Consider the following 71,360-nt stretch of genomic DNA (forward strand, 5'->3'; position numbering starts at 1 on the left):
TGCTGATTCCTGAATATTGCAGAAAAGGCTTTAATGAGTGCTAGGTCTTCAATAGCATCTTCCCCAGAGGACTTTATAAGTTTGTAAGCTACAAAACAACAAATAAACGCTTATACTGCACTTCCTGTTGTTTCTGCCACTAATGGTTCATTATTTTTGACATGCATATTGTCTTAGTAGAACAAGCCAGATGTCACCCACATTAAGAACTCCGTGTCAGGCATACATGGACAAGGACTGATAACATGAGACTGATGCAATACTACTATACAAGCTGATCCAGTGAGAACGGTTATAACAATCCATGTGGCAAATGTGGATAAAGAGAAAACCAACAGCCACACTGACTAAGAAGCACCTGGTGGCTCAGATGTCCTCAGCTTGGAACAACTGTCAACAAAGAAAAAAAATTATCAACTGAAGTGATTTTCTGTTTCTTTAAAGGGAAAATCCTTTTGCATCTCTAGAATCTCTTGAAGGAATTGATTGTTTACGCCAGGGGTGTCAAACTCAAATACACAGTGGGCCAAAATTCAAAACTGGAACAAAGTCGTGGGCTAACATTAACCCTTGTATGGTGTTCGGGTCTGTGAGACCCGTGTTCAGTTTTTTTCAAAAGAAAAATTAAACAATTAATTATTTTTTCACGTGTAAATGTGTTGTGTCTTTCCACTCACTCCACTTGATTATAACTGATTTATTTATAACATTTTATATAAAAGAAAAACGAGAAGCACATTAATTCATAAATGTGATCTAACAAAGGTAAAGGGAAAAAATTAACCATGTTTGCTGTTCATATGTCTTGTAATTGGGATGAAGTAAACATCTGTTGAGTAATTTAACATAAAATTGTTTGATAGTGTTAATTTGGAAAGCCAAAACTCTAGCGGGTCCACCAGACCCATGAACACTGGCTGAGTAACAAAAATACGAACACCACACAAGGGTTAATATTTATTGGACAAAAAAAATCTTCCTCCAGATATAAGAATGAATCTTTTGTTATGGACTCAAACAAGTTTTGCTGAAAAACTGAATATGGAACAAGCAAAGCCTAATACTAAACGATATATATATTAGCTGTATAATACCAGTAGGCCAGCTCTAATAGTAATTTGGTGTGGCTTCGTGGGCCAAATGTAATTAGGCTGTGGGCCAAATTTGGCCCGCGGGCCAGAGTTTGACACCTATGGTTTACGCCAAGGTTATGGAAGAAATATAGTATCATCAGAATTCAAGTATTTTTAGACATTGAATTTATGACACTGAATTTGTATCCTCCAAATTTCCCTGCAAAAATATTCACCTGCAAAAATTCACCTGCAAAAAATTCACCTGCAAAAATTCACCTGCAAAAAATTCACCTGAAAAAAATTCACCTGCCAAAAATTCACCTGAAAAAAATTCACCTGCAAAAAATTCACCTGCAAAAATTCACCTGCAAAAATTCACCTGCAAAAGTGATGAACTTTAATGACCCAAGCCAGAGCAATCAGCACCAGATCGAGTCGAGTGGCTCTCGGCCAATTAAATTACGCTGTTTGATCACATGACACCGTTAGCCAGCAGTTTGTCTCCTAAAAGAGAGCTGTTTAGAGGTGAGTGATTAAGTTTTTCTCCTAAATAGAGATCATTACAGAACGCCTAGTCCTACTTAAAATCCCATTTATTTATTTATTTTTTTTTATCATCTACTCGAACTAAGGAAAACGTTTGACTAACTCAAAGACAATTTCCACGCCTGTCTGCAGAAGCAGTTTTGAATTTAGGAGCGCCAAGATGGCAGCGGCAAACCCTGGCGGCTCTCCGGTGAGTATATATATTTTTTTATCTTCAAGTTTGTCTTTTGAAACCTTAATTTTATTTAAATCCGTTGCTCACGTATAAAGTACACAGACGGGGTCTTTGCTCAACTCGTCTGAGGCGTGTCTCACTAAGCGCTACATGCTAGCATCCTGCTAACCGAGCTACCCTTTACATGCTGTGCTTTAGAAAATAGGATACTCGTTAAAAAAATACTCCGCAGATATTGATAGATAGACGAACACTGCAAATATAATGTTGGAAACGAGAACGGCCTTTGGTGAAGGGGTAAAATACACCATGAATAAAGCCATAGAGTGAATGGCTGCCATGGTTGCAGAACAGCCTGATTTAATGACAAGAATGGGGAAGAGTGAGGTGAAGTGAACCAAAGCCACAAAACACGGTCAGACAAGGCGGCAAAAGGGCAGTGATCTGTCCGTCAGTGTGTGCTTTGGTGAACAAAAACTCCAGACCGGTAGCAGGAAGATGGGAGACTCGTGTTTCACTGGAATAGTGGTGAATTAAAACATCCTTTGTTGGGGACATTTCGGTGTAAATGCATCCATACAGGCAAGACAGAGGCAGACCAGACAGTGAAGAAAACAAGGCAAACATTAGAAATATTAAAACGGAAATATAGGATTGAGTTGAGGCCCTTGCAGGCTACCCACAATTTCCCCAAACTGAGCCACCCATTAAGAAATTCATTCTCACTGTTTCATAAACAAAAGGGATTAAATTTGACAATATCAAATTTAATTTTCTGACCTTTTCATAAATGAAACACGCTGCCAGGCAATCTGTTTTCGTTTTTTTTCATCCATTCAGAGTATTCGTTGGGAACACTGAACTCAATAATCATTTCCAGCTTTCTTCATTAAGTTTTGGTTTGGCTTTGTTCTCAAAAACATTTAAATAAAACAGATAAAATAGAAAATAAAGCTTTTTCTCTTGCGAGCTCAATTTTTACTGTGCTATTAAAACAAAAGATGTAAGAAAATAATAAATAAAATCCTAACCAGAAAATCAAAATACTGCAACAAATGGCATGAATTAAAAAATATACTTTTTTCAAAGAACCATAAGGAAATATGATAAAATAAACATTGGAATCTTATAGCCTAAGAATATTCAGTTAACGTAACTAACCTTGTGTTTTTAACTCACTTTTTGTTGGTGATTTAAAAATTACAAAAATAATTCTACTTTTTCCTCTCCTTTAGGATCTTCTCCTACATCATATTCTTCTGAGACTGCGTTCACGTTTAGAACATTGTCTTGAACACCTTTCCCCTGGATCTGGACTTTTTAGATTTCATTTGCACCCAGGAACTAGTTTTTCTACAAGCTTTGTCTGGTCAAGTTCAGGTTTGCCCTGTCCTCTTAGATGCATTATGTAGTTTACATACTCTGATAAACAGAGAAAAGGATAAAATGAATCTACATAGTGCTGTCATTCAGTTTGAGTGGGGACCTACTGGGCGACTAAGAATGGCTCTTTCCCCCATCATCTTAACAGTCTTCTGGAACTGAACTTGTCCATCCCAGCCATTGCTAAAATTTTGGGAATGTCAAGAAGCACAGTATTCCGACGCATGAATGAGTTCAATCTTTCAGTCAAAGCACTCTATAGCAGCCTGTCAGATGAAGAGTTGGACCAATGCATTACAGACATAAAATCCAGGCAGCCTCACGCTGGATACCGGATGGTGAAAGCACTTCTTCAGGCCAGAGGACACAGAGTCCAGTACCAAAGGGTTAGAAGTTCTATGCACCGTGTTGACACAGCTGGTGTTGTGTCAAGGATGTTTTCCTTGGGATGCATTGCTCGACGTGCTTATTCCGTCCCAGGACCACAGTCTCTAATGCATATTGACACAAATCACAAACTGATACGGTAAATTATTTGATCTTTTGAAGTGAAAGATATTCCTGAGAAATTTTTCATCTGCAAATGTTCAGAACTGTATTTTGTTATCTTACTCGTTCCTATATTTGCATCTGGACATACATAAATTACATCTTGCATTGCTTACATTTAAACACTTCAAAGTGATAATTCAAAAACTGATAAAAAAAACATTTTGTTTTCCCCATTCAGCTATAACATTGTGATCTTTGGAGGTATTGATGGCTTTTCTCGTAAGGTAAGTTTAGTTTAGTAAGTAAATCAAATGTAATATTTACATGGAAGTTTCCCATTGTTCTTTTTCCTATAAAGATTATGTATCTCGGTGCTGCTTCCAACAATCTGGCATCAACAACACTGGCATTCTTCCAAAAATCAATCGAGAAGTTTGGTTTTCCTCTCAGGTAATAAGTGATGCATTTTATTATGGGTTAGGTATTTTCTTACATACCTTTTGTAAGACTACATTTGGATATTTCATTAAAAGTTGTTTAAGATGATTCTAACTTGCCTCAATATATATATCTCTAATTTCAAATGATTGTTATGGTGACTTGGGGATATTTAAGAATAAAAAAAAATTAATTCAACACCTTTACCAAACACTGCTGTTATGTAATTGGATACAAGGGGTGAGATAGTAATATTTTGCCTCCTTGGCTGTAACTCCCTGACATTACAAGGGTAATCATTTTATGATGTCGGGTTCAGTGTTACACCATGATTTCAAATTCAATATCATCATCAATAAGAATTAGTATTATCATTTCAGAGTTGTAGGTAACCACTTTTAAATGCCATAGACTACTTATTTGTTTAATTTGATGTAAATATTTTTGCAAAAATATTCTAAAAATTGTCTCCTTACACAGATCATAATGATACAAGATGGCACTTGCGTAATTTCCAACAAATACAATAAATCTAAGTAATTACTACTAACCTGTGAAATCCTGAAAAATGTTTTAACAGCTGTGTTAAATTAAACTTCATACTGACACATGCTGGAAAGTGCATTCATGAGACAATTTTTCTGATGCATTCAAGAGCAGTAGCAATGAAAGATTTTAAGGATTCTTTTACAATTTGTTTTTCAAACTTTGCTTAAGGCATATACTGTTCTTTATTATCAGATCTAAGTTTGTTTAACCCTTTAAGACCTACCATAGAACCAAGTCCACCAGAGCTTATATTATATTTTTACATGCTGTGGAGCCATTTTTGGGAGCATTTCAAGTTGCTATACATCAATACAACCATTACAGCCTAAATTTTAATAATATGTCTGCATTAGGTGCATAGTAATTACATAAATTGCAAAAAAGTGCAATAAACTACAAAAAAATTGAAAATCGTTTTTGTTTTTTTAACATATATTTCTAGTTAGAGAAATTTAAGAGGCTTATCCCTCAAAACTGTAAATACAAAAAAGTTGCACAAACTAGTTTCCCACCACAGGAAATTTATTTTGAGTGTCTTCATAGTTTTATTTTTGAAATACACCAATTTTTATACACTGCAGGAAAAACGAAAATAAATATTATAGTGCAAATTTGCAAAATAACAGCATATGCATCAAAATAAACTATTTCCAGCAGTGCAATATGAGTCCTAAGCATCCCAGAAACGACACAGAAAGTCATAAACTCAAACATAACTTTTTAAAACACAAGTATAGGCTCATAAGGCCCCGATCGTAAAAAAAACTACATTTCCGCAAAATGACGTCACTTCCGGTTTCGGGCAGGTCATGCGGTCATGTGATAGTTCGCGCTGATGGACGTAGGAAGTGTTACAAACAGCTGATCGGATCGGCGAAGCGTGTTTCTGGAATATCATGTTTTTGTTGCTGCAAGTGATTTTTATGCAGTTTTTCCAAAGCTATATGTGGAAGGAAACTGTGACCTAGGACAAGCTGATGGCATCAGATGTAAGTACAACTCCTCCGGTTTCATATGCAAAAAAAATTATTGCGCTAGCTTACGTGGTTGCAGAGCTACCGGGATTTAAAAATAGTTACGCAAAATGGAGCGTGCCCGCTCCGATCGGCTGTAAAGGGTTAAAGCTTCGAATGTTTTCGGGTACGATTCTTTGTTTTCAGGGTTCGTGGCGACCACGGAGGGGAAAATGTGGAGGTTGCACGGCTGATGTTTACTGTTCGTGGCACAGGAAGAGGCAGTTTCATTTCAGGAAAGAGTGTGCACAATCAAAGGTTTGTTCTCATAAAATACTGTCCACCTCAAATGTTTCTGACATAAGATGGAAGGTGTTGCATCTTTATTTCCATTATTTAAAAATACATACATTTAAAGGGTATAGTTTTATGAAAGTTTTACAGTAAAATGTCTTTAGAGAACAGTGCCCTATCCAGCATGATATACTTTCTGATATGTATCAGGTGTTCCTTTTTTTTTTTTTTTTTTTTTTTTTTTGGCAGTTTTTGTTGTTTTTTCCTTCAATTTCCATTACTTACCCCTCAAGGAAGAAAACATTGGACAGGTCCTACAAACCCCAAAGAGCCTTCAGGAATGTGCCCTATTTTTTAGTTATTCACGCACCTTTTCCAGTCTGTTCCTTCCTTCCATGAATGTTCATTCTGTGTTAATGGTCTGGTTGTCATCTCATGTTGCCACTGATCATTACAACCCTTTTGGCACCTTTTAAGTGATATGCCTGGGTCCTTCCTACATGCCCTGATAATGTATTATTACTGTTGTCATGCACACATTTCATGTAGGGTTAGAAACAAGCAGGGAATTTGTCATACACACCAAGAAAAGCCATACCTAATTAAATATTTTTTATATATTATTTCAGAATAGAGCGACTGTGGAGAGACCTCTGGGTGTCCGTTACATGCATTTACTACGATGTTCTTCACAACCTTGAGGAAGAGGGCCTTCTTGACATTTCAAATGTTGCACACCTCTTTTGCTGCCATTACGTCTTTCTTCCTCGACTGGAGGATGATTTGAATACATTTTGCAGTGGATGGGACAACCATCCACTGCGAACAGAAAACAACATGAGTCCCAACCAGCTGTGGGAGTTGGGTCACAGATATCACCCTGTTCCTGTTCCAGAAAACACACAGGTAAAGGTGCACATTTTTAGTACTCTGATTCCTATATACAATTATTCTTTCCTAATTTTGCTTGTTCGTTGCAGGGCTTCCAGATTCCAGACATTGACTGGGAGGACAGTGGCCTATCTTGCCATAACCATTCAAGCATTGTTGTTCCGAACACTGACTGTCCATTGACAGAAGAACAAATGACAACTTTACAGGGCGTTGTTAATCCAAGAGCGGCATCCCAGTCCTTTGGTGCGGACATGTACATTATGGCTGTTCAGTTTTGTCAGCAATTCATTTAGAATAGGAAAGCTACATACAGTTGCAGGAAAAAGTTTGTGTATCTTGTTGAATTTCATTAATTTCTGCACAATTTGGTCATGAAATGTAATCGGATCTTCATCACGGACATCTGGACAATCAGTCTGCTTAAACTAAACCAACTCAAAGAATTTTCAAGGATTTTTTCATTAACATAATTGTGTATAAGCAGTTCTGATTATTGTGACTTTGGTCATGAAATGGGATCTGATCTTCAAATTGTGCTGAAATCTGAGATTACACAGGGTTCACCAACTGTTTCAAGCTATAAACTTCGCTATAAGTAACAATTTTTAGTAAAGCTTCGTAATGTAAACACTGAAGAATTAGGAGAGAGGGAACTTAAAAATATTGATTCACTCAGAAAACTAAATAGAAACTGCTTGTCAGTTTGAATGTTATGTTGTAAAGCAATATTTGACTGAAGGCTGATGGTTGGAATGTTTCAAAATTAAAACAGCAATGTAAGTCAATCTTGTCCTTTTATTTTGATCAAGATGCATGCAAGATGTCATTGACAAGGTAAACTTTCAAGACATTAACAGTTTTAAAAACTACTTAAAGGCATTTTCAACCGAGAACTGAACCAAGAACCAATGTTGCCTGCACAGAGTAAATGGCATCAGAGAGGCCCAGTAGATGTGAACATTTATATTCCAAATCTTAAACAGAGACTTGTACACCACTACCTTGCATTATGGGAATGACTCAAATGAGTCCAAACCCTGAGTGGCAGGTTTCAGAGCAGGCAATGAGGTCTTTCTTAAAAGTTAAATAGTCCTTGTAGTGGTATGGAATGCGCAAGGTCTCATAGCAGGTGGCAGCAGTTGGATGTCTGCCATCCACTAGCTCCACTGTGAGACTTTTTGGCACAATCTCCCATCCAGTCCAGAATTTTAGGACATTTGTCAGCTCACTTGGTGTTGCTGTGAAGAAAAAAGAGGTTTAACAACCTTGAAAAAAATCCAACCAATATATTTTTAACATTACAATAATATTGGTATTCTACGGAGCCCCGCAGGGGACACGGGAGAAAAAAAAAATTAAGACGGACTTTTGCGAGATCTCGCAAAAACAAACTCGGGATCTCGCAAAAGTATTGCGAGATCTCGCAAAAGTCCGTCTTAATTTTTTTTTCTCCCATGTCCCCTGCGGGGCTCCGTAGTATTCCCCTCCTGCAAAATGGCAAACCTACCATTTAGAATAAAATGCCTCATGTAGCCTGTGATTCGGCATTTATTTTGAAGAGGACAGTCATCATCTTCATCTTCTGGCCACACGATCCGCTGAAGAAGGACCTGTAACAGAACAAAGTATACCCTTAAAAATACTGCTGCACATTTTTCAGATTTCCATGGATTTTGTCTCTTCTTGTTTTGGGGAGTTCCCTTCCCTATAGCCATATTTTATCTAATTAGTCACACCTGTTCTTAGCTCACTATCACCCACTTAGCCTTATGGTCCATGACTTGATTTCTTGAATAAATTTCTATAATAATCCATGTTTTGTGCTTTTTGTGTTCACTTGGATCCCCAAACCTCTACATAGTTTTGACTGTATCTTAAAAGAAGAAACTGTCTCAAACAAAAAATGAAAATAGAAATTAAATTTTTTTTTTTTTCAAATTCAAACAACAGTAATGGCTAAATATATAATTAGAAAATGTGTATTACCAAATAATTACTAATGTATTTTAGTCATTATGTCTTTTTCAAATCTACAAAATCGTTTTCTATATGTAAATCATGCTTTTCGAGCAGTTTTATTTTTACAGGACTAAAGAAAAACTGCTGTAAAGATGTATGGTCCACAAGAATATGTTCATTTTTAGTATTTGTGCATTTTATTTGTAAAAATGAATACAGCTTTGTTATGGTAAGTTTATTATTTGATACATAATTCTTGGTAAATGCCAAATTAAAATTGCAATTTTTTCACTTTGTAGAATGACTCAAGTCTTCATAGTTTGCTTTGGACTACATTTTCTACAACGCACAGTAAAATGTTATTAATGAATACAGTATTTAGGAACACAAAATTTACCTCAGGATTCACAGCAGCCAACTCTTGTGGAAAGAGTAAGGGCACCGTGTCAGGTCGCTGGGTCAGCAGGGTCCACATATGGGTTTCTTTAAGTCCCCTTCTCAGCTGTTTTATCGACCTCGTCACTCTTCCAATGACCTAAGGAAAAACGTTAACTAAACAGTAACACAGAAATATTTTACTTACTTTTCAATTCACTCACAGAATGGAGTAATAATTTCTCAAACAGCCATCTCCTGTTGTTCTCTGTCAAGGGGGGGAGGTCCCATGCATATGCCAGATCCTGAACACGTTTTCTCTCTTTATCCGACAGCTTGGATTGCCCTTCAAGCTGTAACCCATAAGACAGTAATTCAGACAGAAACAAGAACTATAAATTCCTAATTCCTCATACATAAAATTTTTAAAAAAAGACAAGTTTAAAGTCTCAGACCATGTCTCAATGGCAGAGTTTTTGATCTAGAACAATTTTAAAGGATTAGTCTAGGTTAGACATGTTTATAACTCATACGGGGCAATGTATAAACGTTTCCTCATTTAAACATAAAAACGTACAAGCTGAATTGTCCCTCTCAGGTCTAGATCTGGACAGTCCTCGGGTGTAACGGTGGCAGTTTCAGGACTACCACCAAGTAGGACATGCACAACGGCTGGGCTAAGTCCAGATAGGCATGGGCCTCCATGAAGAAAGGAGTGCCCTACCATCCTCCCTGCCATAAGGAACATATCACTCTCCACAAGAAAGTGAGCTGCTGATGGTATGTAATGGCCTGGCTCTCCCTCAAAAAGTGGAGTAACATTAGAGTTTGCTATGAGATAAATGAAAAGAAAGGAAAAAAAAAAAAGAAGATTACTTACACACAATACAGAGGTTTTCACAAAATAAAGAGACAATTAATTTGTGAAAAGTTATACAATATAATGATCATCAAACATAGGTACGGTCAACCAAAACAAACTAACCAAAATTGATGCAAAAACCAGACATCAGCTTCTCCATGCATGTTGATAAGAAAAAACGTATTACTCCTTGTCCGATAGCTGTATCCCCTGTTAGATCACCAAAATAAAATAATGAATACAAATAATTATTTCAAGATATATTTATGTATCATTTTCAGAAAATTTACCCTCAAGCCTGCACTCCAAGGGACGTGCCCATTCAACATTGGGTCTCTTGTAGAATGAGATGAGGGCCATGTCCTGATCAGCTACACTTTGTCTGATGTCCATTGTGAGACGTAATGGGCTCTCCATTTCATGCATGTCCAAAGCATTCTTTGCACATTCATATATGGCCTTTGAAGAGTCCAAAACAGTTAACCAGCCTAAAAGAAAATAGAGGTGATTATAATTGGATATAGTCTGTATATCAAGTTCTATCTAGATACTGTTACAAAAAGATTATGTTTTATCCTTTGAAGGATTGTCTAAAGTAGTTTGAATATGAGGCTATCAAAAATAAGAAATCCATTGAATGGATACAAACTAATGGTTTGATTTCCGGGAATTGTTCACATTAGCTGTTGATTGTTACTAATCAACACCTTCCTTACATAACCTGTGACTAAATGATTGACCTACCATCCCTGACTTCACAAGTAGTTCCAGATGGTCCTGGCATATCTGCTAGCCCTTCCTCAATTATTGTATCTTCATGCCCCTTTTCATTTCGTGAGCTACTATCAAAATATGTTGTTAAATTTCATTCAAGGCTTAAATCCAATGACAATAAAATTTGCAATTTTTGTTGCTAAATACCTTTCTCCACATGAAGAGGCATGCAGCTCAATGAGGTCAGAGTGAAACATATCTGTGCAGACAGGACACTGCTGCAATGGTGCTGTTGTGCAATAAATTTTAAAGGACAAAGTTTAATTTTTTTAACATTTAATTTTTCCTTCTAGCTAGCTCTTAACACTTTATGTTTTTGGGTAATATGTTAGTATGAAATTGTCAAAAAAACCTACATTCCTTTTCTGTAGGTTCATCACCATCTAAATTCACCACAGTACTTTCACTGGGAGTTTCCAAAGGAGGACAGGATTTTAGGTGTTCTGACAGAAGTTGCAGTGGAACACCTATGCCACACTTCTGGCATTTTGCTTTTGGCATGCATCTGAAGGACTCATCGCTTAGTGGTACAGGGTCATTGCTAAGTTCCTCTTGAATAGGAGCAATATATACATTTTTACCCCCACGACTGGCAGCCTTTAGGATTGTCCCTGTATAGCCAATATCAGCTGGAGGAACCAGAGAGAGTTTTCGGCTTCCCCAACCACCTGTATAAAAGCAAATTGCAGCAGATTATCCTGATCATGAAATATATCCAATGCCTCAAGAAAAGTGAAAAAGAAAAGTATCTTCAAAACTACTCAGAATTAGGAATTCACAACATGCGGTGAAAAGGAACTTGTCTTAAAAGTACTTATTAAACAGCAGGATCAGTTTCTAGTTTAATTACACAGTGCAGAATTCATACACACCCCCAGGTTTGAACAGCAGCCAGCCACCTGTTACCTCCTTCAGTTTGGGAAACAAATCATTCAGGGCGTCCCTTAACTGAAAGCAATAATACAAATACAATCTCTGAGTCCAAATAAATTACACATTTAACATTAATTATACCCCTGTATATACTAAGAAACGGTAAAAGAACCATGCATTTACAGTGCAAACTGGATATAATAAAAAAATATTTTTCAATCCAAAATTTACAGTTACATTTTCATGATTAATGATGAATATCCAATAATAATATTATTTTTTGTAAATGCCACCTGTGACTTGCAGTGATGGTCACCTTCAATAACACTTTTATTAAGCGAAAACTTCTCAGTTTTGATCAGTGAATAAAAAGAATAAGTTTATACCTCTTCATGTGTTGTGCTCTCATCAAGATGTGCTGTTCTTTGACCCATCCCTGCCTGTGTGTGGATATATTTTTCATGTTCTGTTGGGGTCTTCTCCATTTGTTTTGGGAGCAAATAAAATACCACTTCAAGAGGTTTAGGCTTCTTAGCAGGCACCAGAGATGTAGCAGGGAATCGCCTTTTCCCCTTTCCTCTTGAGAAAATACCAGGAAAAGACCTGTCCCAAACATTATAACAAAATTATTTAAAAGCGACTATTATGAAATGCTTTTTTAGTTTGTTTATACAAATTCAACACAGCACTAACACTGCAGTATACACAGAAACACGGAAATATAATAAAAATAATAATAATAATAATAATAGCAGCACCCGAAAAACACAAACATTCAAAAATAAACCAAAACATCAGAACTCAAAATACTGGGTCGAAACGAGCCAGATCCGTGACAGACTCAGAACTACCAAAAGTATATTTTTATGTGATTGACTGTTGTTGTAATTCAAGCCCTGAGTGTAGAGCAGGTAAGATATAAAGTTCCATCCTAAATTCCATGCTCATGCTGAGTGTTTAGTTTATGACTTTTTCACCTGGTCATTTCTTGCTGAAGGGATGGTCTTTCAGGGTTGACCAAGCTGGTACCCTGGCCACCTTGACTCTGTTCTCTGCAAGAAATAAAATCATATTCTCATGTGTGTGTGTGTGTGTGTATGTATGTATGTATGTATGTATGTATGTATGTATATATATATATATATATATATATATATATATATATATATATATATATATATATACACACACACACACACATATATATACACACACACACATATATATATATACGTATATGTGTGTGTATATATATATATATATCTCAATTTAGTTGAATGTAGGATTGACTCATAAGTCTTGCTAAAGTACCTTGTATTCTGATTCATCGCAGCAGCAACAGCAGGAGTTTGGTTGGATGATGTAAGCAACTGCAGCAAGTGTCTTGCTGACCGAATAATTTCATCCTGCATAATCTGAAACGAACACATAAAGACAGAAACAATTTATAAATTAACGTTCGATAAAATCTAAGAATGTATCATTTATTAGATAACAATATGAATATGTCTAACAAAAAACTTGTGTGGAGCGAAGTTACATTCAATCAAGATGGTCTGGCATGCTACAACTTTATAGTTGTTAAATTCTGGGTACAAGTATACATACCCATCTTGTACATGTTTATTATTATTATAATTATTATTATCCTACCCAATTACATGTTTCTTTTAATCAGAGTATGCTGTTTTAATGACTTTACAATATCATTTACATTGCGTTCCTTACATTTTCCCAAATTGTATGTTATATTAATCCTATATTTCCGTTTTAATATTTCTAATGTTTGCCTTGTTTTCTTCACTGTCTGGTCTGCCTCTGTCTTGCCTGTATGGATGCATTTACACCGAAATGTCCCCAACAAAGGATGTTTTAATTCACCACTATTCCAGTGAAACACGAGTCTCCCATCTTCCTGCTACCGGTCTGGAGTTTTTGTTCACCAAAGCACACACTGACGGACAGATCACTGCCCTTTTGCCGCCTTGTCTGACCGTGTTTTGTGGCTTTGGTTCACTTCACCTCACTCTTCCCCATTCTTGTCATTAAATCAGGCTGTTCTGCAACCATGGCAGCCATTCACTCTATGGCTTTATTCATGGTGTATTTTACCCCTTCACCAAAGGCCGTTCTCGTTTCCAACATTATATTTGCAGTGTTCGTCTATCTATCAATATCTGCGGAGTATTTTTTTAACGAGTATCCTATTTTCTAAAGCACAGCATGTAAAGGGTAGCTCGGTTAGCAGGATGCTAGCATGTAGCGCTTAGTGAGACACGCCTCAGACGAGTTGAGCAAAGACCCCGTCTGTGTACTTTATACGTGAGCAACGGATTTAAATAAAATTAAGGTTTCAAAAGACAAACTTGAAGATAAAAAAATATATATACTCACCGGAGAGCCGCCAGGGTTTGCCGCTGCCATCTTGGCGCTCCTAAATTCAAAACTGCTTCTGCAGACAGGCATGGGAGGCGTGGAAATTGTCTTTGAGTTAGTCAAACGTTTTCCTTAGTTCGAGTAGATGATAAAAAAAATAAATAAATAAATGGGATTTTAAGTAGGACTAGGCGTTCTGTAATGATCTCTATTTAGGAGAAAAACTTAATCACTCACCTCTAAACAGCTCTCTTTTAGGAGACAAACTGCTGGCTAACGGTGTCATGTGATCAAACAGCGTAATTTAATTGGCCGAGAGCCACTCGACTCGATCTGGTGCTGATTGCTCTGGCTTGGGTCATTAAAGTTCATCACTTTTGCAGGTGAATTTTTGCAGGTGAATATTTTTGCAGGGAAATTTGGAGGATAAAAATTCAGTGTCATAAATTCAATGTCTAAAAATACTTGAATTCTGATGATACTATATTTCTTCCATACAAGGTGCGTTCCCTTCACTTCCTTCCCCTGTTTTTTCACCAGTTCTTTGTGTTCGTAATGTTCAAATTTTGCAGTTAGTGGTCTTAGATCTTTAATATTTGGTGGACTCCGTAAAAAAAGATCTGAGCAACTGTCATAAAGGCCTAATGTTTGTTCAGGACTGTAAGTAGTATTTTTACTAAACTGCTTTTATTCTGTAATTCTTTAGCTAGGAACTCAATGAGTATAATCCTCACTCATTGGTGTTCAGTGGTGTTCAACGGCAATCCTGGGCATTTAGACGAGGCATTGATTTGTTGAGCACAGATGGTCATGCCACTTGTTAATTAAAGTATTCCAGTTTGTCCAATTTGTTAGATTTAAGAAATGGTCCAAAAAAAGGAAAAGACTTATGTCCTTAGCTCAGTAGTTCAGTCCTAAAGTGTTGTTTGTTTCCAGCAACAGCACTGTCGTTTCGGGCCACATCATACCTTTTTAAAACTGCTACTTCAGAGATGACGAACTTAGTGGAAAACTTGGAAAATCTACATTACTGCTATAACTTGGTCAGCATCAGGAACACAGATGGATTTCTACCATGGACAATTTGTCATGCTGATGCTTTGTACTGCGTTGTGTCAGGTGCCTCCTGTGTCAGGTAAGATTCAAGCATTGTTGTTCCGAACACTGACTGTCCATTGACAGAAGAACAAATGACAACTTTACAGGGCGTTGTTAATCCAAGAGCGGCATCCCAGTCCTTTGGTGCGGACATGTACATTATGGCTGTTCAGTTTTGTCAGCAATTCATTTAGAATAGGAAAGCTACATACAGTTGCAGGAAAAAGTTTGTGTATCTTGTTGAATTTCATTAATTTCTGCACAATTTGGTCATGAAATGTAATCGGATCTTCATCACGGACATCTGGACAATCAGTCTGCTTAAACTAAACCAACTCAAAGAATTTTCAAGGATTTTTTCATTAACATAATTGTGTATAAGCAGTTCTGATTATTGTGACTTTGGTCATGAAATGGGATCTGATCTTCAAATTGTGCTGAAATCTGAGATTACACAGGGTTCACCAACTGTTTCAAGCTATAAACTTCGCTATAAGTAACAATTTTTAGTAAAGCTTCGTAATGTAAACACTGAAGAATTAGGAGAGAGGGAACTTAAAAATATTGATTCACTCAGAAAACTAAATAGAAACTGCTTGTCAGTTTGAATGTTATGTTGTAAAGCAATATTTGACTGAAGGCTGATGGTTGGAATGTTTCAAAATTAAAACAGCAATGTAAGTCAATCTTGTCCTTTTATTTTGATCAAGATGCATGCAAGATGTCATTGACAAGGTAAACTTTCAAGACATTAACAGTTTTAAAAACTACTTAAAGGCATTTTCAACCGAGAACTGAACCAAGAACCAATGTTGCCTGCACAGAGTAAATGGCATCAGAGAGGCCCAGTAGATGTGAACATTTATATTCCAAATCTTAAACAGAGACTTGTACACCACTACCTTGCATTATGGGAATGACTCAAATGAGTCCAAACCCTGAGTGGCAGGTTTCAGAGCAGGCAATGAGGTCTTTCTTAAAAGTTAAATAGTCCTTGTAGTGGTATGGAATGCGCAAGGTCTCATAGCAGGTGGCAGCAGTTGGATGTCTGCCATCCACTAGCTCCACTGTGAGACTTTTTGGCACAATCTCCCATCCAGTCCAGAATTTTAGGACATTTGTCAGCTCACTTGGTGTTGCTGTGAAGAAAAAAGAGGTTTAACAACCTTGAAAAAAATCCAACCAATATATTTTTAACATTACAATAATATTGGTATTCTACGGAGCCCCGCAGGGGACACGGGAGAAAAAAAAAATTAAGACGGACTTTTGCGAGATCTCGCAAAAACAAACTCGGGATCTCGCAAAAGTATTGCGAGATCTCGCAAAAGTCCGTCTTAATTTTTTTTTCTCCCATGTCCCCTGCGGGGCTCCGTAGTATTCCCCTCCTGCAAAATGGCAAACCTACCATTTAGAATAAAATGCCTCATGTAGCCTGTGATTCGGCATTTATTTTGAAGAGGACAGTCATCATCTTCATCTTCTGGCCACACGATCCGCTGAAGAAGGACCTGTAACAGAACAAAGTATACCCTTAAAAATACTGCTGCACATTTTTCAGATTTCCATGGATTTTGTCTCTTCTTGTTTTGGGGAGTTCCCTTCCCTATAGCCATATTTTATCTAATTAGTCACACCTGTTCTTAGCTCACTATCACCCACTTAGCCTTATGGTCCATGACTTGATTTCTTGAATAAATTTCTATAATAATCCATGTTTTGTGCTTTTTGTGTTCACTTGGATCCCCAAACCTCTACATAGTTTTGACTGTATCTTAAAAGAAGAAACTGTCTCAAACAAAAAATGAAAATAGAAATTAAATTTTTTTTTTTTTTCAAATTCAAACAACAGTAATGGCTAAATATATAATTAGAAAATGTGTATTACCAAATAATTACTAATGTATTTTAGTCATTATGTCTTTTTCAAATCTACAAAATCGTTTTCTATATGTAAATCATGCTTTTCGAGCAGTTTTATTTTTACAGGACTAAAGAAAAACTGCTGTAAAGATGTATGGTCCACAAGAATATGTTCATTTTTAGTATTTGTGCATTTTATTTGTAAAAATGAATACAGCTTTGTTATGGTAAGTTTATTATTTGATACATAATTCTTGGTAAATGCCAAATTAAAATTGCAATTTTTTCACTTTGTAGAATGACTCAAGTCTTCATAGTTTGCTTTGGACTACATTTTCTACAACGCACAGTAAAATGTTATTAATGAATACAGTATTTAGGAACACAAAATTTACCTCAGGATTCACAGCAGCCAACTCTTGTGGAAAGAGTAAGGGCACCGTGTCAGGTCGCTGGGTCAGCAGGGTCCACATATGGGTTTCTTTAAGTCCCCTTCTCAGCTGTTTTATCGACCTCGTCACTCTTCCAATGACCTAAGGAAAAACGTTAACTAAACAGTAACACAGAAATATTTTACTTACTTTTCAATTCACTCACAGAATGGAGTAATAATTTCTCAAACAGCCATCTCCTGTTGTTCTCTGTCAAGGGGGGGAGGTCCCATGCATATGCCAGATCCTGAACACGTTTTCTCTCTTTATCCGACAGCTTGGATTGCCCTTCAAGCTGTAACCCATAAGACAGTAATTCAGACAGAAACAAGAACTATAAATTCCTAATTCCTCATACATAAAATTTTTAAAAAAAGACAAGTTTAAAGTCTCAGACCATGTCTCAATGGCAGAGTTTTTGATCTAGAACAATTTTAAAGGATTAGTCTAGGTTAGACATGTTTATAACTCATACGGGGCAATGTATAAACGTTTCCTCATTTAAACATAAAAACGTACAAGCTGAATTGTCCCTCTCAGGTCTAGATCTGGACAGTCCTCGGGTGTAACGGTGGCAGTTTCAGGACTACCACCAAGTAGGACATGCACAACGGCTGGGCTAAGTCCAGATAGGCATGGGCCTCCATGAAGAAAGGAGTGCCCTACCATCCTCCCTGCCATAAGGAACATATCACTCTCCACAAGAAAGTGAGCTGCTGATGGTATGTAATGGCCTGGCTCTCCCTCAAAAAGTGGAGTAACATTAGAGTTTGCTATGAGATAAATGAAAAGAAAGGAAAAAAAAAAAAGAAGATTACTTACACACAATACAGAGGTTTTCACAAAATAAAGAGACAATTAATTTGTGAAAAGTTATACAATATAATGATCATCAAACATAGGTACGGTCAACCAAAACAAACTAACCAAAATTGATGCAAAAACCAGACATCAGCTTCTCCATGCATGTTGATAAGAAAAAACGTATTACTCCTTGTCCGATAGCTGTATCCCCTGTTAGATCACCAAAATAAAATAATGAATACAAATAATTATTTCAAGATATATTTATGTATCATTTTCAGAAAATTTACCCTCAAGCCTGCACTCCAAGGGACGTGCCCATTCAACATTGGGTCTCTTGTAGAATGAGATGAGGGCCATGTCCTGATCAGCTACACTTTGTCTGATGTCCATTGTGAGACGTAATGGGCTCTCCATTTCATGCATGTCCAAAGCATTCTTTGCACATTCATATATGGCCTTTGAAGAGTCCAAAACAGTTAACCAGCCTAAAAGAAAATAGAGGTGATTATAATTGGATATAGTCTGTATATCAAGTTCTATCTAGATACTGTTACAAAAAGATTATGTTTTATCCTTTGAAGGATTGTCTAAAGTAGTTTGAATATGAGGCTATCAAAAATAAGAAATCCATTGAATGGATACAAACTAATGGTTTGATTTCCGGGAATTGTTCACATTAGCTGTTGATTGTTACTAATCAACACCTTCCTTACATAACCTGTGACTAAATGATTGACCTACCATCCCTGACTTCACAAGTAGTTCCAGATGGTCCTGGCATATCTGCTAGCCCTTCCTCAATTATTGTATCTTCATGCCCCTTTTCATTTCGTGAGCTACTATCAAAATATGTTGTTAAATTTCATTCAAGGCTTAAATCCAATGACAATAAAATTTGCAATTTTTGTTGCTAAATACCTTTCTCCACATGAAGAGGCATGCAGCTCAATGAGGTCAGAGTGAAACATATCTGTGCAGACAGGACACTGCTGCAATGGTGCTGTTGTGCAATAAATTTTAAAGGACAAAGTTTAATTTTTTTAACATTTAATTTTTCCTTCTAGCTAGCTCTTAACACTTTATGTTTTTGGGTAATATGTTAGTATGAAATTGTCAAAAAAACCTACATTCCTTTTCTGTAGGTTCATCACCATCTAAATTCACCACAGTACTTTCACTGGGAGTTTCCAAAGGAGGACAGGATTTTAGGTGTTCTGACAGAAGTTGCAGTGGAACACCTATGCCACACTTCTGGCATTTTGCTTTTGGCATGCATCTGAAGGACTCATCGCTTAGTGGTACAGGGTCATTGCTAAGTTCCTCTTGAATAGGAGCAATATATACATTTTTACCCCCACGACTGGCAGCCTTTAGGATTGTCCCTGTATAGCCAATATCAGCTGGAGGAACCAGAGAGAGTTTTCGGCTTCCCCAACCACCTGTATAAAAGCAAATTGCAGCAGATTATCCTGATCATGAAATATATCCAATGCCTCAAGAAAAGTGAAAAAGAAAAGTATCTTCAAAACTACTCAGAATTAGGAATTCACAACATGCGGTGAAAAGGAACTTGTCTTAAAAGTACTTATTAAACAGCAGGATCAGTTTCTAGTTTAATTACACAGTGCAGAATTCATACACACCCCCAGGTTTGAACAGCAGCCAGCCACCTGTTACCTCCTTCAGTTTGGGAAACAAATCATTCAGGGCGTCCCTTAACTGAAAGCAATAATACAAATACAATCTCTGAGTCCAAATAAATTACACATTTAACATTAATTATACCCCTGTATATACTAAGAAACGGTAAAAGAACCATGCATTTACAGTGCAAACTGGATATAATAAAAAAATATTTTTCAATCCAAAATTTACAGTTACATTTTCATGATTAATGATGAATATCCAATAATAATATTATTTTTTGTAAATGCCACCTGTGACTTGCAGTGATGGTCACCTTCAATAACACTTTTATTAAGCGAAAACTTCTCAGTTTTGATCAGTGAATAAAAAGAATAAGTTTATACCTCTTCATGTGTTGTGCTCTCATCAAGATGTGCTGTTCTTTGACCCATCCCTGCCTGTGTGTGGATATATTTTTCATGTTCTGTTGGGGTCTTCTCCATTTGTTTTGGGAGCAAATAAAATACCACTTCAAGAGGTTTAGGCTTCTTAGCAGGCACCAGAGATGTAGCAGGGAATCGCCTTTTCCCCTTTCCTCTTGAGAAAATACCAGGAAAAGACCTGTCCCAAACATTATAACAAAATTATTTAAAAGCGACTATTATGAAATGCTTTTTTAGTTTGTTTATACAAATTCAACACAGCACTAACACTGCAGTATACACAGAAACACGGAAATATAATAAAAATAATAATAATAATAATAATAGCAGCACCCGAAAAACACAAACATTCAAAAATAAACCAAAACATCAGAACTCAAAATACTGGGTCGAAACGAGCCAGATCCGTGACAGACTCAGAACTACCAAAAGTATATTTTTATGTGATTGACTGTTGTTGTAATTCAAGCCCTGAGTGTAGAGCAGGTAAGATATAAAGTTCCATCCTAAATTCCATGCTCATGCTGAGTGTTTAGTTTATGACTTTTTCACCTGGTCATTTCTTGCTGAAGGGATGGTCTTTCAGGGTTGACCAAGCTGGTACCCTGGCCACCTTGACTCTGTTCTCTGCAAGAAATAAAATCATATTCTCATGTGTGTGTGTGTGTGTATGTATGTATGTATGTATGTATGTATGTATGTATATATATATATATATATATATATATATATATATATATATACACACACACACACACATATATATACACACACACACATATATATATATACGTATATGTGTGTGTATATATATATATATATCTCAATTTAGTTGAATGTAGGATTGACTCATAAGTCTTGCTAAAGTACCTTGTATTCTGATTCATCGCAGCAGCAACAGCAGGAGTTTGGTTGGATGATGTAAGCAACTGCAGCAAGTGTCTTGCTGACCGAATAATTTCATCCTGCATAATCTGAAACGAACACATAAAGACAGAAACAATTTATAAATTAACGTTCGATAAAATCTAAGAATGTATCATTTATTAGATAACAATATGAATATGTCTAACAAAAAACTTGTGTGGAGCGAAGTTACATTCAATCAAGATGGTCTGGCATGCTACAACTTTATAGTTGTTAAATTCTGGGTACAAGTATACATACCCATCTTGTACATGTTTATTATTATTATAATTATTATTATCCTACCCAATTACATGTTTCTTTTAATCAGAGTATGCTGTTTTAATGACTTTACAATATCATTTACATTGCGTTCCTTACATTTTCCCAAATTGTATGTTATATTAATCCTATATTTCCGTTTTAATATTTCTAATGTTTGCCTTGTTTTCTTCACTGTCTGGTCTGCCTCTGTCTTGCCTGTATGGATGCATTTACACCGAAATGTCCCCAACAAAGGATGTTTTAATTCACCACTATTCCAGTGAAACACGAGTCTCCCATCTTCCTGCTACCGGTCTGGAGTTTTTGTTCACCAAAGCACACACTGACGGACAGATCACTGCCCTTTTGCCGCCTTGTCTGACCGTGTTTTGTGGCTTTGGTTCACTTCACCTCACTCTTCCCCATTCTTGTCATTAAATCAGGCTGTTCTGCAACCATGGCAGCCATTCACTCTATGGCTTTATTCATGGTGTATTTTACCCCTTCACCAAAGGCCGTTCTCGTTTCCAACATTATATTTGCAGTGTTCGTCTATCTATCAATATCTGCGGAGTATTTTTTTAACGAGTATCCTATTTTCTAAAGCACAGCATGTAAAGGGTAGCTCGGTTAGCAGGATGCTAGCATGTAGCGCTTAGTGAGACACGCCTCAGACGAGTTGAGCAAAGACCCCGTCTGTGTACTTTATACGTGAGCAACGGATTTAAATAAAATTAAGGTTTCAAAAGACAAACTTGAAGATAAAAAAATATATATACTCACCGGAGAGCCGCCAGGGTTTGCCGCTGCCATCTTGGCGCTCCTAAATTCAAAACTGCTTCTGCAGACAGGCATGGGAGGCGTGGAAATTGTCTTTGAGTTAGTCAAACGTTTTCCTTAGTTCGAGTAGATGATAAAAAAAATAAATAAATAAATGGGATTTTAAGTAGGACTAGGCGTTCTGTAATGATCTCTATTTAGGAGAAAAACTTAATCACTCACCTCTAAACAGCTCTCTTTTAGGAGACAAACTGCTGGCTAACGGTGTCATGTGATCAAACAGCGTAATTTAATTGGCCGAGAGCCACTCGACTCGATCTGGTGCTGATTGCTCTGGCTTGGGTCATTAAAGTTCATCACTTTTGCAGGTGAATTTTTGCAGGTGAATATTTTTGCAGGGAAATTTGGAGGATAAAAATTCAGTGTCATAAATTCAATGTCTAAAAATACTTGAATTCTGATGATACTATATTTCTTCCATACAAGGTGCGTTCCCTTCACTTCCTTCCCCTGTTTTTTCACCAGTTCTTTGTGTTCGTAATGTTCAAATTTTGCAGTTAGTGGTCTTAGATCTTTAATTTTTGGTGGACTCCGTAAAAAAAGATCTGAGCAACTGTCATAAAGGCCTAATGTTTGTTCAGGACTGTAAGTAGTATTTTTACTAAACTGCTTTTATTCTGTAATTCTTTAGCTAGGAACTCAATGAGTATAATCCTCACTCATTGGTGTTCAGTGGTGTTCAACGGCAATCCTGGGCATTTAGACGAGGCATTGATTTGTTGAGCACAGATGGTCATGCCACTTGTTAATTAAAGTATTCCAGTTTGTCCAATTTGTTAGATTTAAGAAATGGTCCAAAAAAAGGAAAAGACTTATGTCCTTAGCTCAGTAGTTCAGTCCTAAAGTGTTGTTTGTTTCCAGCAACAGCACTGTCGTTTCGGGCCACATCATACCTTTTTAAAACTGCTACTTCAGAGATGACGAACTTAGTGGAAAACTTGGAAAATCTACATTACTGCTATAACTTGGTCAGCATCAGGAACACAGATGGATTTCTACCATGGACAATTTGTCATGCTGATGCTTTGTACTGCGTTGTGTCAGGTGCCTCCTGTGTCAGGTAAGATTCAAGCATTGTTGTTCCGAACACTGACTGTCCATTGACAGAAGAACAAATGACAACTTTACAGGGCGTTGTTAATCCAAGAGCGGCATCCCAGTCCTTTGGTGCGGACATGTACATTATGGCTGTTCAGTTTTGTCAGCAATTCATTTAGAATAGGAAAGCTACATACAGTTGCAGGAAAAAGTTTGTGTATCTTGTTGAATTTCATTAATTTCTGCACAATTTGGTCATGAAATGTAATCGGATCTTCATCACGGACATCTGGACAATCAGTCTGCTTAAACTAAACCAACTCAAAGAATTTTCAAGGATTTTTTCATTAACATAATTGTGTATAAGCAGTTCTGATTATTGTGACTTTGGTCATGAAATGGGATCTGATCTTCAAATTGTGCTGAAATCTGAGATTACACAGGGTTCACCAACTGTTTCAAGCTATAAACTTCGCTATAAGTAACAATTTTTAGTAAAGCTTCGTAATGTAAACACTGAAGAATTAGGAGAGAGGGAACTTAAAAATATTGATTCACTCAGAAAACTAAATAGAAACTGCTTGTCAGTTTGAATGTTATGTTGTAAAGCAATATTTGACTGAAGGCTGATGGTTGGAATGTTTCAAAATTAAAACAGCAATGTAAGTCAATCTTGTCCTTTTATTTTGATCAAGATGCATGCAAGATGTCATTGACAAGGTAAACTTTCAAGACATTAACAGTTTTAAAAACTACTTAAAGGCATTTTCAACCGAGAACTGAACCAAGAACCAATGTTGCCTGCACAGAGTAAATGGCATCAGAGAGGCCCAGTAGATGTGAACATTTATATTCCAAATCTTAAACAGAGACTTGTACACCACTACCTTGCATTATGGGAATGACTCAAATGAGTCCAAACCCTGAGTGGCAGGTTTCAGAGCAGGCAATGAGGTCTTTCTTAAAAGTTAAATAGTCCTTGTAGTGGTATGGAATGCGCAAGGTCTCATAGCAGGTGGCAGCAGTTGGATGTCTGCCATCCACTAGCTCCACTGTGAGACTTTTTGGCACAATCTCCCATCCAGTCCAGAATTTTAGGACATTTGTCAGCTCACTTGGTGTTGCTGTGAAGAAAAAAGAGGTTTAACAACCTTGAAAAAAATCCAACCAATATATTTTTAACATTACAATAATATTGGTATTCTACGGAGCCCCGCAGGGGACACGGGAGAAAAAAAAAATTAAGACGGACTTTTGCGAGATCTCGCAAAAACAAACTCGGGATCTCGCAAAAGTATTGCGAGATCTCGCAAAAGTCCGTCTTAATTTTTTTTTCTCCCATGTCCCCTGCGGGGCTCCGTAGTATTCCCCTCCTGCAAAATGGCAAACCTACCATTTAGAATAAAATGCCTCATGTAGCCTGTGATTCGGCATTTATTTTGAAGAGGACAGTCATCATCTTCATCTTCTGGCCACACGATCCGCTGAAGAAGGACCTGTAACAGAACAAAGTATACCCTTAAAAATACTGCTGCACATTTTTCAGATTTCCATGGATTTTGTCTCTTCTTGTTTTGGGGAGTTCCCTTCCCTATAGCCATATTTTATCTAATTAGTCACACCTGTTCTTAGCTCACTATCACCCACTTAGCCTTATGGTCCATGACTTGATTTCTTGAATAAATTTCTATAATAATCCATGTTTTGTGCTTTTTGTGTTCACTTGGATCCCCAAACCTCTACATAGTTTTGACTGTATCTTAAAAGAAGAAACTGTCTCAAACAAAAAATGAAAATAGAAATTAAATTTTTTTTTTTTTCAAATTCAAACAACAGTAATGGCTAAATATATAATTAGAAAATGTGTATTACCAAATAATTACTAATGTATTTTAGTCATTATGTCTTTTTCAAATCTACAAAATCGTTTTCTATATGTAAATCATGCTTTTCGAGCAGTTTTATTTTTACAGGACTAAAGAAAAACTGCTGTAAAGATGTATGGTCCACAAGAATATGTTCATTTTTAGTATTTGTGCATTTTATTTGTAAAAATGAATACAGCTTTGTTATGGTAAGTTTATTATTTGATACATAATTCTTGGTAAATGCCAAATTAAAATTGCAATTTTTTCACTTTGTAGAATGACTCAAGTCTTCATAGTTTGCTTTGGACTACATTTTCTACAACGCACAGTAAAATGTTATTAATGAATACAGTATTTAGGAACACAAAATTTACCTCAGGATTCACAGCAGCCAACTCTTGTGGAAAGAGTAAGGGCACCGTGTCAGGTCGCTGGGTCAGCAGGGTCCACATATGGGTTTCTTTAAGTCCCCTTCTCAGCTGTTTTATCGACCTCGTCACTCTTCCAATGACCTAAGGAAAAACGTTAACTAAACAGTAACACAGAAATATTTTACTTACTTTTCAATTCACTCACAGAATGGAGTAATAATTTCTCAAACAGCCATCTCCTGTTGTTCTCTGTCAAGGGGGGGAGGTCCCATGCATATGCCAGATCCTGAACACGTTTTCTCTCTTTATCCGACAGCTTGGATTGCCCTTCAAGCTGTAACCCATAAGACAGTAATTCAGACAGAAACAAGAACTATAAATTCCTAATTCCTCATACATAAAATTTTTAAAAAAAGACAAGTTTAAAGTCTCAGACCATGTCTCAATGGCAGAGTTTTTGATCTAGAACAATTTTAAAGGATTAGTCTAGGTTAGACATGTTTATAACTCATACGGGGCAATGTATAAACGTTTCCTCATTTAAACATAAAAACGTACAAGCTGAATTGTCCCTCTCAGGTCTAGATCTGGACAGTCCTCGGGTGTAACGGTGGCAGTTTCAGGACTACCACCAAGTAGGACATGCACAACGGCTGGGCTAAGTCCAGATAGGCATGGGCCTCCATGAAGAAAGGAGTGCCCTACCATCCTCCCTGCCATAAGGAACATATCACTCTCCACAAGAAAGTGAGCTGCTGATGGTATGTAATGGCCTGGCTCTCCCTCAAAAAGTGGAGTAACATTAGAGTTTGCTATGAGATAAATGAAAAGAAAGGAAAAAAAAAAAAGAAGATTACTTACACACAATACAGAGGTTTTCACAAAATAAAGAGACAATTAATTTGTGAAAAGTTATACAATATAATGATCATCAAACATAGGTACGGTCAACCAAAACAAACTAACCAAAATTGATGCAAAAACCAGACATCAGCTTCTCCATGCATGTTGATAAGAAAAAACGTATTACTCCTTGTCCGATAGCTGTATCCCCTGTTAGATCACCAAAATAAAATAATGAATACAAATAATTATTTCAAGATATATTTATGTATCATTTTCAGAAAATTTACCCTCAAGCCTGCACTCCAAGGGACGTGCCCATTCAACATTGGGTCTCTTGTAGAATGAGATGAGGGCCATGTCCTGATCAGCTACACTTTGTCTGATGTCCATTGTGAGACGTAATGGGCTCTCCATTTCATGCATGTCCAAAGCATTCTTTGCACATTCATATATGGCCTTTGAAGAGTCCAAAACAGTTAACCAGCCTAAAAGAAAATAGAGGTGATTATAATTGGATATAGTCTGTATATCAAGTTCTATCTAGATACTGTTACAAAAAGATTATGTTTTATCCTTTGAAGGATTGTCTAAAGTAGTTTGAATATGAGGCTATCAAAAATAAGAAATCCATTGAATGGATACAAACTAATGGTTTGATTTCCGGGAATTGTTCACATTAGCTGTTGATTGTTACTAATCAACACCTTCCTTACATAACCTGTGACTAAATGATTGACCTACCATCCCTGACTTCACAAGTAGTTCCAGATGGTCCTGGCATATCTGCTAGCCCTTCCTCAATTATTGTATCTTCATGCCCCTTTTCATTTCGTGAGCTACTATCAAAATATGTTGTTAAATTTCATTCAAGGCTTAAATCCAATGACAATAAAATTTGCAATTTTTGTTGCTAAATACCTTTCTCCACATGAAGAGGCATGCAGCTCAATGAGGTCAGAGTGAAACATATCTGTGCAGACAGGACACTGCTGCAATGGTGCTGTTGTGCAATAAATTTTAAAGGACAAAGTTTAATTTTTTTAACATTTAATTTTTCCTTCTAGCTAGCTCTTAACACTTTATGTTTTTGGGTAATATGTTAGTATGAAATTGTCAAAAAAACCTACATTCCTTTTCTGTAGGTTCATCACCATCTAAATTCACCACAGTACTTTCACTGGGAGTTTCCAAAGGAGGACAGGATTTTAGGTGTTCTGACAGAAGTTGCAGTGGAACACCTATGCCACACTTCTGGCATTTTGCTTTTGGCATGCATCTGAAGGACTCATCGCTTAGTGGTACAGGGTCATTGCTAAGTTCCTCTTGAATAGGAGCAATATATACATTTTTACCCCCACGACTGGCAGCCTTTAGGATTGTCCCTGTATAGCCAATATCAGCTGGAGGAACCAGAGAGAGTTTTCGGCTTCCCCAACCACCTGTATAAAAGCAAATTGCAGCAGATTATCCTGATCATGAAATATATCCAATGCCTCAAGAAAAGTGAAAAAGAAAAGTATCTTCAAAACTACTCAGAATTAGGAATTCACAACATGCGGTGAAAAGGAACTTGTCTTAAAAGTACTTATTAAACAGCAGGATCAGTTTCTAGTTTAATTACACAGTGCAGAATTCATACACACCCCCAGGTTTGAACAGCAGCCAGCCACCTGTTACCTCCTTCAGTTTGGGAAACAAATCATTCAGGGCGTCCCTTAACTGAAAGCAATAATACAAATACAATCTCTGAGTCCAAATAAATTACACATTTAACATTAATTATACCCCTGTATATACTAAGAAACGGTAAAAGAACCATGCATTTACAGTGCAAACTGGATATAATAAAAAAATATTTTTCAATCCAAAATTTACAGTTACATTTTCATGATTAATGATGAATATCCAATAATAATATTATTTTTTGTAAATGCCACCTGTGACTTGCAGTGATGGTCACCTTCAATAACACTTTTATTAAGCGAAAACTTCTCAGTTTTGATCAGTGAATAAAAAGAATAAGTTTATACCTCTTCATGTGTTGTGCTCTCATCAAGATGTGCTGTTCTTTGACCCATCCCTGCCTGTGTGTGGATATATTTTTCATGTTCTGTTGGGGTCTTCTCCATTTGTTTTGGGAGCAAATAAAATACCACTTCAAGAGGTTTAGGCTTCTTAGCAGGCACCAGAGATGTAGCAGGGAATCGCCTTTTCCCCTTTCCTCTTGAGAAAATACCAGGAAAAGACCTGTCCCAAACATTATAACAAAATTATTTAAAAGCGACTATTATGAAATGCTTTTTTAGTTTGTTTATACAAATTCAACACAGCACTAACACTGCAGTATACACAGAAACACGGAAATATAATAAAAATAATAATAATAATAATAATAGCAGCACCCGAAAAACACAAACATTCAAAAATAAACCAAAACATCAGAACTCAAAATACTGGGTCGAAACGAGCCAGATCCGTGACAGACTCAGAACTACCAAAAGTATATTTTTATGTGATTGACTGTTGTTGTAATTCAAGCCCTGAGTGTAGAGCAGGTAAGATATAAAGTTCCATCCTAAATTCCATGCTCATGCTGAGTGTTTAGTTTATGACTTTTTCACCTGGTCATTTCTTGCTGAAGGGATGGTCTTTCAGGGTTGACCAAGCTGGTACCCTGGCCACCTTGACTCTGTTCTCTGCAAGAAATAAAATCATATTCTCATGTGTGTGTGTGTGTGTGTATGTATGTATGTATGTATGTATGTATATATATATATATATATATATATATATATATATATATATATATATATATATATATATACACACACACACACACATATATATACACACACACACATATATATATATACGTATATGTGTGTGTATATATATATATATATCTCAATTTAGTTGAATGTAGGATTGACTCATAAGTCTTGCTAAAGTACCTTGTATTCTGATTCATCGCAGCAGCAACAGCAGGAGTTTGGTTGGATGATGTAAGCAACTGCAGCAAGTGTCTTGCTGACCGAATAATTTCATCCTGCATAATCTGAAACGAACACATAAAGACAGAAACAATTTATAAATTAACGTTCGATAAAATCTAAGAATGTATCATTTATTAGATAACAATATGAATATGTCTAACAAAAAACTTGTGTGGAGCGAAGTTACATTCAATCAAGATGGTCTGGCATGCTACAACTTTATAGTTGTTAAATTCTGGGTACAAGTATACATACCCATCTTGTACATGTTTATTATTATTATAATTATTATTATCCTACCCAATTACATGTTTCTTTTAATCAGAGTATGCTGTTTTAATGACTTTACAATATCATTTACATTGCGTTCCTTACATTTTCCCAAATTGTATGTTATATTAATCCTATATTTCCGTTTTAATATTTCTAATGTTTGCCTTGTTTTCTTCACTGTCTGGTCTGCCTCTGTCTTGCCTGTATGGATGCATTTACACCGAAATGTCCCCAACAAAGGATGTTTTAATTCACCACTATTCCAGTGAAACACGAGTCTCCCATCTTCCTGCTACCGGTCTGGAGTTTTTGTTCACCAAAGCACACACTGACGGACAGATCACTGCCCTTTTGCCGCCTTGTCTGACCGTGTTTTGTGGCTTTGGTTCACTTCACCTCACTCTTCCCCATTCTTGTCATTAAATCAGGCTGTTCTGCAACCATGGCAGCCATTCACTCTATGGCTTTATTCATGGTGTATTTTACCCCTTCACCAAAGGCCGTTCTCGTTTCCAACATTATATTTGCAGTGTTCGTCTATCTATCAATATCTGCGGAGTATTTTTTTAACGAGTATCCTATTTTCTAAAGCACAGCATGTAAAGGGTAGCTCGGTTAGCAGGATGCTAGCATGTAGCGCTTAGTGAGACACGCCTCAGACGAGTTGAGCAAAGACCCCGTCTGTGTACTTTATACGTGAGCAACGGATTTAAATAAAATTAAGGTTTCAAAAGACAAACTTGAAGATAAAAAAATATATATACTCACCGGAGAGCCGCCAGGGTTTGCCGCTGCCATCTTGGCGCTCCTAAATTCAAAACTGCTTCTGCAGACAGGCATGGGAGGCGTGGAAATTGTCTTTGAGTTAGTCAAACGTTTTCCTTAGTTCGAGTAGATGATAAAAAAAATAAATAAATAAATGGGATTTTAAGTAGAACTAGGCGTTCTGTAATGATCTCTATTTAGGAGAAAAACTTAATCACTCACCTCTAAACAGCTCTCTTTTAGGAGACAAACTGCTGGCTAACGGTGTCATGTGATCAAACAGCGTAATTTAATTGGCCGAGAGCCACTCGACTCGATCTGGTGCTGATTGCTCTGGCTTGGGTCATTAAAGTTCATCACTTTTGCAGGTGAATTTTTGCAGGTGAATATTTTTGCAGGGAAATTTGGAGGATAAAAATTCAGTGTCATAAATTCAATGTCTAAAAATACTTGAATTCTGATGATACTATATTTCTTCCATACAAGGTGCGTTCCCTTCACTTCCTTCCCCTGTTTTTTCACCAGTTCTTTGTGTTCGTAATGTTCAAATTTTGCAGTTAGTGGTCTTAGATCTTTAATTTTTGGTGGACTCCGTAAAAAAAGATCTGAGCAACTGTCATAAAGGCCTAATGTTTGTTCAGGACTGTAAGTAGTATTTTTACTAAACTGCTTTTATTCTGTAATTCTTTAGCTAGGAACTCAATGAGTATAATCCTCACTCATTGGTGTTCAGTGGTGTTCAACGGCAATCCTGGGCATTTAGACGAGGCATTGATTTGTTGAGCACAGATGGTCATGCCACTTGTTAATTAAAGTATTCCAGTTTGTCCAATTTGTTAGATTTAAGAAATGGTCCAAAAAAAGGAAAAGACTTATGTCCTTAGCTCAGTAGTTCAGTCCTAAAGTGTTGTTTGTTTCCAGCAACAGCACTGTCGTTTCGGGCCACATCATACCTTTTTAAAACTGCTACTTCAGAGATGACGAACTTAGTGGAAAACTTGGAAAATCTACATTACTGCTATAACTTGGTCAGCATCAGGAACACAGATGGATTTCTACCATGGACAATTTGTCATGCTGATGCTTTGTACTGCGTTGTGTCAGGTGCCTCCTGTGTCAGGTAAGGTGTTCTGTAACACTCTAGCTGGGAATATGTTGGCTGCTGACAGATTACGGCTATGTTTAACAGATATGCAAAGTCCTCCTATGGACATTCAAGGGGAGAGACAAACAGTAACACACTTTGCAGGGTTAACCACCAGGAGACCTGGCTTTGCCTCCTGTTGGGACCTTTGTGTTCTGCACTTTGTTTATTTTTTCTCCCTTGCTTTTCACTTTCAGTTCTTTGAGTTGTTGATTGTTAGTTTTAGCCACTAAAAGCTACTTACTTGTATTCTCACCCAAACCTAACAAAGTAGTTTTTAGTGTCTCATGTCACAACCCAACAGCTGGATTTCCTTTTGTCCTGTTGTTCAGTGACGGTGGCAGCACACTGTGCCAGTGCTCAATGAAAGGCCTCAGAGCTCAGTTTCTATACCTTTCTTGGACTTTGGTTACTTTTTGGTTTGAGTTTTTACACTAAATAAACTGGATACACCATTTTTTTTCATCCAAGCACTCATTAACACACTGTACTGGTTTGTTTAAGTTATTTCCTTGTTTCTTTTATTTTAATTTTAATTTTAATTAGCATTTTTCTGCATCTCACTTCCCATTATAGCCATGAGGCCCAATCTGTGACACTTACAGTAACCAGGTAACAGCTTTAAATAAAAATCAAACAAATGATATATATTGGTTTGATACAACTTATGCCTCAATCACCCCTCAAACCTCTAAATGTGAACTTTTTCTTCCCTTTTAACCAGACGAGCAGACTGATGAAAAATTATGTTCAAGGTCACAAATAAAATTGGAAGATTTGTGATGAGGTACGTAAAGAAACATAAAAATAATAAATAAGTGGTGAATATATCACCACCACGAGACAGTTGCTGATGCAGTGCAGAGAAAAATCTTTTTATGCATTTTTATGCTTTAAAGATGTCCCGAACAACAGTAACCCTGCTCACTGACAAATACGGCGGTGTTAGCAGTGACTGATTGCTTGACGCAGTACCCACTGATGGCCCTGGTATTTTATACTTGGACAGCAGTGACCTAAGCTGACGCAGCAAGGTTTTTACAAAAATATTGATAAAGAAATCTATGGAGTCATATTATATCTGTGCAGAGTGACGTTAACCTCCTAGGACATGGCGTCCACATATGTGGACATCACATTTTTGGTTATTTAGACCCAAATATATCCACTTACGAGGACATTATACTGCTACTGTTCTATCGAAATTTTAAACGAATATCCTCATATGTGGCTCTCATTTTTCTTAGAAACAAAAATTGGGTAAAAAAAAATAATCTGGTAATTCTTTGTTTTTACATTCATCAGGCCCCAATATGCCCAAATATCAAAGAAAAATTAAAAATACATGCTGTGGAAGAGTTCAGGTCTTAGGAGGTTAAACATTGGTTAGTATGCCAATCCCAAAATGACAACCCTGCTCCTGCTGGGACCTTCAGGTACACACGAATTAGCAAAACATTATAGGTGTTGCAGAACATCATAGAAGCTACAGTTTGCTGTGGTTTCTGGGATATGTTAGGTGATCATCAACATTCTGCTTGTGCCGTGTCAGACGAACGGAAAAACTGGCAAACAGCCTGAAAGACTTGACAAACAAAACTGTTATGGTAAGATGAGAAGGTCAAAGTGTCTGTGAATTGGGAGAGCTTGTGATGCACCAGTGCTAAGAGCCACCACACCCGCCAACAGACCTGTTTTCCCAGGTTTTGTCATTATTCCAAGGCCATGATTCCATTTTAGTTCTTCTGGGAAACCTATGTAATTATGTAAATGCGTAAGCCTCAACCTTAAGTAACATGTATTCATAAGTTTGGGAAACTTGCTGAAGCTACGCACATGGACAGAGTGTCTGAAACACCAAATGCAAAGAGAAGCAAATGGTGCAGCGTGATGCCATCTCCCAAACTCCTTACTGCCACCCAAAGAAAAATAATACGTTAAAATTTTATTAAAAATTCATTAAATTATCTAAACTTTGGCGGCTCCAAGTGTGAGTGCACTGTTTGCAGCAGATATTAGCCAGGGAATATGATAATATGCAGTACTGCATGAAACACTATTGCACTTTAGCCTTCATCAGCATAATAAATATACACTGTGCAATTAAAATTCACACTGATAATATCCGTTCCCATCTTCTTCCAAATTGTGCCGTTAGTGTGCTGTTCGTTCCTGTGCAGGCAAGCTGTATTTTCTGCATTCATATGGTGGCGTTTCTGTTCTCTCCTACTCTTTGAGACCTCTCTCTGCTCCCACAGCTTGTCGCCATAAAAACAGATGGCTCTCCTGCAGACTAGCATCCCTATTGCTTCTGCAGAGGATCGTAAATTGAGCCGCAGTGGATACAACACAGTTTCATCAGGGCCACAATATCTTGTCATGCGAACAGAACGTGGAGCTGAATAATAATACAACACAATGTCAGGCAATGACAGACACCTCTCCAGGGACCAGTCGTGTGACCCAGGAGATAGAGTGTGTTTATGTGAGTGTGTGGAGGGAAAAGTGTTTCACTGTCAGAGATAAACAGAAGGAAAGTAAACAAAAATGTTGATCTTAGTCTCTTTATAAACGCTAATGCTAATAAAGGTAAATGGAAATTAAAGCGAAGGAATAAAGCAGCATCTCACCTGTGCACTATACTGCATAGTGCCCCTGTAAAAATCAATAGAGACACCAGATCTGAGCAGAATTCAGATGTTTAGTTTATTATTTTAAAGATATTTGACATTGTCAATAACAATGTGGCATATCTGGAAATCTCCTTCTGGGAGCTCTGACAATGGAACTGTTTGGGGGCAAAGCTGCACTGACAACAATATAACAGTAGTTTAAACTCCATACAAGTAACCTGATCATTGTTTGATAGAACACAATCTACAGCTCCCTGGATAACAATTTGTGACAGCATTAATATGTTATTCCTGTTATATACATGCAGAGAAAATCACTGTGTGATTAATGTGCATGCACCATTGAGAAATAACATGTTTTTTTCATCACAGCTGCAAAGAGCATTTTAATGAACCTTATAAGACTTGCCAGACTTTCTGCTAGCAGATGGTCCTTACCAACTACAGCCAGTTTATTTCTATAGTTTTTGCATCACTCCTACATCTCATATGAGAAGTTGACTGGATGGTGGCCTCCAGCTGTAAACCCTGAACGCTGAAGCAATGGGAAAGTGTCGGGTGACAAAAGCCACAACTTGGCCACAGGGAAAAAGCAGACAGGGCCAAACAAAGGCAACAAGATTTCAGATCCAAGTAATGAAGATCGTAAAATCAGCAGTTGTGTGGGAAATGTACCTGTGTGGAGGGATTAAAGCCAAAAACAGCTCCATACAGTCAGAGGACACGGCAAGACCAGAGAGAGGAATCATTTGAACAGTGACACACAAATTTGGTATTGACTTTGTCCTGTTACTGTTATGTTTTTTTTTCTTTTCCCATTTTCAAAATGTTTAAAAAAAAGTGTTAAAAAAGTTAAAAACACAATATTTCAAAATATACCAAAATATAATACAAATGATTATTCTTAACCAAAATGATAAAGGTGGCACAAAAACATGCTGATTTTACCACGGGTCATTTTTGACCCACTTGGTCCAGTCACTCATGCATCTAAGGGTTCAATTTGATGCCAGTGTGTCATGCATCTATAAGGACACTCACTACTACTGTAACCCAGTTGTGCGACACTATGAGTAACAATACTCATGCAAAAAGTAACAGCATTTTTGTTTGGTCAATTATTTCTTTGTTGTAACAATGCTTCTTAGTAAAAAAAACCAAAAAAACCCCACTTATACCATTGGAATGTCTTCCTTTTAAGTGACACATTTGAAAGGAAAATGCATTGCCCTTACAAATGTGGATTGCATTTGCAACTCCAGATTGAAAACCAAGTTTAATATAACAGAGGATGTCAGAGACAGGTCGCAAAGTAGGTGTCCCAAAAAGACGACACCACGACACAACCATTTCCTCACCCTGTCAGCACACAGGAAACACAGACAGTCTTCTACAGATTTGCAGTCAGGTGTGCAGGACAATATGGCCGACGGCTCTCTGTCCACACTGAACAGACTCCACCGCAAATCTCCAGTGTGAGCCACGACTACCCTTCACCTTCAAATTCTCAAATTTACGCAAAAATGCAGAATTCAAGCAACACATAAGTGGCATAATTTCTTATTTATTTCTGTGAAATGAATTGCTGAGACTAACACGTTTATTTACTAACATGGTTGAAGACCCTTTGTGCCATTTTTACCTCTGCACCAGAAGTCACGGATATGCAGCAGCAAGCCTTCTGACTCTAAGCTAACACGGTTCGACAAGTATTAAGCAATCACTTCCTTTTCCTTGCAGAGGAGCTGTAATGTGTTTTGAAGGCTGTGAGTAAACTGATGGGATCATATCAAAGGCACAAAGCTGCTGGAAAGAAGCCTGTGAGCGAAACAAAGGCCCTCTGGTCCCCAAAGAAGCAAAGCTGCAGTGCTGTGACAACCCAGAGAAGGACAAGTCAAAATGAATTCCCCTCTCTGTGATTGACCTGCTGCAGAACTTGTCAGAGCTTGGCTATTGCAACCTTAAGACAGCATGGATCAGACATGGCTGGGAAAAAGACATCTAATCATTTGCTAAAAGAAGAAAGGAATATGGAAAAATGTGCAAGACAGAGAAAAGACGGTTTGATTTATGAAGCTTGATGGAGCTTATCAGCAGCAGGCAAACAGTGAGGAGACATCAAGTTGACAAAGTAAAATTCAAACTGGGAGTCTCGTAGGAACGAATTGACAGTTAATTCCCGTAAGCTCTGGAGAATGAACATTTTGGACGGCGTGGAAAATCTCAAAGATGAAGCTGAAAGCTGAACTTGTTCCAACACTGTAAGGCGAGTTCTGTTGTGAACTGGATCTATAGAAACACAGTCAAACTGAGCCGAACTGCATCAAAATATAACGGGGTCGTTGGATTATGGGATGGTGACAGGATGGACAAGGAAGGTGAGACAGACGCCAGTCTATGAAATTAATATTTTAGTTGTACAAAACAATCATTTCTTTTTCTCTTTGGATGAAACATTCAGTAGTACAACAAATTTAAATTTACTTGTGTAACACTCAATATTTTTGGTATGGCAGAAAGGCAGAACACAGCACTAACATTAACAATGGATGAATATTAGTTTAATGACCCTGGTTTAGCAACAAAAAGACATTTTCATTTGTCAAAGCTGAAAAAAAAAACACACAGAAGGAACTAATGACATCAGTGAGGGCTCAGCTCCATTCAAGTGGTCCCCAACACTGTAAAAAATCAAACTTGCAGTTGTTGAGCTTACAGTCATTTCTTTCACAATTCAACAATAAAAGTTCAGTTGGCCCATAAACTCAAATACATTAAGGGTTTCAACTAATCATTTAACGTTTTGGAGCAAAAGTTGGTCTCAGATGAAATTTATTGCTGGCAAAATGAATGAATTCAAGTTTTACATGAGTTGAAGCTGTTGGCGCCTTTCTGTGCCTGAGTACGCATGCGCATCTCATATTTTTGGATGCTACGGGGTCTACTTTGCGCTTTTGCAAGGACTGAAAGCCACCTGCCCGTCTGCCTTAATGAGAACGTGAGGCTAGGAGCTGTTCATCTCAAGTTTCTAAAGGCAAGTAATGTTTCTTTTATTATATCAGACAGTATATGTTTGAACAGTCTCAATTTGTCTGTTAGAAATATCACAACTGAAGTTCTTCGTATTTTTCCGAAACTTAGCATAGCATTACTTTCTTGGCTAAGAAGCCTTGTGGCTTATGGGTATGTGTTTACTATATCATTTAAGATTCCATGTCACAAACTACGTGCCATGTCACAAAACAATGAAAATCCGACAAACTTCGCTACTAAAGAGTCGCGCTCATATCTGACAAGCCTCCGCGACACCCCCTATGCGTATTTCATGAAGTGCAGTCTGTGGCCGCCATACCACCGAACGAAACAAAATAGGCTGGCTCACTCATGACCAACGGCAGCAACCCCCCCACCGCTATTTAAATAAAATAAAATAAAGTTCGGGGGCGCCTGCTGCCATGTCGTTTAATTTGTTCGAATCACATCTAGCCAATAAAATGTGTGCTTTAGTTTCTGTGTGAACGGGGTGGTGGAGTCCTCATGGCCAGCGAGCTCCACTAAATGAAATATGAGATGTGACAATATAGTTTATATCGATATAGTCTACATTATCATTATACTCGTGGAGCCGCAAGTTTGCCTCTCTTTCGTCCACTTTTGTCTCTACGCTGTGTTACTCCGCCTCTCTCCTTCACTGAACACAACTCCCCCTCCCCCATCGCTTCACCTGCAGGCAACGACAAGATGGACACGGCAGCTATCAAAGAGGAGCTGGTCGGTAAAAAGAAAACATTTGAAGATTACTATTTTAGTACTGTCAGCGTAAAGTTAATGCCATAACTGCATTAACGGGGCAAATCTCCGTTAACTAGTTACCGCGGATCACCCCGTGCGTGGGGCTGGGTGGCGTTAGTGAGCTAACCGGGCTAACGCGTTGACGCACGGCCTAAAATCCTTTCATCTCAAAAATCGACAGTCTGCCTTATGTATGAATTCTGGTTGTGCTTACTGACCTCGAACCAATTTTATGTGGTACACAGCTTAAAAAAATATGTCAAAAAATGTTTTGGTACGACTTTGGTAAGCTATGAAGCTGCACTGCTTGATGGATTGTTGGAGCATTACGGCTACCGAGGAGCCTCGCAGAGTGATACGTACTCTGCTTCAACGTAATATTACCATATTATGCGTGTAAGGACCATAAATGGCGCCTGTAAGAGACACGGTTACAAAGAGGATTTCAAACTCCAGGCTGTCAGTTGCGCAGTAGAACTTGGAAACAGAGCAGCTGCAAAATCTGTCTTTGTTATTATGCTCAGCATCTTTTATTTTACATTTTGACTGCACAATTGTGAGCTTTTTGTTATGCACAAAACAACATTGTTTTGGTTTATTTATGGAGCACCATTAATAAATGCACTGATAATTTAAACAGATGCTTCAGGAGTTTTATCCCACTCATACTCTCAATCCAATGTTTGTCATTCTAAGTTGTAAAACCAATCACACAAAATTATCCTTGGCTTACATAATACATCCCAGTATACTGTTGGTGCATTCCATGTAGAATACAATTTGTTAATAATAAATTAAATAAATTAAACATTTGATGTAATGTATGTTTTGTAAATTATTTGTTTTACTGTGTTTCACATGGCATTTTACAAGGCAGAATCAGCTCACTTTAGTGAGCCAAAAAAATTAGGACAGGAGAAAAAAATTCTTAAGTAATGTCAGGAAGCTGGTATTTTATTTTAAAACTAATTGCTATTTTTATTTATTTAGAGAATTAAAAGCCAACTCCAGACCACTGCTTGTCCTGATTTATGAGGGACTGATGAGGAGTTGGTAAGGAGAGGAATCAGAACAGGAGTGCCTGCCCCCCGCCCCAAACACATTATCAGGTAATGTAACTTTGGTAATTTGAGATTAATTCAGGTTTCTTTTGAATTGTTGACACTGTCCTCTCCTCTCTTCTCATTATAGCTTTTGTATGCAGTGCCAGTTCTGCTCTTTTGTCTGTTCAAGCCAAGAAGTACTCTTAAGACATCACCAGCTACGACATAGAAGAGGATTTCATTTGCCCTGTGTTTACAGTGACTGCGTCTGTTCGTTCAGGACACGAGGGGCATTGAAGTCTCACCTTAGCAGATCACACAACAGGGCTAAGAAAAGGCAGGAGATCTCAACATTTTTTTGTGATTTTTGTGAATTTAAGGAAAACTGCTCACAGCATACATTTATTTCACATATTTTAAGGCACTTAAAAAAAAATCAGACTGTATCCTGTCCTTTCCAAAAATGTGACTATGCTACCAACAATTTAACAACCTTTACGTCACACACAAGCAGAAAGCACAAAAACTCAAAAGATATAAAAAACTGTATTAGACTGATTTCTCATGCAAATGCATGTCCTAGTGAAAGTAGCTCCCCTGATAAATCCTTAAATACCTCTCAGGAGCCAGAGACATTACCAAGTGGTTCAGGTGTAGCATCAAGTGATAAAGAGGACAATGAGTTTGTAGATTACCAATGTCTTGAACATAAAATAGCTAGACTTTTTCTATGCATGCAAACATTGTTACATGTTTCTAAAAGTGCTTTGCAGAGAATTATTGAGGAAATTAGTGACATTTTAAAATTTTCTCAGGTTCATTCATTTCAAAGAATCAAACAGGTGCTTGCTGAACAGAACATTGAGGCAGATGATGATGTAATTAAAAATATAAATGATGCACTTTTCAAAACCAACCCATTAATTATCTCAACAGAACCAAAAGGTGCATTATCTACTGATTACAAGAGAAATATTTATTTCAAGAATAATTTTCATGTAATTGAGCCTACAGAGTACATCTACAAAGCGAGAACTAGAAATACATTTGTTTATGTCTCAGTAAACCAGGTCTTGGAGAACTTATTGAAAGAGAAAAGTTTCTTTGAAAAGTTAGCATTTGATAAAGAAATTAGTGAAGGTTACAGATCATTTAGAGATGGGCAGTATTTCAAAAACAACAAGCTTTTAGGATTGCAAGATACTTGCATTAGTTTAGCTTTGTATATTGACGACTTTGAAATATGCAACCCTTTAGGAACATCTCGAAAAATTCATAAAATAACTGCTGTCTATTGGGTTGTACTCAACTTATCTGCAAGGTTTCGTTCTACATTACACTCAATACAGCTTGCTCTTCTTGGTAAAAGTGTAGACGTTAAACAGTTTGGGTATGATGCTTTTCTTTATCCACTCATTGAGGATTTAAAATGTCTTGAAAGCACAGGGGTGTATGTTGAATCTTTAAATAGTTTTTTAAAGGGAACTGTATTTTGTGTCTGTGCAGATAACCTTGGGGCTCACAGCCTTGCAGGCTTTTTGGAGTCCTTTAATGTCGACAAATTTTGTCGATTTTGTAGTATTGATAAACATCAGATTGCAGCTCTTGATCCTACAGAATTTCCATTAAGAACTGTGGAACAGCATAACATTTTTCTAGAAGAGCTTGAGGATGGTCAAAGACAAAGTGTGTGTGGTGTCAAAGGTTCCTGTGCCTTAAGTGCGTTGTCCTATTTTCATCCAGTCACTGGATTTCCTCCAGATATATTACATGATTTCTTTGAAGGTGTTGTCCCTGTGGAATTGTGTTTGTGTCTTCAAGATTTAATCAGAAAGGGTTTTATTACATTTGAAGGATTAAACAAACGTATAAAATCATTTCCATATAAATTCTCTGATAATCTCAACAAGCCACAACAAATTACAAAAGCCAGTTTTGGAACAGGAAGAGTGAGTGGCAATGGACATGAAAACTGGACACTTTTGCGTTTGCTGCCTTTTATCATTGGGACCCGTATACCAGAACATGAGCCATCATGGGAAGTATTGATGGACCTTAAGGAGCTTGTTGAAATTGTTGTCTCGACAACTCTATCAGAAGAAATATTGTCATACTTGGACACCAAAATATTGGATCATCGACGATTACTGATAGAGACTTTTCCTGATTTTAATTTGAAGCCAAAACACCACTATATTGAACATTATAGTCATCTTGTGCGTTGTTTTGGTCCCTTAGTTGATTTGTGGACTATTCGATTTGAATCTAAGCACAACTTTTTCAAGAAAACTGTGCATGATGTCCAATGTTTTAAGAATATACTACTAACACTTTCTTCAAAGCATCAACAAATGATGGCATACTTGTTAGATGGTCACAGTCTTTTTAAACCAAGTCTGCATGTTGATAATATTGACACAGTTGACATCTGTTTCTTGAATGAAAATCTTCAGAAGTGCTTGAAACTGAAATATCCACAGGTAAAAGCTGTGTCATTTGCTAAATGTGTTTATCTGTATGGGACCCAGTATGTTAAAGGCATGATCATTTCATCAGGACAACTGAGTGGACTACCTGAATTCTACAAGATACTGAACATTTTGGTAGACTCTGGGAAAGTGTCATTTGTTGCTACAAAGCTCTCCTCTTGGTTTATGGAACACTACAGATCATATCGGCTTGACAGCAGCTACAAAGATCTGGAAATACTTGACCCAGAAGATTTGAATGATTACCACCCTTTAGCTGAATACTGCGTAGATGGACAACTGATGGTGACACCTGTTACGTGCCTCCTGCATTGAAAGTGATGGTATGTATTATTCATAAATAGTTTTCAGTTGATTACTTTGAATTTGTCAATTATTTAGAATTGCGCCCTTTTTTTTTGGTTTGTCTTCACAGGCCCTGTTACTGCGAGTCCACGTCAGTCCAAAACTTATCAGAAAAATCCAACTGTCCACTGTTCCAGAATCTGTGAAGCAGCTTCAAGATGAACTACAAGCAAAGCTTGGACTTGAAGGTGACTTTGCAATACAATATGAAGACCCAGATTTTGGGAACGCACTTTGCAACCTGATGGATATTAAGGAGCTACCTGCTGGACGGGCAGTGTTGCACCTCATTTGGGAGGAAAATGCATCAGCCTCGCCACCACAGACTCCATCTGATCATAGCGCTATCTCATCTATTGATACAGCCAGTGTGAGTTCAGCATCTTCTTTCAGCCCATCCTCATCCACAAAGACCTACATGCGTAGCACTTCACAGTGGCCAAATCCATTTCCTATCCCAACCTTTTCCTATGATGTAGCGTTAAAACTTCGCAAGGGCAATGAGGTATATGAGAAAGCAGGGGCAAATTTAAGTGTAACAAGAGACATCAAGATGGAAATTCTAGACAAGTTGGCACAAGAAATGTTTGCAATCAAAGCGTACCCTGACAAGAATGAAATAACATCTGTTGCACAGGAGCTAGTTTCCAAACATCCCTGCCTCAAAGAGCCTGGCAATGGCACAGGATATGATGGTTGGGCAACAAGCATTAAGTTCAAGCTTGGCAACTACCGTTCCAAGCTAAGTAAAGCTGGATGTAGTGAAGTTGCAGTCAATCGAAAAAGAAGAGGGGAAGAAGATGACAGTGGCTCAAATAGATTTTCCTTAAAGAAACCAAAGCGAGGTGAAGTCAACTTTATCCCTGATGGCCCAGAAAACTACAATGATGAGTCTCTTGAAAATGAAAGATGCATTTTGGAAGATGAAATGAAGAAGAGGGATAAGAACATGGCACTCATCACCCAAAAGATGGACATCACATTCTCTCTCAGGAGGAAAGAAGTTGTGGAGATGCAGCCCTTGGTCAAGGAAATGCAGCTCAGATGGCCAGCTCTCTTCTTGAAAGAACAGGTAAGATAATCTCTTAAATATTTAAAGGAAAACTTCCGTTTTTTTTTTCTTCTTCCCTTTTTCCCCAGTGTGGTCTTATTTCTAAAATGGAAAACGTTCATTTATTCACCCAGAAAAATTTCAAGGCATTTGGAGTTGTTAGAAAGAAATTTTAATCCCAATGTTACGAGTCAGTCGTTTTGCAAGAGAGAGCTGAGCCACGGTTATGGGGAAAGGATTCACTGAGACAACTAAGAAATGCCTGAATTAAGCCAAAAACCACTCTGGAGGGTTTTTAATCTAAGGAAATAACATTAAAATGTGTTTAAAAGCTCCAAAAAGTTGATTTTACATGATATAGGACCTTTAAAAGCATCTGTTTGTATCACTCCAATATCTTGTAGAAAAGGTTGAAGGCTCGCGATGAGCTAACAATGCTAGTGGTAAAATATAAAAAAAATACTTGGCTCTAAAAATATGAAGCTAATTTTGGTATTACCAACAACTATTGAAGTGAAATCTATTTACTTGTCAACTTGCTGTGTATAATAACGGATTGCTTTTATTTCGCTCTTCTCTGGGCACCCAAAGCGCTTTACAATTCCACTACTCACTCACTCTCACATTCACACATCGGTGCAGGGAAACCACAGTTGTAGCCACAGCTGCCCTGGGGTAGACTGACAGAAGTGACGCTGCCATATCGCGCCTCTGGCCAACACCAGTAAGCGGTAGGGTAAAGGGTCTTGCCCAAGGACACAACGACCAGGACAGAGAGAGCTGGGGATAGAACCAGCATCCTTCCGGTTACAGATGAGCTTCCCAACCCCCTGAACCACGGTCGCCGCAATGACGTGTCTTCACTGGGCATCTAGAATCTTTTGGTGCTGACCCTTAGCAGGCAACAGCCATGAAACTCACAGAACAGGATTGAGAAAGTCACTTACGTGTTATGAAAGTATACAAATTTGACCACAGGATGTTATTCTTACTTCATTCCTACATAACTATAAAATTAATGGAATTTTTTCAATGAATTTAAAATACAATTTATTGATTTATTTCTTTTCTGCAATGAATCCTGTAACAATTGAAACCATTATTTTGTCTTATCAACATTTGATTAGGTATTCTATAGACTTACTGTAAGATCTGCCGATCAGATTTTTCTTGGGTTTTTTTTTTTTGTTTTTTTTAATACGTCAGTTATAATTTGTACCACCACTACCACTAAAGGAAAAAAAAAAAATCCAATCAAGGCCTGACCAATAGATCAACCGAGACTAAATGTTTTGAAATTAAGCTCTTTTAACCAAATTTGAAAACAATGTGATTTTTATATAATGTACCTTTAAAAGTTTTCTTCTATATTTTTTTTGTTGCTTTGTAGATTTGTGCGGAATTCTCACGCATTACCACCAAGGATCTCATGGGGACCTTCTTGACTGCCCTCGACACTTACTCACTTCGGCTGATTAAGCTGTATCGAATTAGAAAAGCTGCTTTCCGCAATGACATGGATTCCCTGTTGCAGAAGTTTGATGAACAGGTAATATATAAAAATGTATTTGTGTCTGGTTTATGAGGAACCTGAAGTTCCCACTGTAACGAAAGATACTTTATTAAATATTTACTAAATTGATGTAAAAATTGTTAGTTTTCAAAAAGTGTGTCCTGAATGGGATTATAAGCTAACAAGCAGCGCTGTGTTTGGCAGATTGCAGGTCATGACAGACAGTTCAACTCTCATCCCACTCATGGCACTTTTTGTTATAAATGTTGTAATAAGTGTGCTACATTTGTTGCACATCAAAATTACTTAAAAAATAAATAAATAAAAAAAATCTGACAAAAACATGACCAATTATCTGTAATAACTCATTTCAACATCTTATTTCTTAAGGCTGTATTTTGAGCAACAACACTTAATGTGTTTTAAAAACAAAATGGTAGGTTTATAAATGAGACTGAGTCTTATTTGATTTCCTTGTTTTAGGTCTCAAACATAGTCCAGCATCGACGAACCATCAGTTTGGAAGGGTTACCGATATTTGTTCGCGACGACGAGACCAAACTCTTCTTAACATGTCTGGTGAGTATGCAAATCTACTCAATCTTCAGTTTTGGTTTTCAGAGACTTATATGTACTGTTGTTTTTTATTTTGCATAGGATACAGATCCAGTTGAGAGGGCAACCCGAGGTGTTACGGTGGGCATCCTCACTGTTCTGGAGGACTACGTGGGACCCAACTCGCAGTCCACAGTGGTCAACACTGCCATTGTTTTGGAAGAGGACATTATTCTTGATGATCTGCCAGACCTTCCCACTGCCTTTGCCTACTTGTTTGGCCTACTTTATGGGCTCAACATGGAGTTTCCCAAAGAACTCAAGTACACATTTGAAGCTGTGCAACACATTTTTATGGAGTTGACATCTACCTGTTCCCAGAGGATAAGAAGCTTCAAAACCAAGCTCTTAACCAAAGTCTAACCTATTTGACAACATGTTCAACTCAAATACAACTTGTGTAAAACAGAATGCAGCAATTTGTTTTGATTTACAGTTTTTGGGTTTTGTGGCAAGTTGCTCTGAAAAAAGTTAATTTCTGTCTTTAAGAAAACGGTAAGGTGCAGAAAGTTCTGAATCAATGTCTTCTGTTCTAACTTTACTTAATGTGGCTTGCATGACTGATTGCAGATTTCATGTATAACATGTTATTATAAAATGTTGAAAGGTTTTATTCTAACTTGAGCTGTTTTAAAAAAATTTTATAATCTGGTTTTAGGTACATTTGTATTAGTTTTATAACAAATGTGGCGCGATACTGAACTTCACAGGAAATTGGAGTGTTGATTACTATTAAAAGACAAGTGGTGGAAAAATTTGTTTGAAAGTTGTTTGCTGTATGGAAACCAGATAGAAGTTGTTCACATCCTGCCATCTGATGTTTTGAATCCGTTTGTTAGTGACTATCTATCAAGATAGGTTTGATATTCTGTCTGACAACACCACCTTTAAAATTGGATGAGTAACATTTGTTACAAAAATTTGACTTTTTTTGTGTTTTTGGAAGGACTTTATTTGTGGCTGAATGTTGTCAGTATGTTAAAAATGGCTGATCTCAAAAGTCAACATTGTCAGTGGTGCAGTTGTGTTTGAACACAAAGTTATTTGAAAATCAACTGTGTAAACATTCATTGGTACAACAGGGAGCACCTCATGAAAACTATGAAAGATACTTTTTCTAAACTTTAGGAAATTGATTGGCAAAACAAAAAAAAATATGTTGTGTAAACTTTAGGAAATACGTTGCCGAAACTAAAACTAATACCTTTTGTAAACTTTAGGAAATACGTTGCCGAAACTAAAACTAATACCTTTTGTAAACTTTACGAAATACGTTGCCGAAACTAAAACTAATACCTTGTGTAAACTTTAGGAAATACGTTGCCGAAACTAAAACTAATACCTTGTGTAAACTTTAGGAAATACGTTGCAAAAACAATAAAATATGAGTTGAGAAAAAGGACAATTATTAATTTTGTCAACACAAAAACATTAGCTAAAGCAACTTATCTCCTAAACTTGAAATTATAAGTTATCCATCAGAACCTAAAAACGTAAATGCAGTCGGTTGCCTTGAGTTTTTAAGTTTTAGCAACGTTTTTTTTTTTACAGTGAACAGGAAATGAATGAAATCACTACTGTAGCACTGTGGGGCAGCAAAAGTGTCAGGATCAGCAGGGTGAAGGACACATGGAGTGTAAAGGAAATTGGAAATCACTTAAAACAACATGTGTGAACGGGTTTTCTTTGGCTATACATTCATTGTTGTGAATAGCCGTGTGATGAAGGCAGGAGAGGACCAAACCGCAGGTTCACAGAGGCAAAAATAAACTAAAAAATGCAGCTTTATTGCTGGATGACAGAAAGACACGACAAGACAGTGGAAGCAAAACTAAACACACTGAACATAGAATGCGAGATTGTCGAAATAAAACAAGAACTTAGTGAGATATGAAACACATGACGGACTGGGGAGACAGGATGGAACACAGGAACAGGTAAGGGAGACAAAACAGAGATACTGCTAAAAGTGCGAGGGAAAGCGAGATGGGAACACAAGGGCGAGAGAGAACAAGGAACCTAGAGAATCAAGAGAGCACAAGAGGGACATGTAGGGCTGGGGAAATGTGGGATGAACATGATAGATGGGGGAACATGGAATGAAACACACACACGCAAACCCACATAAAGCCACAAACACAGAGAGGGATGCAGAGGACAAAGACACAGGGGGACCTAAGAACCAAGAAGCTAAAGAGAACAACCTAGGCATTAAAGAATACACTCAAGACTAAAAAAATTAACTTAAACATAAACCAAAATACAAAAATGACATCAACATACAAAAAAGAACTCAGATCGCTGGGTCAAATGACCTAGGACCATGACACTCATACACAATATGAGGACAGTAAGAGCCACTGTGGAGGACATGCAGGGCAGCAAATGTGTGAATTTGATCAAAAACATTCACAGATCATGTATCAGTAGGCTTGCAGCGATGCATCATGTCTTTCCACTCTCCCTCTTGCAGCGCTCTTTGTTTTGCATGTATATGATCATGTTTCATGTCCCTCCCTTAATAAGATGGCCCTTGTAATCCCATCGGGACCTCCCCCACCTGCCATCCCTTCTCCTGTCGCAGTAATGCACCGGATTGATCAGGGAGATCCATACAATTATCCAGGCGTCAAAGCTTTTAAGTTAGTGTCCTTCATGTCGACTAATGCTGACTCAGTGTGCGCGCTCTGCCTTCAGCTGCACTGATGACAAACCAGCCAATGAGGCTGTATAAAAGGCTCTGAGACTTTATTATTCCTGCAATATTGTTTGAGATGGAGTTGCGGGAAATGACGTAGGCAGAAGTTTGAGGTACTGCGCTGTTACTCCAGAAGGGGAGATTGTAGGGGTGTGTATTGGCAAGAATCTGGCGATACAATATGTATCATAATACAGGGTAGACGATACGATATATTGCAATACTAAAAGCCAGACGATATTTGTGTTTAGTAGGACTAAATTTAATTAGGAAAACTCACAGTAAACAGTCCAAACTGTTTAATGCTTGACATGAAACATCTGAAACAAAAACACTCTCTAAGTTCAAAATGAATGGAGAAATTCACATCTGCCTCATTAGAAGTCATGTCAAATAAACAAACAAAAACTACTTTACTGAAATATCAAGTATTTTTTAACATGAAAAAAGTAAACATGTAACACTGAAGTCTTTCTAAGTACTATGATTGTAAAATACTTATCCAAAAACTGCTCTATGGAGCATCAAAACAAAGTACTTTTTATGTGACCTTAACATAAACAAATATAAATCAAAAATGAAATTGCTTGAAGAATCCATCCAAGTAAACATTAACAAAAAATGTAAAGTGCTATTACAATTAAGTCTTAATAAAATAAAGTACAGCTCTGCAGTGTCCATCAATGGAACACTTTTAGTACAACCTGAAAAAAGGAATTTACTCATCTAAATAAAAGTGCTTATGAGACTCAACCAAAATGTCAAACATTCTCATATCAGAGATTTTACATGTGTAGTGTTTTCTCAGTGTTTATTTTTCAATTTCCAGATTTTTGTGCAGGAATACAAGCTGATCGACATGGTCAGCTCTCAGGACACTTCTCTGTGCATTTACTACAGGGAGTGTAGAATTATTAGGCAAGTTGTATTTTTGAGGAATAATTTTATTATTGAACAACAACCATGTTCTCAATGAGCCCAAAAAACTCATTAATATCAAAGCTGAATGTTTTAAGAAGTAGTTTTTAGTTTGTTTTTAGTTTGAGCTATTTTAGGGGGATATCTGTGTGTGCAGGTGACTATTACTGTGCATAATTATTAGGTAACTTAACAAAAAACAAATATATACCCATTTCAATTATTTATTTTTACCAGTGAAACCAATATAACATCTCCACATTCACAAATATACATTTCTGACATTCAAAAACAAAACAAAAACAAATCAGCGACCAATATAGCCACCTTTCTTTGCAAGGACACTCAAAAGCCTGCCATCCATGGATTCTGTCAGTGTTTGGATCTGTTCACCATCAACATTGCGTGCAGCAGCAACCACAGCCTCCCAGACACTGTTCAGAGAGGTGTACTGTTTTCCCTCCTTGTAAATCTCACATTTGAGGATGGACCACAGGTTCTCAATGGGGTTCAGATCAGGTGAACAAGGAGGCCATGTCATTAGTTTTTCTTCTTTTATACCCTTTCTTGCCAGCCACGCTGTGGAGTACTTGGACACGTGTGATGGAGCATTGTCCTGCATGAAAATCATGTTTTTCTTGAAGGATGCAGACTTCTTCCTGTACCACTGCTTGAAGAAGGTGTCTTCCTGAAACTGGCAGTAGGACTGGGAGTTGAGCTTGACTCCATCCTCAACCCGAAAAGGCCCCACAAGCTCATCTTTGATGATACCAGCCCAAACCAGTACTCCACCTCCACCTTGCTGGCGTCTGAGTCGGACTGGAGCTCTCTGCCCTTTACCAATCCAGCCACGGGCCCATCCATCTGGCCCATCAAGACTCTCTCTCATTCCATCAGTCCATAAAACCTTAGAAAAACCAGTCTTGAGATATTTCTTGGCCCAGTCTTGACGTTTCAGCTTGTGTGTCTTGTTCAGTGGTGGTCGTCTTTCAGCCTTTCTTACCTTGGCCATGTCTCTGAGTATTGCACACCTTGTGCTTTTGGGCACTCCAGTGATGTTCCAGCTGTGAAATATGGCCAAACTGGTGGCAAGTGGCATCTTGGCAGCTGCACGCTTGACTTTTCTCAGTTCATGGGCAGTTATTTTGCACCTTGGTTTTTCCACACGCTTCTTGCGACCCTGTTGACTATTTTGAATGAAACGCTTGATTGTTTGATGAGCACGCTTCAGAAGCTTTGCAATTTTGAGACTGCTGCATCCCTCTGCAAGATATCTCACTATTTTTGACTTTTCTGAGCCTGTCAAGTCCTTCTTTTGACCCATTTTGCCAAAGGAAAGGACGTTGCCTAATAATTATGCACACCTGATATAGGGTGTTGATGTCATTAGACCACACCCCTTCTCATTACAGAGATGCACATCACCTAATATGCTTAATTGGTAGTAGGCTTTCGAGCCTATACAGCTTGGAGTAAGACAACATGCATGAAGAGGATGATGTGGAAAAAATACTCATTTGCCTAATAATTCTGCACTCCCTGTATGTCTCCTGCAGAGGAGAAAACTCTCTCTGCAGAGACACTTGTTCCAGGAATGCATAGGAAACTTCTTGCTACTTTGGATAGCTGAGGGTATTCCTGTTCATGGTCCTTCCACCAACTGAGAGGATTTCCTGTGAGAGGCAAAGGGGTCTCATCTCTATACCTCTTGATCTCAGCTGCAGCAACATCATGTTCTGATTTTGGTGCAGTATTGTCACTAGTAGAGGCAAACGTAGCTCCGAGCAAGTCCACCAATGCACATGAGGTCCTCTGTCTCTTTAGGGGTGGCCGGGGGATGGAGTCAAAGTTGTCTTTGATATGTGGGTGATGAGCCTCCTCTGTGGCATTCTCTTCCTCCACCTGTTTGTCAGTCTCCTCATTCTTTTGCTGCTGAAAAACATTAAATTCAAATAGTATTAATGTCAGAAAGTCAAAATTCAAATCCAAGATTCACCCTGTTTTTCACTAATATTTGATGACAAATGTCATCAATATGCTTTTTTTTTTTTTTGCTTTTTACTTTATTCACTTGCTTATAACTTCAGTTGAATTTTTCCAAATAAATTAATTTATTTACTTACATTTTCTTCCTTCTTTATCACAGTCACCACTGTGTCCAACAGTCTGGAATAGGTCTCACTGGTCTCTGCTTCAGACAGGAAGGGCAGGTCCTTAAACCGAGGATCAACAGTTGATGCCATCCATAGTGTCTCCCTCTCATTTACATATCTCTTTCCCAGATCTTCTGCTATGGCAGTCTTAATGTCCCTTACTATCGGTGTATCATCAACACTTTCTTGTGCATCCATCACAAGCTTGGCATGAAGAGGAGCAGGGTTGGCATACTCTCCTCTGACATCACCAGGGTGGCGTCCTTCATTGGCTTGAGTGCCCTGACAACTTCTTCTGCACATGTGATGTCAGACTCACTTAATGTGAAAATTTCTTTTTCACTCTTCCTAACTTCTGCAGAAAGCAGAGCTGCACAGATGGCTGGTTGCTGTTCTAAAAATCGTTCTATCACATCATAGGAGCTGTTCCATCTTGTAATTATGTCCGTGATCAATCGGATCCTCCCGAGAAGTCGCACCACGGATTGTATTTTCAGTGCTACACAAAACTATCGCGGGAAAGCTTACAAAACAGATAGCAACTACTTACAGGCATGTGGCTCTCTCTATGTGGCTCTCTCTAAGGGTTAGCAAGAAAAAGTGAACAAAAAGTGGAACAGACAACAGTTTGGCTATCCGGTTGTTCAGTCTGACGTCACTAGCCATGTCTGGGCCTAAACTCCGCTGCAGGTCCATATATCAAACGATCACTATGGCATTACTGAGAGTTGAAAAACTGTCTAAAGTCTTTCATCTTTAATAAAATGATCAGTGTTCTGCTCTACCAGGTGTAACAATTGAGTTTAACATCCAGGCCTCCATGAAAATGGAATTTATGACATTTAACGGAGTTAGAAGTTAGCAGGAAGTTAGCTCGCTAGCTTCTATCTAAATACAATATAGCATGTCCTGACTGCCGGGTTTTGGAAACAAATTAAAACGTACAGCTCTGTTATCACTTCCAACATAAATGAAGACAGAAAGCTAAACAGCAATGATGTTTGTAGGGTTACTGAAGTTTGGCTAGCTGGTATATAATGATGTCCTACGTGACCGCTAGCGACGGTGTCACTACCCGATCCGTACCGGAAACCCGATCAGTACCCCGCATGCGCGAAAGGTTTCTACTTCCGGTCGTAGTGTTTTACGATAGTTATGGGTCAGAGTATCTGTTAAGATGTTAAGAATAACAAGTATATCTTAAAATGTTTGCAATAATGAAGCATTTCAGTACAATGTAGACAAAAACGACAAATAAAAAGAAAGTTACGGATCAGGACTCTCCGATCCTTACTGCGCATGTGTAAAGTCTGACCATACAAATCGGGTCTACCCGATCCGTACCGCGCATGTGCAGATGTTTTCTTCTTCTTCTGTTCGTTTAATGGCAGTTTACTCCCCAGTGTACGAGGATACCGCCACCTGCTGACCGAGCGAATAAACCCTATTATAACCTGAATTAGCGTCATTACAAACGTGTGTTAAATCTGATTTAGCGATAGTCGAGTGTGTTTATGCTTGTCTGTGAGGAGAGGATTGTTGGAATAGTGATGATGATGTGCGCTATCACTGTCAATTGTCAGTAAACACTTAATCTGGCTGATGAATCTACACGTGAGATATTACAAAGTCTGCATTATTAACTCTGTAATTAGGCGCCATTCTTCTTATTTTACGGCGCTGTTGCTCAATCGGGGGACGCTCTCTGTTGAGGAGAAAAGCATGAATTTCTTTGTATACGGATTATCCATTGTTTAAATGTCCCGGGCAGTCGAAAAGGAGGCAGAGCTATTGAGAAATGCTAGGAGCTAACTGGGCGCTAACCGTATCATTCAAATATATTGAATGTCGCAATGTTGGCAAAGAGAGGAAGTGACGTAAGATTTGCGCATGCGGGGTACCGATCGGGTTTCCGGTACGGCTCGGGTAGTGACAGACACAGCTATGTTAGCATAATATAAACAAGCTAACTTTTTTTCCACTCGATAAAAGTTAACGTGAGTGTTCTCGGTGGTCAGGAACAAATGTAATCGCATGGCAGGATGCTGTAAAAGGACCAAACTTCAGCCAGGATAACAACTGAGATAATCCATCCACAATACGAGGTTAGTCATTCGTATACTGCTGCATGGGCTGGGCTGTAGTTACATCCTAAGGTTTTAAAAACTGAGCTTAAATAAATGATTAGCAGTAATAAAAGCCGAGGGAGGTCAACAGTGATCACTGACTGTTTTAGGAGCTTTTTGAGATTAAATAGAAGAAAATACATAACATTAAACGTGTTAACAACACAAAAGCCATATTAAACGCAGACTACTGTAGGCCCGGAAGTAGGATTCGTCACGTCATCACTTAACAATCGGATAGGACTGTTTTTCACTGGTGAGGTACTACGGCAAGTCTGCTGGTACAAAAAACACACACCCAAATTATCATGCCTGCCTTAAAGGGGCAGCACAATTTGAGTTAACTTGTTAATTTATTCACATATATCTCATAAACCCCAACGGACATGGTCTGCAGTGCATGTAACAATCACTGTGCGAAAAATAACGTTTCCTCAATTATTTTATAGTTATAAAGTTTTGAAGGGATACTGTGTCATTTTGTGAAATATTTGTATGGACTTATTTGAATTCTTTGCAAGACTTGTTGTCAGTATTACATCTGTATATGAAAGCACTGCTCTTCCAGCTGGCTAACAAAACTCACACTGGAAAGAGCTGGCCTGGCTGTAATGCATAGCTGGACTGGCCATCGGGCATACCGGGCATTTGCCCGGTGGGCCGCTGGTGATTTTTTGTTTTTATGGGCCGATCGATTTTTTTTTTTTTTGGAAGGGTATAAATAATGAAAGGTGTTGGATTGGCCAATTGGTCATGATCGACTCTGGGCTGGACCAATTACAGCCGAGGAGGTCGGATGCACCCTCCCCCTTGTTTAGCAATCTTATAGATCATAGGTGTCGAACTCTGGCCCGCGGGCCAAATTTGGCCCGTAGCTAATTACATTTGGCCCGCGAAGCCATACCAAATTACTATTAGAGCTGGCCTACTGGTATTATACAGCTAATATAGATATTGTTTAGTATTAAGCTTTGCTTGTTCCATATTCAGTTTTCCAGCAAAACTTATTTGAGTCCATAAGAAAAGATTCATTCTTATATCTGGAGGAAGATTTGTTTTTCAATAAATATTAATGTTAGCCCGCGACTTTGTTCCAGTTTTGAATTTTGGCCCACTGCGTATTTGAGTTTGACACCCCTGTTATAGATGAACTAAAGAAAATGGAGAACAAAAAAAGGAAAGGAGGTGCAGAAAAAATTAGGGCCAAAAAGAAACAAACCCTTCAGGCAGACGCTGCCAAATGTGTAAAAATAACTGAATTGTTTGGCGGTAGCTATGGCATAGCTTCCACAGATTTAGCAACATCAGCAAGTGGTGGAGGCCAGCAGGTGGATAAGGGAAAGGGGAGGCAAGAGGAGGAGAGACCCGAGGCGGCCGCCGGTCATAGTGGCAGAGGAACTGAACTTCAGGTAAGAAGTTATGACCTGCTGTCTATCTGTGTCAGATATAAACCAAGTTTAGTTGTAGTTTGTTTTCGTTGTGCTGACTTTTTACAGTCGCTTAGAATAACTGGCACTGCGTACTAGCTAGCATGACGGAGTTTATATAATGCTGGGTGGGTGCTATGAAGTTACTGTTGATTTACATTTCTCCCCTCACCTGTGGTCATGAGCTGGTGATGGTGGGACTGAAGCTTCCACGGAAGGGTGCTGAGGCTCAGCCTTAGAGCTAGATTGAGGCGCTTGGTGTGAGTCAAGCTGCTGCTCCTCCACCTCAAAAGGAGCCAGTGGAGCTGGTTTATCTGATCTGGTTTATTTATTTGAAATCAACCAATGGTTAAATGACAATTTGCTCCAACTAAACTCTGATAAAACAGAAACTCTAATTATTGCTCCAAACCACATGGTCCCAGAAATCAGGCAGCATATGAGCTTCTTAGACCCCTATGTAAAATCGAGCCTTAGAAACCTCGGTGTCGTATTTGACAGCTCGATGTCACTCGAGCAGCATTCTAAGCAGCTGGTCCAAAACTGTTTTTTATCATTTACGGAATATTTCTAAACTCAGACTAAGGGTATCAAAGCTTGAACTTGAGATGATTATTCATGCTTTTATTTCCTCTCGTTTAGACTACTGTAACGGCCTTTTTACTTGTATTAACAAATCAGCCTTAAATCGTCTTTAGACTGTGCAGAATGCTGCAGCACGTCTCTTAACAGGCACCAAGAGAAGATCACATATTACTCCAGTTTTGGCCTCCCTTCACTGGTTGCCTGTAAGTTTTAGGTTTCATTTTAAAATTTTAGTTCTAACCTTTAGGGCCTTACATGGTCAAGCTCCTTAATATTTATCTGACCACATTCATCTTTTCGAGCTTTAAGGTTATTAGATCAAAGACTGCTGGTGGTACCACACACTCGTTTTAAAACTCGTGGTGATCGGGCCTTTCAGACGGTGGCACCGCGGTTGTGGAATTCTCTTCCACTGTCTCTACGCTGCACGGACTCCATTGATTCTTTATTGTATTACATTGTTTTATTTGCTGTTTTATTTACTGTTATATTGTTTTATATTTCCATTTTCTGTGTTGTAAAGCACTTTGTGATTTTTTTATCTGTGAAAAGCGTTATATTTACTTACTTACTTTTACTTACCATGATGCCTCCTAGATAGCTTCTAGAAGAAATTACATTAAACCTCTCAGAATAGCTGGTGGAGGTGGCCGGGCTTAAACTGCTGCCTCCATGACCTGGACCTAAATAATGGTTGGATTAAACAGGTTTTTAGTGAAAAGAAGGCAATAAATTTTACTTTTTTAAAGCAACCCAAAAGACCATAAACAATGATATTATTTTTTACTATAATAGCTTCCCATTGGCTGACTGCAATTAAAAATCTTTAAAAAATCTATTCCTTAAACAGCAAGCCAGAAATGACTCAGTGTATATGTTTATGGTAATCCTTTCATGTATTTCAGTTTTTTAGCTCTATTTCACAAAGGATTACACTGTCTGAGACACACATGAGACGTGTTTGTGACTATGACGTAATAAACAGGAAGTGAAGAACGCCCCACAGGAAGCGAGAGCAGAGAAGAGAATGAAATGAAAGAGGGCAAATGAGGAGAGAGCAAAATACGTTCATATAAATGGCCTGAACTGCAACACCGACTGATCTGTTTAGAGTTAGATTTTATTTTGCTCCACGGTGAATCGTCAACATCCATCATCTGCTGCTGCTTTCAAACAATTTGCAAAGCTTTTAGTGTTTGACTCAGCTATTAAAACCCTTTCTCGAACAGGAATCAGTCACTTGAGGTGCATCTTGTATTCAAACAGTGAGCTAACAAAATGAAAGGCTTGGGCAAAAAGCACATTTGGCCCTAAACGGCTTTTTGTAATATGTACATTAGAAGGAGCTTTTTAATACATTAGTGTTTATCATCTGGGCACAGATGTGAAAATATTTTTACCTCTGTCCAAATACAGAAAGACAAGCAGCAAACTGTGATTTATGGGAACAAAGCTGTAGATTTATCAGTGGTAGTAACACTTTACTGTAATGAATTTGTTCTGGGAACAGCCTAAGGAGCTTGGACTGTGAATCTGTCATCTGTTAAATTACTTTTTTCACTTCACTTTACTTCATGTCCTTTATGACTTTTCTGTATTTACTGATTATAATTTCTATTTAGTGATTCTAACCACTGTCTGAAAATTATGAGACGGGTGGCCTTTTTTAAAAAATGTTCAAACTTTTTTATTGCATTCTTTTTTTGATATTAAATCACTCGGTCACTGTCTTGGTGTGTCATTTGTGTTAATTACATAAATCAAGGACTACAGTTACAAATGAATTCTGGTCTCACTTGCTGTTGTTATTCATTTTATAAGCAGTAAGGAAATAAGGAAGCAGTACAGCTGGGAAAGAATAAAAAGCTTAAAACAGCAGATTTCATGTTTTTGTCTTCAGGAAGATTTGATGTCTGTTATTTGTAATTTAATCATTTTCTGGGAGTCTGATTTCACCCTCACTGCTAAGATCAGAGGCGAGGTTTAAGGGCTTCTGTATCGCCACCTTTGAGGCTCACTGCCTGTTCAGCTGACTGATCTCTAACTTCCCAGTGAAACACTGCAGTGTGACAATCAGCACTACAGATCCATTTAGCATTTGTGTCATTACAGAAGACTCTTAGTCATCAGTACAGTACACTCGAGTGTGCGCGTGGGTGTGTGTGTGTGTGTGTGTGTGTGTGTGTAAAAGCGCCAGCTCTCTGTCTCTCCCACCACACTTTACTTATCTGTACAAAGACATTGTAAGTGCAATGCAATCATGTCACCATCAGGCAGAGTAAATTACTTCTGAAGGTGGTCATTTTTCAGTTACACTGATATTTGGCAGCAGTCTGAGCTCTGCACTGCTGCTGCTCACAGAGAAGAGGTGAAATCCTCCACTGAAGCTGTGAAAACAGGTCATCAGAGCACAGAGAAACATTTAAAGTGGACTGTTTGTTTGTTTGTTTTGCATCTTCAGTCTGAATGCGGCCACTTATGCTGATATAAGATTTTAGAAAAGCATCTTAATCTGCTTTCTTTCCTTTTCTTAGATTTGACCAAAGTCAAATATCATGTTTATTATTGAAACCATAAAAGAGGAAACATAAAAAATCATTTGACTGACTGATGTGCAGCTTTTTTCTTTTGTTGTTGTTGTTTGAAATCACCTTGTACAAATGTTAGTAAAAGATGTGTCTGTGCTTTCCTGTATGGAGCTTTGTGATGTGGACAGATGGATCCTGGTAGTTTTACTAGTTTTGTTGTTGCTAGGCAATGATAATGAAAAATGCAAGGTGGAGATGTGATTTGAAAGCAGGCAAGAATGCAGATGTGCAAGAACCCAGAATGTTCAAAGTGAACTTCATTTTCATGAAACTTTAGATTAATAATATTTTAGATTAATAATACAGACAGCTTATAATATGTTTTGTTTTTTGGTTTTTTTGCAAATGTTTAAACTAGAAACACTAAGACTGAGTATCAGTCTAGACTCAAGAGTTACTGACCGTGTCAGGGTCATTTTGAGCTTCGCTGAAATATTTGGCTTCATATGGCCGTTGTGGCTCAGGAGCTTTAGTGAGGCATCTGTTGATCGGAAGGTCGGCGATTCGATTCCTGTCTGCTCCAGTCTGCATGCCAAATATCCTTGGGCAAGATACTAACGCCAAGTTGCTCTCTGATGCATCCATTAGAGTATAAATCTGTGGGATTGTTAAAGCACTTACATAGGAAACACATTTAATAAGGCACTTTTACATGTTTGTGTTTGCTTCACTGCACTTCCATTATTTATTCTTAGGCTGGGTTTTGATTTTATTATCATCTTAATCATTTTGGGTTGTAGCACACAGACAGTGTCTGTAGCCTGAAAATCTGCCTGTTGACTAAAACAAGAAACTCTAAAAAATCATGTAACTGTAAATGGAAACAGGATCTCCAGGCCCAGGCTCTTCCAGCAGCCACCAGGCCCAGGCTCTTCCAGCAGCCACCAGGCCCAGGATCCTCCAGCAGCCACAGGCCCAGGCTCTTCCAGCAGCCACCAGGCCCAGGATCCTCCAGCAGCCACCAGGCCCAGGATCCTGCAGCAGCCACCAGGCCCAGGCTCTTCCAGCAGCCACCAGGCCCAGGCTCTTCCAGCAGCCACCAGGCCCAGGATCCTGCAGCAGCCACCAGGCCCAGGCTCTTCCAGCAGCCACCAGGCCCAGGATCCTCCAGCAGCCACCAGGCCCAGGCTCTTCCAGCAGCCACCAGGCCCAGGATCCTCCAGCAGCCACCAGGCCCAGGCTCTTCCAGCAGCCACCAGGCCCAGGATCCTCCAGCAGCCACCAGGCCCAGGCTCTTCCAGCAGCCACCAGGCCCAGGCTCTTCCAGAAGCCACCAGGCCCAGGATCCTCCAGCAGTCACTAGGCCCAGGATCCTCCTGCTCCACCAGGCCCAGGATCCTCCAGCAGCCACTGGGCCCAGGCTCCTCTAGCAAGGCACCAACAAGTAAATCAACAGTGACTTCAACGGGCCATCACAAGGAAATACTAATCTCACCATTTTCAAAATGCCACCTAAAAAAGCTAACCCAGGAGTTGAAGAGGAGTTGGAGGAGATTAGGAAATCGCTTAATTTCATGTCTGATGAACTGAGCAAAGTGGCTAAACAACAAGGTATGCTACATGACCTAATGGATGAAATAAAACAACTAAAAAACCTCATAAAGGACAAGGACAAGAAAATAGACGACTTGGAACGGCGAATCGAGGACCTTGAACAATACACAAGAATGGATGATTTAGTCATAAGTGGTCTGGAGACGCAACACCTGGCGGAGGTAAAGACGGTGAAGATGCCCCGGTAGAGGAGCTGCAAACGCTTGAACAGCAAGTGATAAAATTCCTTCAAACGAAGAATGTAAGTATTCAGAGCCATCATATTGCAGCATGCCACACGCTCCCCAGAAAAGACAGTAAAACAAAGCCAGCAATCATTCTTCGGTTTGTGAGTCGCAAAACAAAGATTGAGTTACTGAAACAGGGTAAGAAGCTAAAAGGGACTGGTGTGTATTTAAATGAACATTTAACGAAAAAGACTGCTGAAATTGCAAGACAGGCACGCAGCCTGAGAAAACAAAATAAGATATAAGCGACATGGACGAGGAACTGCAAAGTAATGATAAGACTAAATGGCAATCCCGAAGAAGCGAAAGTTGTGATGATAAGAGAACTCAAAGACTTAGAGCAATATAAATAGTCAGGAATCTGCTATGGAATCTATTGGAAAAGTGACGATTGGATAATGAACAATGGGTATGGAAAGTGTTTCTGGCCTTATGGCTCAAAAACAATGGAAACAACAACAACAAAAACACGTAAATGACAAGTTTGGACACAGATTATAGGTTTCCATTCGGAGATATTGAAGAGGAAGACTTTGATTATGAAAAGGACTGTCAAGGTGGTTATTTTGCCACACACGCTGAGAAAACGAACTTCAAAACGTTTAACTATGCAGAGCACAACATGAATGACCCTGAAAGTAACATTGACCCAGATACCCACTTCTACAATAACACCAATAATACTTGTGAGTACTATACAGATGACCAATTCAATGTGAATATTAATATGGCAAATGCATTGTCGGTCATACATTTCAATAGTAGAAGCCTGTATAAAAATTTTTCTAAAATTACAGAATGTTTAAGTAAGTTAAAAAAGTTTAACATAATTGCAATATCAGAAACATGGCTCGATAATGAGAAAGTTAGTGAAATGGGACTGGAAGGATACGAATTATTTACAATGAACAGGGTGAATAAAAAAGGAGGCGGTGTTGCTTTATATGTAGATAAAGTTTTGAAATGTAGTCTGATTGAATGCATGTCAAGCACCATAGATAACATATTGGAATGTGTCACTATTGAAATTCATGTTGAAAAAGCTAACAATATAATTATAAGTTGCATCTATAGGACACCAGGTTCATGCCTTGAGATATTCAATGAAAAACTTGCTGCTATGTTTAGCAACCTAAATGATAAAAAAGTGCAAATAATTTGTGGTGATTTTAATATAGATTTGCTAAACCCAAATGGACATCAGAAAACAACAGATTTCATAAATACAATGTATAGTAACTCCCTTTTCCCTGTAATTATAAAACCAAGTAGAATAACAATTGATACAGCTACATTGATAGATAATATATTCACAAATAAAATTGACCATGAAATAGTAGGTGGACTTCTTATAACTGATATAAGCGATCATCTTCCTGTTTTTGCAATTTTTCAAAATTATTTTGGGATTAAAACTAAACAAAAGAATCAAATATTTGATATGATACGACATAGAACAACAAGAGCCATTGCTGCCCTCCAGGTGGACTTAAAGGAACACAATTGGAATGAGGTTTTTGCAAATGAAGATTCAAATAGTGCGTATGATGCATTCTTATCAACTGTAATTTCACTATATGAAAAACACTGTCCTTTAATGAAAATCACTAGAAAGCATCACAGATCAAATAAGCCATGGATCACAAAGGGGATAGAAGATGCATGTAAAAAGAAAAATAATCTATATAAGAGATTCATAAAACAGAGGACAAAAGATGCTGAAATAAAGTACAAGTTATATAAAAATAGATTAGTAAATATTATAAGAACAAGTAAGAAAGAATATTACCACAAATTATTGGAGCAAAGTAGAAGTAACACACAAGAAACATGGAGCATATTAAACAGTATAATCAAAAAGGGCTCAAAAAATAAGAATTATCCAGATTATTTTAAAAAAGATAAAGATATTGTGCTTGATAAAACTAAAGACATTGCAAATGAATTTAATGATTTCTTTGTAAATGTTGGCTTTAATTTAGCAAAAGAAATTCCAGAGTCAAGAAATAATAACGACCTAAATAAACATATTACTCAGAATGTGTCCTCCATGTTTATTGGTGCTGTAACTCATAGAGAAATAATTAACATTGTGAAGACATTTAAAAATAAAAAGTCCACTGACTGTTTTGGTATTGACATGATATTAGTTAAAAGTATTATAGAATATATAGTGCAACCTTTCGCATACATTTGTAATCTGTCCTTTCAAACTGGTGTGTTTCCCTCACAAATGAAAATAGCAAAAGATATTCCAATCCATAAAAACGGAGAGAGATGTCAGTTTACCAATTATAGGCCAATATCACTACTCCCACAGTTCTCAAAAATTTTAGAAAAGTTATTTGTTAATAGACTTGATAAATATATTGAGAAGCATAATCTCCTAAGTGATAACCAATATGGCTTTAGAGTGAAAAGGTCCACTTCAATGGCAGTGATGGAACTTGTTGAAGGGATATCTAATGCAATAGATAATAAGGAATATACTGTTGGTGTTTTTATAGACTTAAAAAAGGCGTTTGATACAATTGATCATTCTATATTAATGAATAAACTAGAGAGATATGGCATAAGAGGGATAGCATACAAGTGGATGAAAAGTTACCTGGATGAAAGATATCAATATGTCGAATTCAATAATGTAAAATCTAAGCAGTTGAAGGTAACTTGTGGTGTTCCTCAGGGCTCTGTGCTGGGCCCTAAATTATTTATATTATATATAAATGACATATATAGTGTTTCCAAACTGTTAAAATGTGTATTGTTTGCTGATGATACCACTCTGTACTGCTCAGGTAAAAACTTAGAACAGCTTCTGACTACAGCGGAAAAGGAGTTAAATATATTAAAAAACTGGTTTGATGTAAATAAGTTATCATTAAATATAAAGAAAACAAAATTGATTATTTTTGGCACTAGACAAATGAAAAATGTATCTAAAATAAGGGTTAATGGAATTGAAATTGAAAGAGTGTACGAAAATAAATTTCTTGGAGTGATAATTGATGATAAGCTGAGTTGGAAGTCTCATATAAACCACGTGAAAACAAAAATGTCAAAAACCATTGCTATTCTCTATAAAACAAAGCATGTCCTGAACAAAAAAACATTATACACACTTTATTGTACTCTGTTGCTTCCATATATGACTTACTGTCTGGGGATATGGGGTAATGCATATAAAACGAACACTCTTCATATTTTCAAGTTACAAAAAAAAGCTATAAGAATTATAAACCAATCAAACTATATAGAACCAACTAACATTTTGTTTATTAATCTGAATACCCTGAAATTTTATGATTTAGTTGAATATAAAATGGCACAGATAATGTATAAAGCACAAAATAACTTGCTTTGCCCCAGTACTCAGAAGCTGTTCAAAGTCAGAGAGAGTCAATATGACTTAAGGGGAACAGATTTCTTTAAAAAAAAAACAAGATGAGGACAAATATAAAGCAGAGATGTGTTTCTGTTAGAGGAGTTAACCTGTGGAATAGTTATGACAGTGATTTAAAAAGGTGTGGTTCATTTTCCTTGTTTAAAAACATGTTTAAAAATAGAGTAATAGAAAAATATATAAATCAAGAATGAAAAGAGCAAAAAGGAGAAAAAAAACAACCTCTTGATTCTTTTGCTTTGATGTAGTTACTTATCTAAGGTGGAAAGTTTTTTTTTTCTTTGTTTTTTTTTTGTTTGTTTGTTTGTTTGTTTGGTTTTTGCTTTGTTTTATTATTTTCTTCAAGCCCTGTGTACAGGAGCTGCATACAAAAAGATATTTTGTGAAAAGGGTTGGCGTAATAAGCAAATGCTTCAGCCAATACCTTTTGATTAGCCTTGTCTCATGCTTTCTTTCTTTATGGTAGATTTTTGTTCTGTTTTCACTGTTTGTTTGTTGTTGTTTTTTCTTCACTGTTTTCACTGAGATTTGAATTTGAATGCTAATCAATAAAATCAAAAATCAAAATCAAATCTCATTTAACTTCCTTACAATGCCTTTTTTTTAGCATCTTGTAGCTTTTAGCCATCGCTTGGCTGAAAATTCAATAAAAATGCTCTCTGTGCAATAACATATTGGGAGAATCACTAATCATTTTGGCTACCCTTGTGACAGTAGAACATTTTCCTGGTAGTAGGATCCATCAGAAAATGACATGAAATGTTCAGGAATCTGTGTGGGTGCTTGTTTAATTTCTTCAAGCACATCATTTTTTTTCAACAACAATTGCAAAGATGTGAGAATAGGCACATACATATAAGTGTGCTTTGACGATTCAATTAAATACTCCACAGGTTTGACATATGGAAAATTTGCTTCGTAATATGATTTCCTCCTCTTTGCTGTAGATAGTGGTCCTTCAGATGTGACACATTTATGTAAAACATTACTATCAGAAACTGCCTGACAAATCTCATCCACCAGTTTGTCCGTATATGTACAGTTGTGCTTTTTCAGTATATCTACAACTGATTTTCTAACCAGAGGTTGTGATAACAAAAAAAACTGATCAATATGCTCAATAATCTCCTGTGTTGCTCTCTGGGACACATGGAGAATGGTCTGTATTTTCAAGAAAAATCCAGCCAGATTGTATTGCAACTGCTCTTCTAAACCCTCAATTCCACTGATTTCACTGGTGGATGCCACTTGATTGTCATCTGATGACTCTATTGAATCAAGTTGCATGTCATCTTTTTGTTCTACATTTATAACACTTTGCACAATGCCTTCATTGTAACTTGTTGAATTTTGGTGGTCTCTGCATTTGTGGGCATTGAAGGTTGAGTATACATTGGTTTTAAAATTGCAGTTCTTGAAAGGACATGGAACAGTTTCTTTTCGTTTTAAATGCCCCCTCAGATGGATAAACATTTGGCTTTCAATAAATGGCTGCTTAAAATTACACACAGGGCAACAAAATCCATATTTATTCAAATCTAGATAATGCACACTCCCACACAAAGAAAAGACGGTTCGTCTTTTCTTTGTGTGGGAGTGTGCATTCTTGACATGTGTATCTTTAATGAATTAAATGTACTAAATGTACACATGCATGTGTTGTAGAGACAGGGAAAGGGTGAAATTGTGGAGTACTGACCATGGTTGAGCCGATAATGCTTCAACAACATGACTTTTATGGCAGTAGAAAAACGACACAACTTGCAATTCCACATTTTGATGCTAAATCGTTTTAAAATCACCTTTACTGGTTGTCTTTAGTGCAGTGCTGGATGATCTCTCGCATGCTACTGCTCCTTCAATCGTCCGACTGTAATAACACAAAAGCCATGAGGACAGAATGCTAGCAGAACAGTTTTTACTTTTAGACTTTTACTTCACTTAAAAACAGTCAACCTGGATAACACAAGCTTTGAAAACAGTAACTACAGTTCATTTTCAATTCAGGTTGGTCAACTACTCTAAATGTTATAAAATAATAAAGCAATTTTACATAAGTGAAGTACACAATAGGCTAACCCTTGGAAAGTACAGAGTCAGAAACGTTTAGGTTTGGTGCAGTGCAGCTTTGAAAAGGTAAATTATTTCATGACTAACATGCCACTAACCATCATATTTTAAATTTGTGAAGGTGAACTTGTCCAGTAAACTCTTAAAATGAACACTAAATAAATCTTCTACTATTTTCACTGTGTCAAAAGTAGGCTACATTTGAACTTGATAAAGTTCAGAGTCAGAAAAGCCTAAACACTGATTTTACCAAAAAGTTTTGTGCCATGCAGTTTGCAAAAATTAGACTACTTACCAACTATTTGATTGAAACAAGCCACCAACCATTAATTTTTTAAATTGTGAAGGCAGACTCCATACACCGCTAGGCGGGAATTGTGTGCTGACAAGCTAAGTTACGAGCTACTACAACAAAGTAGTATGATAAATTACAACAAAGTACAACTAAAACAAAGCAGTCTGATAAACGTACGTTTTGTATGCTAGAAGTAAGCATTAACAAAAAAACATAAAAATAACGTTTATCTTGTACTTTCCACTCTTGCAAAATTTCTCTTGACGAGACTTGTGCCTCATGGCCGACAAGTCCAGGCAAAACGCTGGGGGTGGGGCTGTGGATGATGACTAATACAAATGAATTAACACTACTTAAACAGTTTAAAGCAACAGTACTTAAAACATTACAAAAACATCATGTGTACTTATTACAATAAAGTTATTATAACATATGTATACTACCTAATACACTTCATGAAAGTTACTTTAACTATTTTTCAGAACTGAGTAAGAACAACTTACTTCTTTTACTGTTGGGTTTTACAGTGCACTGATGGATAGATTGCCGTAGCAATGTACTCACATTTAATCTTGCTGGCCACTTGAAACACTTCAGGCTACAGGTCACATTTTAACTGAACACTTAGCACGTATCCTTACATGCATGTCTTTAGACTGTAGGAGGACACGGAGAGACCTCAGCTGGGATTTGAACCAGGAGCCTTTCCCTTGTAAGGTGAGAGTCTTAAACACTGTGCCATAGTGACACCTCAAAGATGAAGAACTTCATGCAATCTGTGCCAAGTTCCAGGTTTTTAACTTACTAGTACCCAGGCATGCACACACACAAACACACACACAGTGTTTCTGTTTTTCTCTTCCTTCTCCTGGATGAAAATATCGGGGGAACTCAATCAGTGTGCTGATAGTGAAATGCCGCCGAGCAAGGCTGGAGGGAATGCACCTGAGAGGCTCAGTGATTTATTGCAAGGCAAAGCTGAAGCCAAGTCGCCAACTCTAATTAGAAAATCCTGTGCAGGCAGCTGAGTGCAGCAGCCAGCCTTAAATCTCAGAGCCGTCAGCCTCACACTGCAGCACCATCCCGACTCAGTGTATAGGAAAGATCAGGTCCTCGCACCACAGAAAACCTTCGCCTGCTGCATTTAAACGTGAACATGGACAATGTTCACATGTGTGTGTGTGGAGGGGGCGTTACAGTACATTTGCATCTTCATACAAACGTGTCAATGCACAAGTGCTTCAAATAAATGTGTATGTTTGTGTTAGCTCTTATTGTGCTAGCCCTGAAAGGCAGATGACACTGAAGCTCTCTCATACACCAGGCCATCATGTACATAGACTCTCTCCTGTGCTTGGCACGCACTGTGCTGTCGTGCAGTGGACAAAGTTAACACGAGTCAGAATTTCTAGGTGTGCATCACGATCATAAAAGGAAAAAAAATGAATAAAAATCTGGAGACCTGAATAGAAAAGAGCTGCTAAGATTATGTAATTATGGAAAAAGGTTAATGGGGTTATTAATCATAGTAAGGAAAAGAGCAATGGTGGACTTAATGTCATATCTATGAGCTTAAATGTCATAATCTCCACTTGTCCAAACTGGTACTAGAAACAGGAAGGTGAATGATTCTGTTGGATTAGAGGAGTTTTTATAACTGAGTTTTTGTGTCTTATTTGATGATCGACCGTTATTTTGGATTTTCATGTACCCTGAACCTTAGTTTCAGTTTATCTTCATTTGTCTTCTGGTTAGACTGGTTAGTTTTCTGGTTAGTTTCTGGGAACTGGTAAAGTACAGACGAAGTAAAGTAGACTCTTCTTGAATTGTTTTAATTCCACCAAACTGGAGGGTTTTCCAGCACCAACAATCTGTTTATGGTCATTCGCGCATCTCAGTCTGATTCGGCTAACCTCGGTTTTATTATTAGGGCTGTTCAGAGGTGGACCTGCTGTTGTGTTTTGGATCATTCCTTAGGGGCAGACAATGGCGCTCACCGTAGTTCACTGGAGTCCAGTTTCCAGACAGACAGATGTCAGTCTGTCAGTGATGTTTCTTTATTTCATTGTCAGTTATTATAGTTGACATCACTATGAATTTAATGTTGAGGTTTTGTATGTTTATGACTGTGCACTTTATAATGAATTCAGTTTGGGTTAAAAAAAAAAAGAATAGTGTGTGTGCTGTCTGTTGTCTGTAAATCCGATTTGACAAATTCTCATTCAGGGGAAGTTTCAGTAATTCTAAGACATCAGTATTAAATAGTTTTTTTCTCTTCTTTGTTGAAGGCTTATCTCATAAAACCTTATCTCAACACTTCTGTAAGAATTAATATAAAAATATATCAGTTGAAAATTGTGAGGGCAGGTTTTTTTGTATCTGATATTTTTAATTTAATATGACTACATAAATGTTTATATACTAGATTTAGGGCAAAGATAGTGACAGATATTTCCTGCTCTGGTCAGGGTCATGCAGACTTCAGCTATTTTCACACATTCACAGGAGTATCATTGGGTTTGTTTTTTTTTTTTTGAGAAAACAAATGTTCAGCCTGGCAGCTCCCTGTGACAAAGCCCATGTATTTTCAGATTGCTCCAGTGTGTGAGTAGCATGGGTAATATAGTACGCTGGTGATGTGGCTGCCTCCATTTTTATCCAGGCAGATCTCTCACATAACAGAGTTTATGTTTCCAAAGGTCTGAACACGCATATGTGTGAAAATGTCTGTAGAAAGATTTTGGAAATTTGACATTTATATTCAGTATTCTGTATTTATATTTTTTGGTTGCTAGAAAGCGTGTTGTGGTTGCCTCTAGTTTGCATAGATGACACACTACTACCCTTCAGAGTAAAAGTTCCACCTTTTGAAACATGTTGGTTTGAGTAGAGGGCACAGCTTTTACTTTGGAAGCAAATGTTCTTCATTTCCAGTTTCTATCACACTTTTTCAGGTTTCAGGGTGGTCAGTTATCCAGAGACAAGTCGGTGTCTTCCATTCAAACTACAGGTGACCACAGCAAGCAGTTAGTGACCAAAGCAATCACAGGAAGGTTTTTAGTGCAGACTTCTCTTTGCAACAGCCAGCAACCACTCACCAACCAGTCAGGGAACACAGCCTGCCAGAGGATTACCGACCAGCCTCTACACCTGTGTGACTGTGACATCTCCATAGACATAAGGTCAAAGAATGAAGTCTGAATGTGTGTTTGGGAGCTTATGTGTTTGTATGAATGAACATGTAAATGTACCTGCACGTGTAAGCTTCGTGTGTTTATCCAGCACATGCGTGCACATCATCGCGTGATTGTAAGCACCTGTGTCTAAATGGTGAAAGGTGTGTTTTCCAACCCGGATTGCAAAAGCCAAAGAAAAGGCAACGCAAAAGGTGACACACGTGACGTGTTTCATTATCGGGCCTCCCTCTACTGCACTCACATACACACAAATCCACACACAATCACAAAAGATTCTCACTGAAGCAGAGCCGAGACTTCCGTTGTCTCGCTGAATGGCAGGAACGCTGGCAACTTGGCAAGTCTGTGAAATTATATTTAGATATGTCTTGACGCACACTCACACACACACACACAAACACTCAGACACATGGCTGACAGCTCCTGTTCTCGCTAAAAAAACAGCAGTATCAATGGAAGCGCGTCGTGTCTGCTGAATTGTGTTTTGATGTCTGCTGCCGCACAGAGAATACATTTAAACGTCTGTCCCAGTGCAGATAGAGCATGCACGCACACGCACACACACACCAGTATTGTCAAATAATGGTCCAACAAATGCAAATTACCGACATTTTTTTCCATTCAGAGCTGTGCTTATCGGGACTCCTCACATATTTACACCTCAGGATCAGAATAATGTTTATTCAGCATGAGACTCCAGCCACCCAAATTACCTTATTCATTATTCTGAGGATTAATTTCACTTGTATTATGTTGCTGGAAGGGTGGTGGTGTGTGTGTGGAGGGGGGGGGGCTGCATAGGAGAAACATGCCTGCCTAAAAAAGCAAATATTATCTACAAATATTGGCTGGTTTCGAGTTAACCTTTTAATGTTTTGATGTTCTAATTTCCAGTACTGCTCACTCTATATTACTCTTTTTCTTATTAAGCTTTTATTGATGTTTGTTCTCTCTTGTGGTTTTTGGTTTTTCCCATTCTTTTTTCCGTCTCTCTCTCCTGCTCTCTTCTCTTATTCCTATCACAACCCCAAACAGTCATAGCCGATAGCATCTCCTCCCTGAGCCCAATTCTCCCAGATATCTCTTCTTCTCATAGCACATTCTTCCTCCCCACTGTTGCCAAGTGATGCTCATAGGAGATCCTTTGGCTCATAGTGGAAGCTCTTGGTAACATTTGCTGCTCCCAAGTAAAAAAACAAAGAATCAGTGCTCTTCCAAACATTTTATTCATTTACAGCTAATGTTATGCTACACAACGCAACAGGAGACCAAGGGAGTATTCACTATATTCACAGCTGTTCTAGTCTAAGACTAAACTGCTGGCAAAAACACCAGTGCTTTAAAAATATATCAGTGTAATCCATCGTCTTCGCACAGTCATTACAAACAATGACTTAAAAGTGTGCAGCCCTCAGTCACGCTGCCTCACCATCAACTCATCAAGACTTCTCTTATGAACTGCAGATATAGACTAATGAGACTAATGTTTCTTTCCTAAATAAGTTACTGAAGGAGTCTGAAGGAGGATGTCATGGTCTTGGACCCAAAGTTTTGAGTTTTGCGTTGTTCTTAGCACAGCGTTCCCAGGTTCGTATTTTTACCGGTTTGGGTTCTGTACATGGATTCTGTGCGTGTCAGCGATGATCCGTTGTTTAGTTATTTCCTGTTTTATTTTTGGTAAGCTTTGTCTTGTGCATTTGCTTTTTCATATCCTTCCATGGTCTTATGTTTTATGATTAGTTTCAGCTGTGTTCCCCCCTTGTTTCCTCTTACCTCATTACCTCTCTTTACCATATTTAATGTCTCCCCTTGTCCTTTGTCCAGTTGTCTCAAATAAAGTAGCTGTGCTTTCCCTGGGATCTCTTGTAGTTGTTGGAATTTGGTTTCCTGTTTCTGGAATGTGAGTTACTTTTGTCAATTGCCCAATAAACACTCACCCTTACATTTTTCTCCAAGTACTGCTTTCTGCATTTGGGTCTGCAAGCAACCACCACACTCTGCACCGCAAAACCTGACGATCTCACAAAGTAATAATAACTTTGCAGTTTGTCAAATACTGACAATCAATGGAGGTGAAAATCCACCTTTCCAAACCTTACCAGCATCATTTTGTTGAGGATCAGTTGTTGAACCAAGTCTGACAAACTACTTCATGAATGTAGATCCTGATACATTCATGGAGGCTACTTTCTGCTTGGAAAACTTAGCATCCAATAAAGTTTTGGAGATTCTTGCATTCCCAAAGCTCTGTTACATGGGTATCATGCTGAAATTCAGATGGAGCAATTGAATGAAAGTGGCCAGATTAATGGAAAATACACAGGTTTAATTTCCCCGCATTCCACCCTCACTGCTGAGCGTGCAGCAGAACCTCTTCTGCATTCAGATGCCATATCGCTGCATATGGCTGCCATACAGGTTACTCTGAAGCCACGTGGGAAACACGAGGCGGTACATGAAGTGACCTCTGACCTTCATACACCTGGCAGCTTGTAATATTGCTAATCTAGAAAGTTCAACATGTTTTACTGTTGCACTTGTCGCGATTCACCGTGTGAGCTAAACACCTGAGACAGATGAGGCCATTTTAAAAATGCAAATGCTCACCTTGGATCAGCCTGTTAACAAATTCCCTCTCATCTGCATTCATCCAGCAGGCAGCTCACCTGACACAGCGCCGATTATATCTTTATTGTCTGCCACAGTGTGACCTCTACAAAGGTAATTCATAGGCGATTATGCTCTTTTCCCAGCTGTCTCGGTTAATTATTATAAAGACTGGTGTAAAAGCTCCATTTCAATTGTTCCTCCTGCTTCTGTCCTGTATCATCACTACTGGCATGTGTTATCTTTAATATGACACGACAGAGATCAGCGGGTATGTCTGCATTGCAAATTAATATTACAGTTTGTTGTGTGTGTGTGCTGCTGAGGTGTTTGTACATATACACCTGAGTCACTTGGATTTTCTCTTGGTTGTATGTGTTTTAGTTTTGTAGCTGAATCAAACCTTTCAATCTACAGTAACTATGGCTACCATCTT

General features: G+C 37.9%; 4 protein-coding genes and 1 pseudogene across 9 annotated transcripts; 2 read left to right on the plus strand and 3 right to left on the minus strand.

The window, feature by feature from the left end:
• The first annotated feature begins 3,085 nt into the window (after positions 1–3,085).
• On the plus strand, positions 3,086–7,958 carry LOC146581758 (uncharacterized; annotated as a pseudogene). Its single transcript, XR_014893869.1, has 6 exons — positions 3,086–3,706; positions 3,911–3,956; positions 4,031–4,122; positions 5,820–5,930; positions 6,536–6,812; positions 6,887–7,958. The product of XR_014893869.1 is annotated as an uncharacterized LOC146581758 (transcript).
• Positions 7,596–14,328, minus strand: LOC146581759 (uncharacterized). Of its 2 annotated transcripts, XM_085286675.1 has the most exons (15): positions 14,038–14,328; positions 12,955–13,058; positions 12,621–12,695; positions 12,030–12,246; positions 11,643–11,718; positions 11,127–11,438; positions 10,918–10,999; positions 10,741–10,838; positions 10,287–10,484; positions 10,120–10,206; positions 9,712–9,965; positions 9,359–9,487; positions 9,157–9,294; positions 8,308–8,410; positions 7,596–8,038 (listed from the first exon to the last, which is right to left on the minus strand). In XM_085286675.1, the coding sequence occupies exons 1-15, from the start codon at positions 14,107–14,109 to the stop codon at positions 7,821–7,823; spliced, it is 2,163 nt and encodes a 720-aa protein (XP_085142801.1). In that variant the 5' UTR covers positions 14,110–14,328; the 3' UTR covers positions 7,596–7,820. The 2 variants fall into 2 exon arrangements, with proteins under 2 accessions (XP_085142801.1, XP_085142809.1); XM_085286683.1 differs by lacking the exon at positions 10,120–10,206.
• Positions 14,329–15,813: 1,485 nt separating this feature from the next.
• Positions 15,814–22,531, minus strand: LOC146581760 (uncharacterized). 2 transcript variants are annotated; one of them, XM_085247353.1, is made up of 15 exons: positions 22,241–22,531; positions 21,158–21,261; positions 20,840–20,914; positions 20,249–20,465; positions 19,862–19,937; positions 19,346–19,657; positions 19,137–19,218; positions 18,960–19,057; positions 18,506–18,703; positions 18,339–18,425; positions 17,931–18,184; positions 17,578–17,706; positions 17,376–17,513; positions 16,526–16,628; positions 15,814–16,256 (listed from the first exon to the last, which is right to left on the minus strand). In XM_085247353.1, the coding sequence occupies exons 1-15, from the start codon at positions 22,310–22,312 to the stop codon at positions 16,039–16,041; spliced, it is 2,163 nt and encodes a 720-aa protein (XP_085103479.1). In that variant the 5' UTR covers positions 22,313–22,531; the 3' UTR covers positions 15,814–16,038. The 2 variants fall into 2 exon arrangements, with proteins under 2 accessions (XP_085103479.1, XP_085103486.1); XM_085247360.1 differs by lacking the exon at positions 18,339–18,425.
• A 1,485-nt stretch (positions 22,532–24,016) lies between these two features.
• On the minus strand, positions 24,017–30,702 carry LOC146581761 (uncharacterized). 2 transcript variants are annotated; one of them, XM_085247374.1, is made up of 15 exons: positions 30,455–30,702; positions 29,372–29,475; positions 29,042–29,116; positions 28,451–28,667; positions 28,064–28,139; positions 27,548–27,859; positions 27,339–27,420; positions 27,162–27,259; positions 26,708–26,905; positions 26,541–26,627; positions 26,133–26,386; positions 25,780–25,908; positions 25,578–25,715; positions 24,729–24,831; positions 24,017–24,459 (listed from the first exon to the last, which is right to left on the minus strand). In XM_085247374.1, the coding sequence occupies exons 1-15, from the start codon at positions 30,524–30,526 to the stop codon at positions 24,242–24,244; spliced, it is 2,163 nt and encodes a 720-aa protein (XP_085103500.1). In that variant the 5' UTR covers positions 30,527–30,702; the 3' UTR covers positions 24,017–24,241. The 2 variants fall into 2 exon arrangements, with proteins under 2 accessions (XP_085103500.1, XP_085103506.1); XM_085247380.1 differs by lacking the exon at positions 26,541–26,627.
• A 7,010-nt stretch (positions 30,703–37,712) lies between these two features.
• LOC146581762 (uncharacterized) lies at positions 37,713–45,526 on the plus strand. Of its 2 annotated transcripts, XM_085286713.1 has the most exons (8): positions 37,713–37,999; positions 39,011–39,129; positions 39,212–39,400; positions 41,732–41,875; positions 41,968–42,969; positions 44,339–44,497; positions 44,945–45,040; positions 45,119–45,526. In XM_085286713.1, exons 4-8 carry the CDS (start codon positions 41,873–41,875, stop codon positions 45,437–45,439), a joined length of 1,581 nt encoding a protein of 526 aa, XP_085142839.1. In that variant the 5' UTR covers positions 37,713–37,999; positions 39,011–39,129; positions 39,212–39,400; positions 41,732–41,872; the 3' UTR covers positions 45,440–45,526. The 2 variants fall into 2 exon arrangements, with proteins under 2 accessions (XP_085142839.1, XP_085142831.1); XM_085286705.1 differs by having other exon boundaries at positions 39,212–41,875.
• Positions 45,527–71,360: the final 25,834 nt, after the last annotated feature.

The sequence above is a fragment of the Mchenga conophoros genome, linkage group LG2 (assembly GCF_057382185.1).
Source record: "Mchenga conophoros isolate Kocher_MC1m ecotype Shallow Benthic linkage group LG2, M_conophoros_male_GT1.1, whole genome shotgun sequence".
In the NCBI taxonomy this organism is placed as follows: domain Eukaryota; kingdom Metazoa; phylum Chordata; class Actinopteri; order Cichliformes; family Cichlidae; genus Mchenga; species Mchenga conophoros.

Bases quoted from the DNA above. Each gene is read 5' to 3' on its own strand.
- LOC146581761 (XM_085247374.1), bottom strand. From the start codon at position 30,526: ATGCCTGTCTGCAGAAGCAGTTTTGAATTTAGGAGCGCCAAGATGGCA. The intron at 26,387-26,540 runs GTTAGTTTGTTT...TTTATCTCATAG, and splicing joins TGGTTTTTGCATCAATTTTG to CAAACTCTAATGTTACTCCA. The intron at 25,909-26,132 runs GTACGTTTTTAT...TATGGGTTACAG, and splicing joins TGAGAGGGACAATTCAGCTT to CTTGAAGGGCAATCCAAGCT.
- LOC146581762 (XM_085286705.1), top strand. The intron at 42,970-44,338 runs GTAAGATAATCT...GTTGCTTTGTAG, and splicing joins CTCTCTTCTTGAAAGAACAG to ATTTGTGCGGAATTCTCACG. The intron at 44,498-44,944 runs GTAATATATAAA...TCCTTGTTTTAG, and splicing joins TGCAGAAGTTTGATGAACAG to GTCTCAAACATAGTCCAGCA.
- LOC146581759 (XM_085286675.1), bottom strand. From the start codon at position 14,109: ATGCCTGTCTGCAGAAGCAGTTTTGAATTTAGGAGCGCCAAGATGGCA. The intron at 11,439-11,642 runs GTGTGTATGAAT...GCTTTTATACAG, and splicing joins GCTGCTGTTCAAACCTGGGG to GTGGTTGGGGAAGCCGAAAA. The intron at 8,411-9,156 runs GTAAATTTTGTG...GTTCTGTTACAG, and splicing joins TGGCTGCTGTGAATCCTGAG to GTCCTTCTTCAGCGGATCGT.
- LOC146581760 (XM_085247353.1), bottom strand. From the start codon at position 22,312: ATGCCTGTCTGCAGAAGCAGTTTTGAATTTAGGAGCGCCAAGATGGCA. The intron at 18,185-18,338 runs GTTAGTTTGTTT...TTTATCTCATAG, and splicing joins TGGTTTTTGCATCAATTTTG to CAAACTCTAATGTTACTCCA. The intron at 17,707-17,930 runs GTACGTTTTTAT...TATGGGTTACAG, and splicing joins TGAGAGGGACAATTCAGCTT to CTTGAAGGGCAATCCAAGCT.